General features: G+C 37.9%; 1 protein-coding gene and 1 long non-coding RNA gene across 7 annotated transcripts; one reads left to right on the top strand and one right to left on the bottom strand.

Moving 5' to 3' along the window:
• Positions 1-21,075: 21,075 nt before the first annotated feature.
• Positions 21,076-60,914, bottom strand: npffr2a (neuropeptide FF receptor 2a). 5 transcript variants are annotated; one of them, XR_014531080.1, is made up of 5 exons: positions 60,446-60,914; positions 59,418-59,746; positions 52,171-52,270; positions 22,645-26,686; positions 21,076-22,464 (listed from the first exon to the last, which is right to left on the bottom strand). XR_014531080.1 is itself a non-coding variant. In XM_083527014.1 (5 exons), exons 2-4 carry the CDS (start codon positions 59,737-59,739, stop codon positions 25,852-25,854), a joined length of 1,257 nt encoding a protein of 418 aa, XP_083383140.1. In that variant the 5' UTR covers positions 59,740-59,746; positions 60,446-60,730; the 3' UTR covers positions 21,076-24,852; positions 25,812-25,851. The 5 variants fall into 5 exon arrangements, 4 of the variants coding, with proteins under 4 accessions (XP_083383140.1, XP_083383141.1, XP_083383142.1 ...); XM_083527014.1 differs by having other exon boundaries at positions 21,076-24,852; positions 25,812-26,686; positions 60,446-60,730; XM_083527015.1 differs by having other exon boundaries at positions 21,076-26,686; positions 60,446-60,488; positions 60,630-60,730.
• On the top strand, positions 31,005-39,035 carry LOC310718313. 2 transcript variants are annotated; one of them, XR_014531088.1, is made up of 4 exons: positions 31,005-31,229; positions 31,306-31,415; positions 38,660-38,717; positions 38,903-39,035. It is a non-coding gene; the product is annotated as an uncharacterized lncRNA (long non-coding RNA). The 2 variants fall into 2 exon arrangements; XR_014531089.1 differs by having other exon boundaries at positions 31,005-31,415.
• Positions 60,915-72,089: the final 11,175 nt, after the last annotated feature.

The raw sequence follows: 72,089 nt of genomic DNA, 5'->3' as shown, positions 1-72,089 counted from the left end.
TCAGTCAGTAAGTCAGACAGTAAATTAGTATTATTAAATTATAAATGCCACAAGACTGTTGCTGTATATTTCAACTGTATACTGCCACTTGTCTGCATATTTGACACATATGTATTTCTATATTTATCCTGTTTAAGCAGATAAGCAATGTATTTAAACACTATAATATCTACTAAACTAGTGTAGCACCTTATATTTTTATGAAAAATGTTTGCATGTAAGAGATTAATTATTTCTAATAAGAAATAAGAAGGCACCGTATTTCAAGATAATAGTCCCTTTTTAAATGTTCATCCCGCCTTGTTTCCCTGTATGAGCGGTTAGTCAGTATTGTTTGTAAATTTATTTTATAATGAGTTATCGCTCGTGCATACATCTCGCATACTCTTTTTTTTGGTATGTAATCACTATTCCTTTGACAGTGATAATGCTATGTCACTCATTTGGAGCCTATAATGGATTGCAGTGGAGGGCCATGCATTTGGTACCTGGGCCTTCAGTGGGAACTTACCCGACTTAATCCACCTCTTAATACCACCACTATCAGGTCGCAATTATAGAAACCATACATTTTATACAAAGCGCAATATAACAATGCATAGCATTACAGAGAGAAAGGCATTTCACATATGGAGGGTGAATACCATTTTACTAAAGCAAGAAATCTAGTTAAGACAACTACAAACCTCTACACTTCAACTGCAACTGTGCACCTACATCATCTGGAGCAGTTCAGAATCAATATTTGCCTAATAACATGACAAAAACAAAAAACTGAAATAAAATCCAACCTACTCACAAGAGATGCAGACTCATAATTTCCACCGCTCCTCAGAGGCTGTAAGCCAGTGGTACCGCTCGTATTCACTGGTCTGGAAGTGGTGAACAAACCCTTTCCCGGGCTGAGACTAGCTAGCTAGCTTCGGGGTTGGCCGACCTCTCCTCACGATGTCTAGCTTTTCTGGAAAATGTTTTTTGAAGAATGTCCAAGACCAAATGTATTTTTCTTCCTCCATCAGCCATTATCTAACTCAAATGTATTAATGTGTGCAGAGCACTATAGACATGTTTTGCCAGTTGAACTTTGCTGTAACAGTTTTCCTCTGCCAAACCAATCAGAAGATGGAAAAATGCTAACGCTATTCTTGGCCAGCTAGCTGCCCTGTGAGGAGAATATGAAATCTGATTGGTTAAAGAAACAGATCCAATGCTAATATAAGGTAAAAAGGCCAGCAATACAGACCTTGAAGGCCATGGGCAGATTAGATTGACATGGCAGCACGCAGAGGCTGAAATCTGATTGGACAAAAAATCTAACATCCACATACACGTACTGGAAGCAGTACAGGCAAGAGTGACGCTACAAAATGAAGAGAATAAACTGTTGGGAATAAATTAATACAATTTTATGGTAAAAAATATTAGAATTTAGGTTGTAAATGTAGGTCAGTGCTTCTGATAGTGTTTATGCCAGCAGAGAAGGCTTTGCTGGCCCTGACGCCCCACCACTGATGGATTGTAGTTTGTCAGAGTCTGTCTTTGTTATATAGAGACGGTATACTCATCCTATTGTAATATATGTTAGCAAAGATGCAAAGACACAAGGTGAACTGGAAATAATGGAGGTGTACTTTTTTAAATGTTCATGTTCATACACAGAATGGTGATAGCTGATGTGGAAAAAGCAAACAAAATTTTTCTGTCTTATCCCTTTAATCCTGTTTTACAGGCAAAATTATCAAGTCTCACACTTTGGACCTGTACCTTACTAATGGCTTAGAGCATGCACTGCAAATAATGTGCAGAAAACTGAAAGTAAAATCGAGGTTTTATTATAATAGAAATGCCCAAAGAAAACAATAATTTTTGCAGTTTGCATTTCATTATAGCATTGTCTTGTGCATTTTGTGTTATTGTGTGCTGTCTTCCTTTAGGCTATTAGAAGAGTAACATGGTATTGGTTGCACTCTGAGAGGTTAATAAAAAAATTTCAGACACAGCCAGCTGTCTTTCACTTAATACTACTGCCACTGAACATGGCACATTCTGCCTTATACGACTGCTGAGCTCAACTGACAAGTAAAGAATGGTTTTTTACAACTTGTCAGATTTGTCTGTAAGTCCGGCTTTACCCGGTAAAACTGAACTCACATGTTCTCTGTGATTAGTGAGAATGTGAGAAGTATATGACTCATGCAAATGCTACTTTCCTTGTAGAAAATTAATTGCAACAGTGCTAAAAATATGGTACTTATGAAAGACATCTGTGAAATGTACATTTCCTTAAATACTTTGTATATGTAGGTGAGTCATTTCAAAATCTTCTTGCATCCTGCAATCCCCTTTGTTTCAATGAATCATAGTAAATAGGAATATTTTCTTGAAAGGATAATATGCTTCAAGTTATTAAAAAACCCTCAAGTCTGTGCCAGCTGTGCCATGGGTCTCATTATTAGCAATGGATGAACTTTTTAACTTCTATTTTTCTAAGATTTCTCTGTGCTAGTATATGCTGAGAATAAATTACGCCTCCTCATAGTTAGCCATCATAATCACTTCCAACTTTAAGTCACGACGAAAATTCCATCCACTGTTCTCTGGAGACACAAAGCAAAGGCTAAATAATTTTATCCTTTGTACACATCAGCATGAGCAGAACTAAAGAGAAGAGGCAGTGCACTGGCTGCCTGTTTCAGCTGGCTGGCATTCAAAATCCAGGGCTGTTATCAAAACCCTTGCTCTATTGGCAAAGATTAACTTCCCTGGTCACAAAAGTGTTATTTCTCCCAGATGGACTCAATGTCAAGAGTCTTACTATTGATCCAAAATGCAATAGAAATTCAGTGCACCATACAATGCAGCTTTTAAGAGCCCACATATCTTGCAGTTACCGAAAGTTTTCCAAAGGTGTGTGAAAATTAAACAATGGGGAACAAATCCTACTTTATTTTAAACAACTTACAAGTATTTAGCTTTTAATTTTTTGCATTAGTAGTGGACCTAACTTCTCTCTGCAACAAAAGTTAGATTTTCAGCTGTGTTCTAGCAATCTGCTAGCACCAGCCTGCGCCTGGATTACCTGACATGAAAAGCCAAAATAATTTCCATTTTCTAAGAACATTATAGAAAAAAACAAGGTGAGAACCAGTGTGGCTTTTATTTCATCTCTTTCTTTTTTTTACTCCTTCTCGTTAATTAAATGCCATAGTCAAATAAGCATTTGTGTTGAAGTTTAATTTTCCTTGCAAAGACCCTGTCACATTTTCAAGCAGGAAGCTTTGGCACGCTGTAATTGTGGTGGGCGAACTGCAACCATTTGTTACCTTCTTGGAATAAAAGCCATGTGATATAAAAAATATCCACTATTCAGTAAGCTTTTCTCTAATTCCCTCTTTAAGAACAAGGACTCAACCCTATTCCTTCAACACAGAAATGAGATTTGGAAATTTGTGCCTGAGATAATTTATTTTGTCTATGGGACTTTATTTCAGAGGTGCTGAATGAGAAGGTCTTGTCAGGTACATGTCTGTTGTTTATTATTGCTCTTATTTGTCAAATGTTTCCACTAAGCTTTTTTTTGTTTTTCTGTGTAATTGTACACATTAAATAAGTGTGCCTTGTTTAAAAAATAATTATGCCCTTGAATCTCTTAATTCCTTTCAACTCTGTGACAGTACAATGAGTCATGTAATTAGATATCATTCAAACAAAGAAGCTAAAAAAAAAAAGATAACCATGGCTGTCGGGTAGATTGTGTTAATTAGTTCATTATTAACTAACTAAAATGTTACCATATGACAAACAACTATCAACAAATGATTAAAAAAAACATTTAGGTTTATGAGAAAAAAAAATACAAAATTTAATCCAGAAAAAATATCCAGAAATCACAATATATGATTTTTAAACTATTTATTTGTATGATACAGCTGCAAATAAGTATTTGAACACCTGTCTATCAACTAGAATTCTGACCCTCAAAGACCTGTTAGTCTGCCTTTAAAATGTCCACCTCCACTACATTTATTATCCTAAATTAGATGCACCTGTTTGAGGTCCCCTGGTGGTCTAGTGGTTAAGACGCAGCGCTCCCACCGCTGCGACCCGGGTTCGATTCCCGGTCAGGGAACCATCCCCAGCCACTCTTAGTGCCGGTCCCAAGCCCGGATAAATTGGGGAGGGTTGCGTTAGGAAGGGCATCCAGCGTAAAACATGTGCCAAATCAAACGTGCGGAGGATCCGCTGTGGCGACCCCTAACGGGAGAAGCCGAAAAGAAAGTTTAGATGCACCTGTTTGAGGTCGTTAGCTGCATAAAGACACCTGTCCACCCCATACAATCAGTAAGAATCCAACTACTAACATGGCCAAGACCAAAGAGCTGTCCAAAGACACTAGAGACAAAATTGTACACCTCCACAAGGCTGGAAAGGGCTACGGGGAAATTGCCAAGCAGCTTGGTGAAAAAAGGTCAACTGTTGGAGCAATCATTAGAAAATGGAAGAAGCTAAACATGACTGTCAATCTCCCTCGGACTGGGGCTCCATGCAAGATCTCACCTCGTGGGGTCTCAATGATCCTAAGGAAGGTGAGAAATCAGTCCAGAACTACACGGGAGGAGCTGGTCAATGACCTGAAAAGAGCTGGGACCTCCGTTTCCAAGGTTACTGTTGGTAGTACACTAAGACGTCATGGTTTGAAATCATGCATGGCACGGAAGGTTCCCCTGCTTAAACGAGCACATGTCAAGGATCATGACAGGAAATCCTGCGACAATGTTTTATACTGTACAAAGTGTATCTTCTTAAACTTGTTTATCTTGTTGACTTTAAATTCAAAATATAAACTATTATTAGAATTAGAATGAATAAAATATATTTTTTAAAATTATTTTCAACTTTTTTACACCATTAATATAATGATAAACAAACAAAATTAACTTGTTGTTTTAAGATACACCACATAGTTAATACCAGTTAGGTGTAAATTTTATAAAGACATTGTCTAATAACCTTCCTCACTGACACAGAATATTTATGTCAATGTCAGAATTCTCTTGCTTTTTTCCTTCTTCCTGGCAAACTCAACTGCCATGCCCTATATAGGGATAAGTGAAGAAGAGAACGTGTGTGTGATTTTAAATGCCTACAAAGCTTCATGAAATTGCAGTTTGTTTGTTTTTTCATTTTTTTTAATAAAAAGACAAATAGCAACATAAATGTCAAACTTGTTGGATCTTTGATGTGATCTTCCAACAAACAAACAAACAAAAAAATCAATAATTGGGAACATTTTAAATAAAATGCCAGCAAAACTCTGAATACATACAGTACCTTAATAACAACTTGAAGGATTACCTTAATAAACAGCTTAGCTTTAATGCGATGTTCTTGGTAAAACTGATACCCGGACAACTTTAACTGTACTTTATTGCCCCCCCCAAAATAAAAAATTAAATAAATAAATAAATAAATAAATAAAATAAGCAACTGTGTTCCAGAGGTACTATGCTGCACCTCTTAGAAATCTAACTGCTTTTAACACATTCGTAGTGTTGCACTGACTAATACAAGAATAATAAGTAGTGTAGAGTGCATGGTATGTTATTTTAAAACACATCCACCAACTGCTTCTCTCATACAAACATGTGCTACGTGCTTATTAAAAGTTTTATGTTTGACATGTATAACATTTAGGATCTTATTTCAACCCTTTGTATAAGACCCCTTTAAGTGGACTTTAAAGTGCTACATTTGTACGTAAGAAGCATACATACGCACAAGCAAATTGGTATCCATCACATGTACGTAAACACAGCTGTAAGCAAAAGCCACTGACAAATCCCACACATTCTAAATTTAAATGCTGGTGCACAGCGACACTCATTTGCATTAGGATACGCCCTCACATTGCCGGATATGGTAAACAACTTCCTTTAAAAACAAAAACAAAAACAAAAAAATTTCTTAACTGCAAGTTTCAGACAACATGGAACATGACTTAAGAAGATAAATGTAAGATGTAGTATGCATGAAGTGGAAGCAGTGTTTTTACAAAGAGTTTGTCTAATAAATAAATAAAATTTATTTAAAATACAGTATATATGAGCATGTTTAGGCATTGCATTTTCAATTACTTTTAGAACCTGTATAGAGTAAAAAAATAAATGATGTTAAAATGTTTGGTTCTTTTTCACAGTTGGTGTAATGTAATGCATTGCAGTTTGAGCGATATGAGTGAAGGTAAGATGTATCATTATTTCACATTTTCAGTACATCCACATTTTCTCTTTCCAATGTACTTGTACCTAAAAGCACTAGAACACAGATCAACTAAAATGAAATGAAATCGACTGAGGATCCACTCCTGAATCTCAGCACAGTTTCCAGTGGTGATAAAAAAACGCATTACCTTCATTAAGCTGCATTAAACAAATCTTTGAAAAAAGGTACAAACCAAATCAATCTATAAATGTTCCTTTTATATGATTTTACTTTACATTTCGTCTGTGTCATCTTTCTGCATCCTTTGTGCACCAAAATCAATAATTACTCTCTTAATTCATCTTTGACGGCATGGCATATTTACATGTATGGTATAGTGTTTTTTCTATTATTTTATTGCAATATTTTCCTTCTATACTTCACTTTAGAAATTTGAACTGACTTATTGCACTGTCCTTTATTGTTTCTGTCATCCTGGGTTTTTTGGTAAATATTGTACTGTATTGTGCTATTTGCACAAAGGCACTTTAGATGGTACTGTGAAGGTCTGAGTTCTGTGTTGTTTCTTGTGTTATTTTAGTAGCACCTATGTCCTGGAGAAACAATGGTGGCTGAAATACATCTTATATTTTCAACACAGGCTTTAATTAAGCATATTTATTAGTCAAACCATGTGAAGGTGCAGATCTGGAAGTTACAAATGTATAGTGTTTAGGTGAACTGGAATGTTTGGATGTTGCACTCATGCTTTTACTCAGGTTTGTTGATTGTAGAGAAGCTGAATGATTTATGTCCCTAAGCTCCATTATGTCTTTGTTACATCGCAAGTCTTTCTTTTAGTTAAGCTTTCGTAAGTAGTTTTGCTGGAATCCATAAGTAGTTTTACTGAAGTTTGCCAGAGTTTTGCTGGAGTCCTTAAAATATTTCCCTCTCTCTCTCTCTCTCTCTCTCTCTATGGTAAGTTACACACTCCCCTCTTATACAACTTTACATGCTCCTCTTATACCTCTATCTGCTTTTGCTATTTGTACCTGCCTAATCCATCCTGATGCTTTACTTCTGGATGGAGTTCTCTTCAATTGAAGAATACTAGCTGATGCTAAGGATGGCTTCACATGAACAGCCTAAAGATATATGAAAATACTATCAATAGTTCCATTTAAGAACCATGAACAAGTCTTTAGAGTGAAATTTATACAAACAGTTTTGCTCAATACTACAGTTGCCACAAACAGTTTTGCATCTAAGTGTGCATCAGTAAACAGTTAATGTCCATTCATTATATTTTAATCGTTGTTGTGGTTATTTTATATCACCCAGATGAGGATGTGTTTCCGTTTGTTTCTAATATCTTCTCAGGGATATCTTCACCTTGCTTCCATCATCACTAGCATACTCGTAAACTTTATTGTAAATTCATAACTTTGCATCTATAATTTTGCTGCCTTTTTACAATATCTGTTGTTAAAAGAGCTGTAGAAGTAAAACTAAATTGAAATGACACCCCCATAGCTAAAATCTAGCTGAAAGCCTGGGCAATACTGTTAGCTTTTATTGCAGCAAAGGGAGGACCAGCAGTGTCTCGGCCTAAATCAGGAACATGATGTATGCGGTATACACCAATCAAGCATAACATTTTCACATTATAGCATAAGGAACATTGAGTGAATAACACTGATTATCTCTTCATCATGGCACCTGTTAGTGGGTGGGATATATTAGGCAACAAGTAAAAATGTTGTCCTTAAAGTTCATGTGTTAAAAAAAGCAAGAAAAATGGGCAAGTGTAAGGACTTTGATCGAGTTTGACAAGGTCTAAATTGTGATGTCTAGATGACGGGTCAGCATGTCTTCAAAACTGCAGCTCTTGTGGTGAGTTCCCGGTCTGCAGTGTCTACTGTACTTGAGAAAAAAGTTCAGTCCAGTTGCTGTCACTGTAACTGAACAAAGTCATTATAATGTTTATTTATTTTTGTCCACTATGAGCTTATTTCCAAAACTGCATCCTGCCCCTGTGGCTATGTGATAATATTAATAATGTCTGCAATCAAATTGGGAGGTAACAAAACTGTCATAATATTCAATAATTGAAGTTATTGAAGTAAGGAATAAAACAAGCAGAGGATTATTGGAAAAAATTAATAATAGGATGATGTAAGGTTGAAAGAAACAAGAAAACCCATGGGAATGCTCTCTTCTTGCAGCACCACCGTTTTTCCTGTTACACAACTTTTGTGTATGATCATCACATCATGTGCCCCAAGGGTCTTTATATATATATATATATATACATACTTGTTATATATACTTGTTATCTGTTGAACAAATTATATAAATCAGATTTCATTGCAATGGTGATGATGCTGTTAAGTCATATGCAAAAAATTATTTTTGACCCAACACTTCAATATAAATCTATATATTCTTTTTTATCAGTTATTTCTAGTGAAATCTCAAATGTATATTGTATGATTTATCTGTTGATTTTGATGTACCAACTAAAATTCCATATACTTTGAAAACTTTAACAGACTTACCCTTGACTTCAACCATTTTCTCTTTGAAATAACTTCTAGATTCTGTGAACCGAATTTTGTGGCTTTCTGAACAGTTTTACTGCTGCAATTAGACCACTGTGAACAATCAATATATGGGGTCTGTACAAAAATAATTTTACTAAAACTTTTCTATGTTTATCAGATTCAAAGACATACGAATGTGTTCTGAGCACCACCAGTGGCCTCATTTCATTTAGAAGACATGGGAAATACTTTGTGTATATTTCTTGTGTCCATCATTTTGCCATTCATTGCATTCAAAGCACCATGCCTTTCTATATCAGTTCATTGTCTTAGAAGCATTGCAGTTTGAATCCAGGAATACAATATGTTTATCTGTAGTTCTTCTGCTCTGACAAATTAAATGCTACTGTGGGAAGGCACAATTTGAACTGAGCTTTTCATCAGAGAGGAGTTGCTTATCAAAATTGCTCAGTGCCACATTTCTTGCAACATAAGATTGTGACCTAATTCTGTGCAGTGCTGCCAAAGATAACAACAGCTGTAATCTTGCAATATCAAGCTTATCATTTTTAATGTAGGGTCTTGTAAAGCCATACTGCTACAGTATATCACCTGGAACTAAACTCTGTAGGAGAATACAACATAATGACCAGGTTATATGGTGGCTCTAAGCATCTTATACTCTTGGCACAGTATTAATCTGAGCACAGTGGGGAGCAATGCTATCTCACAGCTCCAGGGTTCCTGGTTTGATCCTGTGCTTCAATTACTGTCTTTGTGGAGTTTCTGTGCATATTCTCCTTCTGTCTGCATGGGCTTCCTTTGATTCCCACCTCTATGCTAGTGAGTATGATGCATCGCCTCTAGCTGTAAATAAGTGTGTGTGTGTGTGTGTGTGTGTGTGTGTGTGTGTGTGTGTGTGTGTGTGTGTGTGTGTGTGTGTGTGTGTGTGTGTGTGCACATTAGGGGTATATAACACATTTAGCCCGCTTACTCTATCACATTAGTGAGATGACTATGTTTCAAAGCAACAGTATCTGAAATTGAGTTTTGGGATTTGTTATATTCCAGAAAGATCTACAATTTATTTTTGTACATACTGTCAGAATGTTCTATAATATTGAGAGCATTCAGTTACATGAAAAAGCCCATACAATTCATACTATTAATATTTTAAGAATAATTAAACAATTATTTTTGGGAAGCTGAGCAGAGAAATGCTGCAATGTGCACAGCATTCGGACTGTGTGAGTTACAGAAGTCTAAATAAAAGCATGTTTTAGGTTTTTCATTAAACCTTGAGAAACCTTTTTTCATCTGGCATCCCAAAGCCCGTGCCTATTCTTAAGCTATGTACAGTAATCAGCATTATTAAAAAAAAATCTGCTTTTTTCTTTTATCTGTATTTATATTTGTTTAGGATATATTATCTGTTTAGTCCAGTGGGTTATGTCCCAAGTTGTATTCCTTCCGCATTCCTTCCTGTTTGCTTTGTATAAAATAAATATCCCTTGTCACATTTTGTGCAATTTTGTTTGCATCAGCCTAATAATGTATAAATATATACACACAAACATACATATCCAGACAAATTAAAAGAAATCTGTTGACACAGTTACACTGGGTGGACATTTTGCTGGCATGGTTTTGTGTCAGGTTGCGCACTAAGCGGGAAGCAAATCAACATTGTAGCACTGGACCTGAAGCTATTTTATACAGTGTAAGCTAAGCTAAGCTGTAGATGCTTTATGTGTATCCAGCATGCCTGAGTGATGATGATTGCTTATTTATATGCACCCAAACAAATGAAAAACTTGAGAATTTAAAGATGCTTATGAGAAACAATGTACGTAGACCATTCTCCTTTAGGGATTTCAATGAGGAGCATGTTTAGGTTTTTTTTAAGAATGTAAACCAGGCAGTGACTGTAAACCTGTCCCGGGAATTCACTTTACATTTTTTTTCAAGAAAATAAATTTAGAAATACATTAAAAAAAAACATGGATCTATGAAAACAGTGGAAAAAGTGAAAAAAAACAACAAAAAAAAAAAAACATGGATCTCTGAAAACTGTGAAAAAGTCACACTTTTTCATAATTTTAGGAAGAACAATGAGGAAACTCTGAGGGTTTTTAGAGTATTTTAAACAACATAGGTTTGTGAAAATACTCTTAAAGAACCTTTTATGTAACAGCTAACTTTCAGACAAAGCACTGCCTGGACACTCCACCTACATTTATCATTCCTACACTATTTCTTCAAGGCTTCTTTAGAGACTAATTATGTAATTAATAATTCTTAACTTTCAAACAAGTGTTCTACCTAGACTGATTGTTCATTTATAAACTTCCTGGCTTCTACATTATTGCTTACAAGAAAAGGGCAACCAACAACCCCCCAAATATTTTATATTTTCTATGATTATACTATTCAAACACTTGTCCAATTTATCAGCAGGAAAAAGGTGAAAGTTATCCAAAACACAATAACTCTAACACAAGTTCAATCCCTCTGTTATAGGTCCTTAGTCACTCTACATAGATCCCATAGACCCAAATGCAAGGATCTGTGCCAAATACAAGAAGTACTAATGATACATGGCAGTAAAGAAACTCCAGCTATGTGCATGGTGGTGATTCACAAGCTGCTACCTCGCTAATATAATTTCTTTCATAGAATGTCCCTGTTATATAACACACACACATGTTGAAAAATGAACTTTATTGCATGTCCTGCATATGTATAATAGAGCAAAGTATAGTTCCTATTTTGTGTATGAATAATGGCCCATAGGGAGAAGGTGTAGATGACATGCTGCACCTTTGCTTTGCTGCACAATTAGTTTTATTAAATTCATACTCCCAAACACTCTGCATGAATGCTTGTGGCATGGTCCTTCTCTCTGATAGCAGAAAGTAAAAAAGGCTCATTTGAAATTTCTTATGCACCAAAATCGGTCCAATACATTGGTGCAAAATAAGGTAAGTGTCATTAGTTCGTTTAATTATGTGGAATATTACAGACCTGAATACATCAGCCACATAAAGGAACATGGCAGTTACAGGAGAGGTAGTTAAAAGCGAATATTGATTGCTGATAATAATCCTTTATGGAGCCTGAACAAGGCATAACTCTTTTTGTCAGAAGAGCCTTACCAAGATAGTAAGGAATAAAATAAATTCAACCAAAAAGCAGGGAACAATTTCATGAGAAGGAAAAGTGGAACAAAAAAGCCTTTGAGTGTAGCCTACAATTCTGAATTGATTTTTTTCTTGCTATCCGCATCTTCCAGTTCTTTTTGTCGAAATTGCAACAATCTACTCTATTATGTACACTTAAGACCTAAAAGTGGTATTTGTATAATTTTTATATTGCTTTTTGTATGCTTCAGTATCCTCACAGTCTCTGAGCTATGCTAATGTTCTTTTCATTGTCTTCATAGATTTCCGTTTGACTTTTACCGTAAACCCAGACGGGATTCAAAACAAGTTCTCTAAGCTGACTGACCCAGAGGCCATTTGTCCTTATACAATGTATTTACCGACAGACAAGAGACAGCAGGTGCAGTTAAAAAAGATGTTCTGACCCTCATTTTCAGTCGACCCACCATCAATTGTTTAGTCATAACATTTCTGATTTTTTATCTTTTACTATGGAAAGCTAGGAGACAATTGGTACGATTTTTTACCTATTTGCCTAAAGCAGCAGTCAGACTAAACAAGAAATTGGGATATAATACATCCATATAATACATAAGGTTTTTTTTACGTTATAAATATAATTGTTGACTTAGTTGTGTTGTGAGACAATAAAAAGAAATTGGTCTACTACTTTGCTTGTCTATAGGCATAAATTAAAAGTGCAGAGTAAAATCTGTATGCTATTGTTAAATTTTTGTGAAGTTTCTTTGGCATCCTTTTTTTTTTACTTTTTAAGTTTCATTTATGAAGGATTTTCTGTTTGTTTGGTCATACAACTTGGTTGTTTGAGATTTGCATTTTTTGTGTCAGTATTAAAAGTGTCTCCTGAGTAGCATTACAGAAATGCATCACAGGAGCTCTTTGACATAGTCTAAGGAGAAAAAGAGTTTTGTGTGTTGAGTGGGACATGAGAGATGGAATATGCTTTTTTCACTGCTGTGAGCTCATGTATGTGATAAATGATAGACCACATTTACCTTACAGTGCCTCATGATGCAAAGAGAGCAGCAGATGGAAAAGAAAGAAAGACTGGCTTCAAAAGTTTTTTTATGAAGCATGTGATAAATTTTACTCTTCCCTGTTAGGTTCTTTTATATGATAGATAAGAGCTAACTAGAGAATGGGAAATAGAAAGCCACCTAAATAGGCATTTTGTTTTGCTTTATGGTACTTTTTGGTTTGCATATTATTAAAATAAACCTCTATATTTGCATATACAGTGTGGCACCCTGACCAAAATGCTGTAGTTTGAAGTAAAAAAAAGAAATAAACAACCACTATATAAAATAACTAAAAAAAAAATGCTTAAAATACTATTTTCATACACATTATTTTTAATTTTTATTTGAGAATAAAAAATAAATCATGTGCAAAAGTTTGGACACCCCAATCAGTTTGAATGGTATATTGCTATTAATAACCCAAGGTAATTAATACTAGTTACACAGGCAAATAAATGCAATTAAGAATAACAAATAGAAAAATAAACCGGGTGATTACAACTATATGCCCTTCTTCTAAGCGAGTAAGTAAACTGCAAAGCAGAGAAAGGCTACAAGAAATAACAGATATGGCACTCTGAAGAACTCCTGCCTTTATTTTCTGGCAGAAAGGCAAAGATAAACCTCCACTGGTTAGTAAACTAGTAGTGTTAGTAAAGTTAGTAGTTAGTAAAGTTAGTAGTGTGTTGAGAACTAAAGTTAAATTTGAACTCTTTGGCCACAACAACCAAAGTTATACAATGGAGGACATGCATTTAATAAAAACATCATCTTGTAATCTATTAAACATAGGGGGGGTGGAGTCAATGTCCAGTGGAAGAATATAAGAAGATTGAATTTCTGTAAATATGAATCTGGAAGCAAATGTGATACAGCCAGTCAAGAAATTCGATTTAAAAGCAATATTGCCTTCTACAGAAGGACAATAATCCAAAACATAACTGAAAATCCATAATGAAGTACTTCAAAAAACACAAGCTAATATTTTTTGACACTGACTTAAACATCAGTGAAATGTGTGTAGAAAAAACTCATTAAAATAGAAAGGCTCATTTCTGAATACAAGAAAAAATGTGTCGGTTGTGATATTTGTCAAAATGGTATTTTTTTTGCATTGTGACTTGGCCAATGAGCTGTGCTTTTTTGCTTATTGTTGACTGAACTTCAACCCTTTCTGCCAGGTTACAGCTAGAATTCTGCAGATTGCAGTTAAAAATCAGTTTAACCAATATGTTTTATTACATATGCTTTTAGCCATTAGAACAATAAATTATCTGGGAAGTTTTTTTGGTAAAATATATTGTTAGCAGGGGAGTGGTGGCTCCAGCGGTTAAGGCGGTGGGTTGCCGATCGGAAGGGCTGGGGTTCGAGCCCCGGTATCGCCAGGCTGCCACTCTTGGGCCCTTGAGCAAGGCCCTTAACCCTCTATGCTCCGGGGGTCCCTTACGAGGGAAATATCAAGGTCCGTGACGTGGGGCCGCCTTCCCGTGGGCTCACCACCTGCAGGAGGGACCGTAAGGGACGGTGCTGTGAGGATTGGGCAGCAGTCGAAGGTGGGGGCCTGCTTAGACTGCTGCCCCCGTGACCCGAATTACGGATAAGCGGGAGAAAATGAATGAATGAATGGATATTGTTAGCAAGTTTTGGCAGTACATCAAATAACACAAATATGCTTTATTTTCCATTTGCTTTAGTCTTTATATCCACAAAAGTCCTACCCAGAGAAACCTGATCCTGAAATTCATGGCAAATGCAACAATAGTTTGCTTAATTTCCACCAGTGACGTCTTCTTACAAGAAGTATTTCAAGTTGCTGTGGTGCTAGTATAGTAATAAACACCAGATGCTCATCACTATAAAGACTGTACAGATGGTTGTGGGTTTTAGAGAGAGTCTTACTGCCTTTCAACATCAGTAGCTCTGTGATCTTTACTAAAGAAAAACATTGTTACAGGACTTATGGTGAAAGAGGAAAACAGCATCCAAAGGGCTAGCTCTCACTCTATAATTATTTGTTTATTCTAATTTAGCTTTAGATGATGTTTGATGTTAATAACAGTGACTCACAATGAGCCCAAACTAAAAAAGAAAAAAGGTAGTACACATTTACCCAGCATTATGTCCATTAGCTTCTTCCTTTCTCCTTTCTGAATGTGGCTTTTCCTTTTCATATTTTCACCAATATTACTGAAAGTGTACCTCATCCTGATAAACACTTGAAAGAACACAGCTAAAAAGAATATAATTGGTGACACGTGTGGGATTACATTAATAAAAATATGCGGGACATTAACACTGCTACACAGTCCACTGCCATCTATTTCTGTCATCTTGTACATGTAATCAAGACTGTAATTATATCTGTTGAGGTTGCTGATGGGCTTGTTGTTCTTATAGTCAAATGAAAAATATGAATCTGTTATAAATGTTAAGTAATGCACATGGTCATGGTATTATAGATCTCTGAAACTTAATATTTAGTATTATAATTAGTATTTTAATGTCACATAATCCTTTAATATAACTCATAAAATGACATTTGGTTAATTATTTAGAGCATATTTTTAGAGTTGAATGTAAATGTATGCCTTCATTGAATATGTGATACAAAAAGAAGAAGGCAAATGTATGAATCTACAAGCTGTTCAGATGTTATGTAAAGAATGCAAATAATGGATATACAGTAGAAGTAATAATGGGTTATTTTATCACATTCAGGTCCTAGGAAAATTAACAAAGGTTTTACCTGGTTGGGAATATAATATATAACATAGTATGGAAAAATTGTTTTTTAACTTTAATGACTATAATTAGAACAATAGCTGGTATGTGTAAACATTGCATGGTTGTGTGTTAGTTTGTGTAATCAAAATAATGCAATTATTTACTTATTTGATGTGTTTCTATATTAAGAATATGCCAACCAGACATTACATAAATGCAGTTTATTTTAGTACAGTTTATTTATTAATCCTTGTAGGGCAAAGAACATTTGCAGCATTTTCGCACAGACATTTAACAATTTCACAGTTGGCATGAGAATACATAGATAGTGGGGGATAGTATTTGAGTTTCCCATCTTACAAATAAATGAACAGTCTAGAATTTTTATGGTAGGTTTATTTTAACAGAGAGACAGAAAAAATATATATATATATATATATATATATATATATATATATATATATATATATATATATATATATATATATATATATAAAAACAAACATTAAAGAAGTGTCCGGGTTTTCTGGGCTCACGGCACTCACTTCCAGTTTCGTGGTGCGCACTTCTGGGTTCGTGGTGCATGCTTTTGGGTCGGGGGCCATCTAGCCATTTTTTCCTACGTCACCCAGTATTTAAGGACAACAAGACTTACTAGCTCAGGGCCAGATTATCTCACCGGATTGCTCGCCCCCGAGAGTTCTCTTGCCACCCTGCATGTTCTGCTTCCTGTACCTGATCCTGATCCCTGTTCTGCTCTGCCTCCCTTGTTCTGTTTTAAACTCTGGACTGTTCCTTTGTTTGCGTTTTTGCTTTGCGTTTTTGTTGCTCTGGTTGCCAGCTCTTGGATATTTGAACTGTATTTTGATTTGATTTAAAGAATTTTATTGGTTCACCTTAACCCGTTCTGCAATTTCATTGTTCTAATGTTATGGGGCTCAGTTTTTCTGGCTTGAAGCTTGTGAAACTGGGAAAAACCCAGAAAAAAAAAAAAACACGATTTTTAACCCTAACCCTAACCCTAACTCATAAATTAGCCATTTTATTGTTTAAGCTGCGGGGTTCAAAGCGTGGGGAAAAAGTAGCGACTTATAGTCCGGGAAATATAGTATCTTATGGGACTTATGACAATGTTTTGGCACGACAAGCAGTCAATAATGACATCTTAAGACAACCTCAGCCTTCCTGCCTATCTGGGGGCATCGCCAGGCTCTCCCGACCTGCTGAGATCACCACTCTGCCTGCCTACCTTGCCAAGCACACTTCCCAGCCCATCAATCCTGCCATGAAGGACCTGCTGCTTGAAAGAGAATGTCTGCCTGCCATGCTGAGGATGTCGCTCTGCCTCAGACCTTCTTGGTTTGTGTTTTTGCTTTGTGCCTTTGTTGCTCTGGTTGCCAGCTCTTGGATATTTGGACTGTTTTTTGGTGTCTTCCCTGCATCCCTCTGTTTTCCCAGTATTTGGATCAAAGACTGTTTTTTTTCTCTGTCGAAGGCTCTTACTTACATTATCAGTTCATTACATTATTATAACATTATGACTGGTGAATTGAATAACACTGATTATCTCTTCATCATAGCACCTGTGCATGTGATATATTAGGCAGCAAATGAACACTGCACACCTTAACATCGTTTAGCTGTAATAAATGGACATTCAGAATTTTCCTTGCCACAGTTATAATCAGGAACAAATTTACACATAAAGAACTTTCTTATTCATTCTTTATCACCACATTATCTGTGTAAAGCTGCTTTGAGACAATGTTCATTGTTAAAAGCGCTATACAAATCAAAATTAATTGAATTGAACATTTTGTCCTCAATGTTGATGTTTTAGAAGCAGGAAAAATGGGCAAGCTTTAGGATTTGGTCAAGTTCGACAAGGGCCATATCGTGATGACTATAGTGATGACTGCAATGGGCAGTATCTATTAAAAGTGGTGGTTTCTTCTTCAAGGAAGCAAAAGTGGTGACAGTGTCATGTGGAAAGCGAAGACTGGTCCAATCCAACAGATGAGCTACTGAAGTTTAAATTGCTTAAGAAGTTAATGCTGTTTATGCTTGATGGGTCAGGACTCTTTTAGCGGCATAAGGGGGACCCTTAACACAATATTAGGCAAGTGGTCATAATGTTATGCCTGATCAGTAACAAAGTTATGCCTGGTCTGTGTATATTTCATTATATAGTTACGACAAATGAACAAAAAAAGAAAAATGCAAATGTACAATACATTAACTAAAAAAATCATTTTATTGTGACTGATGATAAAGGTGATTTAACAATAATTTTATTTAATGTGATTTATGTTAAAATAATTTTTACATTATTACAGATCATTAAAGGTATTGGTGAGTAAGGAATCAGAAAATATTTCACTTGTTATACTGAACTAAATGGCTGTTTGAGTGAAAATGATATTAATGTACCACACTTTGTTAAGTCAAGTTTATTTTGATTGCACTTTTTACAAAGGACATTGTCTCAAAGCAGCTTAACAGAAATTTAGAGTTGAGGTGAGTGATGTGTATTTATCCCTAATGAGCAAGCCATGGCAAGGAAAAACTCTCTTAGATGTTATGGGAAAGAAACCTTGAGAGAAATCAGACTCAAAAGAGGAACCCATCCTCATTTGGGTGATATCAAGAGTGTGATTATAAATATTAAAGCAATACAAAACACTGGAGAGTGAGAACTAACATAAACACCGGAACTTTGTCCCCCATCACATACACATATACTGTGTATATGAGTACAGGAATGTTATCATTAACACTTAATAAAATGACCATTGTGACTGTAATTCTGACACAATTACTGCTTAATTTATAAGTCTAATTAAAGAATCACAAACAGAACAATATTTTATGTTTAGAAAACATTGGTCTGTATATTGTCCATTAGCATATTAGCACTTTCTCTTTGGATTTTTGGTGCTTGTGTACATGCATGTGTGTGTTTATGTTTGAGTCTTACATATTACAAGTACACACATTTATGGTTTGAAGAGAAAGAAACATTAGTATGCGATTTGTAATGTACTATATTTTCAAAATTATTGGGTCACTTGACTAGTGATGGAAAGTCTGATTCTTTTTTGTGAATCAGTTCTTTCGGACAGTTCGGTTAAAAAAACCGGTTCACCAGTTCTTTTACGTCCTTACGTCATGACGTCATGCATATCCAAACATCATCTCGGCGGATAAACATACACACTAAACACATTTAAATAAAGTCATGTCTATTGCTTGAGGGCATATAGCTTATCTGTTTAAATTAAATCATCATCATCATCCTATAAATGTTCCTTACATTTACGTTTTGCACTAAATCACCCAATACAGGCACTGATGTGCAAAACGTTGTTTTAAGTTGTTAGTAAATAAACTTACTTTTCATTTAAGTCCCCAGTTCACCTGTTCTCATATATCAGCAGCGCAGCACCAGCCTTTACAGTATGTCGAACGCATCTGATTCGGAGTCCAAAAAGTGTGTGTGTGTGTGTGTGTGTGTGTGTGTGTGTGTGTGTGTGTGTGTGTGTGTGTATTAATGTCAGACAGCACGCGTACTGCTCGGTAGGTCGCGCATGCTCAGTATCAACAATTTGTTGGTATCAGTAGTATGTCGGACGTGTCCGGAAGAAACGGTTCTTGATGCAGTACTGGTGACTCGAGAACAGCAGTATGTGTGATGTTCGGAATCGGCAGGTATGCGCATGCTCAGTGATGATCACTTGTTCAACAGCATGTTTCAGTTTAATGTGTGTACTGTTGGAGAAACTAGAGAAGAACCCCATTCTCAGGGATATTGATTTATTTTGAGTCGGATAGATGGTCATACACATTCAAAAGTGAGTAACTTGAGTAAATTTGTTTATTAGTGCTGATTTGAGACGCGAACTGTTTTGAACGATTCAGTCCGATTTGGTGAACCAGTTCAAATGAACGATTCGTTCACGAACCGGACATCACTACACTTGACCTTTCCTGCTATCAAAAACGCAATATAACAACGCGTGGCATTACAGAGAGACAAGCATTTTGAATATATGGAGGGTGAATAACATTTAACTAAAGCAAAAACTCCAAACCTCTACATTGCAACTGTGCCACCCACATCATCTGGAGCAGTTCAGAATCAATATTTGTCTAATAACATGACAAAAACATTAAAATGTAAATAAAATACAACCTACTCACCAGAGATACAGACTCATAATTTGCACCACTCCTTAGAGGCTGTAAGCCAGTGGTACTGCTTGTAGTCACTGACCTGAAAGTGGAGAACCAACCCCTTTCCCGGCTGAGACAAGCTAGCTAGCTTCGGGGTTAGCCGACCTCTCCTCACGATGTCTAGCTTTTCTTCAAAATGGATTTTTAAGTATGTCTGAGACCGAATAAATTTCTCTTCCTCCAGAAGGCATAAAAAAGTCTAACTCAGATGTATTAATGTGTGCAGAGCACTAAAGACGTGTTTTGCCAGTCAAACTTGGTTGTAACAGTTTCCCTTTGACCAACCAATTTGAGGACAGAAAAATGCTGACGCTATTCTGGTCCAGCCAGCAAATATGAAATCTGATTGGTTAAAGAAACAGAGCTATTTATTAAGGAGACTATAGTAAAAAAAAAAAAAAAAAAAAAAAGGCCAGCAGAACAGACTTTGCAGCCCCTGGGCAGATTAGATGGACATGGCTGCACATAGAGGCTAAAATATGATTGGACAAAAAGTCTAAAATCCACATCCACATACTGGAAGCAGTGCAGCCAAGAAAAATGCTACGAAATGAAGAGAATACATTTTTTTTAAATAAATTTAATACAGTTTAATGGAACAAATATTGAATTTATGGTGTAAATGTAGGTCAGTGCTTCTGATATTGTTTAGGCCAGCAAAAAAAGGCTTAGCTGGCCCTGACCGCCCACCACTGCCTGCTATATGTGGTTCTTTACCAAACTGTTACCACAAAGCTGGACACACCCAATTGTATAGGACATCTTTAGATGCGCTATAATAAAACTTTGCATTCACTTGAACTCAAACCTGTACCAGCATGGCAATGACCCTGTGCACAAAGTGAGCTCCTTGAAGATACTGTATGGTTTACATGCTTTGGTGAGGAAGATCTTGAGTGGCCTGTTATTGAGCTCTGATCTCATCATTACTGAACACCTTTGGAATGAATTGCAATGCTGACTGCACCCCAGGTCTCCTCACCTACATCAGTACCTGCGTTTCGCAATACCCTTATGGCTGATGAACACACATATCCATAGGAACATCTTCCCAGAAGAGTGGAGGGGAATTATCAGAGCAAATTGTACTAAATGTGGAATACAATCAGATTTCGTACTTATGACCAATTTTGGAAATATAGTGTATGTCTTAAGATATAAAAGGCAAGTGACTATGGATTTAATTTGGGTTTTATTTGTCATATCTTTTTCAAAGTATTTCTGTACACTGGTGACAAACAGTATTAATTTTACCAACATGTCTCTTATCTTATGAGCCCATGCGGTGAAGTCACATCAACTGAATACGAACTTGGAAATACAGTCAACAATGTCTGAGTGAAGTCCTTATGATGGTGGTTTGCTTGACATTTGATTTCAACAATACAATACAACTTATTTCTTAGGCAGAATACTGACTGGATGCCCGAAAAAAAAAAAAAAAAAAAAATTAGGGCATCCAGTCACTCCACGAACAATTCAGTATTGGGATAAAAACAATTTTTAAATGGCATGAAGCTTATAATTTAGACACTTCTATATCCATATCTCACAATCTAAATGGACTTTATCATTTTCTTTGATTGGCATGTCGCAGTGACACAGTAATTCTAGGATTCATACTTGGCCAAGTTAAAAGTAATATTACACTGTAGCACTAAACTAAAAGAAATGATAAACCATGGAGCTGTCAATCTTTTACAGAATTGGCCCTCTCTCCAGGTTGCTATTGAAAGCATTGCCTGAACATATGCATTCTGATCTGGTCACATTTTATGTACTCATTTTTCAAAGCCATAGTTCCCATAGTTACGTATGTGCTTCATTAAGTAGTTTAATTTTATTTGCACTGTGTTTTGAGCAGTTTGAACATTGAGGTAGTGGAGTCTATTGCACCTAGCCAATACAATATACAGTACATTGGTAGCTCTTAGATACATAAAACTAAGAATTCACAATCAGTCTGTAAGGACTGTATTCAAAGTTTGCAACTGAGGTTCCAGATTTCTTTTAAAGAGATGTGGTTTTAAGAGTTTTACAATAGTTTCCAGACCACTGCATTTAAGCACAAGTAATTGCTTGTGCACCAGCTCTTAAGCCTAAACAATCTAAATAAAATCTGAGAACCTAAAAAAATAAAATAACTTTTTGTACTTTGCTGTCAAATTAAAGCAGGAGACACCTTCTGAATGAACTGTATACTACAATAGAATAGAATATATATATTTTTATCAAATGTGATATCAAAAGACAATTAAAAGCATTTTTTTTAATATGATGAGGTGAATGAAAAAATAAGAAAGCATTAAAAACATAAAATATGACTATTGCTGCATAAATAGATTAAATTACAATTATTACATTAATCACTGGTTTCCACCTATTAGGCAGCTCAATGCTTTTAATGCTTATTTTGTGTATTTAATCAAACTAACTGAACTAACAAGAATGTTAAAGCACTTAACTGCTTGGTCAGTTTATCCCTTAATCCCTTGGCATGCTTTCTTTATCGCAATGTGCATTTAGGTGTTAAAAATTCAAACAAAATAATGTAAAATCAGTCTTGAATTACAGTCATATAATACTTCAGTGAAAAAACATTATTATTGTTTTTTTGTTACAGTATACTTATGTATACTGTAACAAAAAAATATTTAACAAAGTATATTTAACAAAGTATATTTATGTTAAGAAACTGAGATATGTTCCTGTATTACACAAACTTCACACCATATGTGTTACTCTCGCATAAATTCTGAAAAGTGCTTATGTTATGTCTGAGGTACTGTAAGTCCTAACTAAACTCTAAATACGATTCTAAATGACATACCATGTTTTATCCAGTCAATATACCAGATATAAACAAACAAATAAATAAGCAAGTATGTATTTAAATAAATAAATAAAACACATTAACTAATGCAATGTTTAAAAAGAATATGGATACGATGGTTAGGTGTCCCCATGCTTATATATAGTAAATGTATTATTCCTATAATAAAGCAGATACCCATAGTACAAACACTACTTTAAAATACACAGGGAAATTAATCTCTTTACTTGTGTAGGTCAAGGATTGTATAAGGCATGGATTAATTGCATTCATTCCCAAACAAACTGATTCCATGATCAGCCACAAATGTTATAATAGTGTTGTTACAAGAACATTCATGAGTCAATTTAACATTTTATCACAATGCATTTAAAAAAAATACTGTATATACACCTAAAAGTGATGGAAGAAAAAACATTTATAATAAATATCCACTGTTCTGTATGACAATGTCTTCACACTTTACAGGAATACAGCTGTAGCAGCAGTTATGTAAGTGTTTACAGTCATTCATGATTTAAGCTCAATTTCACAGACAATTAAAAATGCAGCTAGAAAATAAACAAACTTCTCTTAATATTTTCTTAATAAGCCACAAAAACTCTGACCAGTTTTATTTATAACATTTAAATGAATTATGTATTTATATCAAATAGAACATTTCCTTCAGAATTGTGAATCATCACAAACCAGTTTCACTTTAAGATCAGATCACTTACTTATTCACTGTATCCCAGAACATATTATTCATAATTTTTTATTAATATGGTTTCATATTCACATCCTTGCATTGTTGTATACACACAAGCAAATGATAATCTGATGGCACACATTATCCTGTAAACTTTACAGGCAACATAATCAATTCTTTCTTTCTCTCACAGCTGTATCTAACTAACATACATCAGTTTGCCAGCAGCTAACAAAAAGCAGCTCTACTCCTTAATTTCTTGATGTCTAGACTTTTGTCATTATCATTGATTGGGTGATTATCCATCTCATCCCTGTAGTGTGTAACCTTGGCTTAACATTGCACTCCTTCTCAACTTTTTAAGCTTCTGGCTTCAGATAAATCCATTCACCAAATGTTTGTTTCTATTTATTATGTATTGCTTATGTCTGCTATATTAGATGTTACCAATTTTGTTGCTTGTCTACAAAGCTACAATTTTTCAGCAACTCTGAAATCAACAACATCTATTTAAAATTCTCACCAATACAGCAAGATTTACTTACATTAATCTAAAACTTTAGTAGCTACAGTAGCTACATGTCTGCCCTTCATTCACTAAAATGTAGCTTATCTTTCTGTAAAGCTTAAAGAAATATGGTCCATACCTCCACCATCGTTTCTAAGCATAGGCAAACTAGGCAGTCCAACCAGTTGAGTGCCCCCTGCCTTGCTGCCACCCTTGCCCATTTTATTCACTGGTTTTTCTGCTGAAGTTTAATATACAGTATATGTTTACTTTCTTGAATTCTGGCCTAGGAATTTGCCTAGGGTGCTAAAAAAGATTGAAACGGCCCTGCATACATTCAATATATTCTTCTACCCTTTCTTGTGGACAATCATGAAATGCAAAATGTTAAATCTACAATATCATTCAAAAAGTTGGCACGCTAATTTACAGCTCAGTGTGCGATAGATTGATGGTTGAGAGCTTGAAGAAAAGATTAATCAGATTTTATACATTTTATTAAATACCTGACTGTAAATTATGAGTAAAAAAACATAGCCAAATATCATGTGGTAACAACAGATTGGTTTCCAAATTAGTATTTAATCAACACTTTAAAATAAATTTGAAACATATTTCTGTTTAGTCAGTTAGACAAGCATATCATTGTATACTTATGTTCCCTTCTAAAACTGGGCCGAACTGCAGTTTTCCAACAGAATAAGGACCCCAAACACACCAACCAAGATGACAACTGTCCTGCTGAGGAAGCTGAAGGTGATGGAGTGGCCGAGTATGTCTCCAGACCTGAACCCTATTAAGCACCTGTGGGGCATCCTCAAGTGGAAAGTGGAGAAGCTCCATGTGTCTAACATCCAGCAGCTCTGTGATTTCATTATGGAGGAGCGTTAGAGGATCCCAGCAACAACCTGTGCAGGTCTGGTGAATTCCATGCCCAGGAGAATTAAGGCAGTGTGAGATAACAATGATGCTCACACAAAATATTGACACTTTGGACACAGTTTTAATTTGTTCACTGAGGGTGTACTCACGTTTGTTGCCAGTTATTTAGACAATTATAACTATGATGAGTTATTTTCAGAGGACAGTAAATCTGTACTGTATACGAGCTGCACATTGACAACTCTGAAATATATCCAATTTTTATTTCTATAGTATTGTTCCTTGAAAAAAAAATAATGAAATGGTTGCTGAAATGTGAGGGGTGTACTCACTTTTTTTTTTAGATATTTTAATTATATAACCACTTATTATACATATTTTCTCTCAATCTATCTTTTCTGTGCTTATATGTAAGAAATGGTAAACAAGGAACAAGGCGAAGGAAATGTCAGCAAATGCCTGCTAATATCCTGCACATATTAAGTCTTTTAATTGTAGGGGGCACCCTTTGTTTACAGAAAGCACACAGTATAAATATTCTTATATTGGTTTGACATTTACTTTTTGTAAAATCTATTCTAATATGTCAACACTATTCCATCCCTCATTAGTTCTCAGAGCATGCTGCAGATTTGCTTATGTGAAACATGTGCCCTATGTAAGACAATTCTTAATTGGCAAGAACAGACAACATCTGCATTTATAAAACATCTAGGCATTTGTTTTCTCTTGGGGTACTACAATACTGTCTTAGCTGTTTGGGTTTGGTGGCTTTGTGAAGACTTTATGGAATTATTTTGTATAACCATGGAATAAAAATTTTAATGTTTTGGTGTTTTTGGTTTTAAAACCTCAGTATAAGTCAATATATTAATTGCAAACAGATTTTACCCCAAAACAGATATACTTGCTAAGTGGATATAAAACAATACCAAAACACTTGATTTTTTTACATTATATAACATATGTATATAATGAAAACTGAATGCAATCACCTCATCACTGGGCTGCATTAACTTCATTATTTCAATCCCTTTATAGAGAACCTCCATCTATACTGCTTTCAGACACCTTTTCCAGGTCCTCCATGACTAAGTCCTGCTCATTCACGTGGTTGACCCTGGGGTTTTCGACACTGTTCAGTGAGATAGGCTCAGTAGAGGGTTGAGGGTTAGCTGGCAACACAGAGTTACTTTGCATTCTATGTGAGTAGGTCTTCCGTCGATGACCCCCCTCGGAGCACAGGTTGAACTTGAAAATTGCTTGAAATCCACGTCGGAAATTCTCATTGAAGAAACCGTAAATTATAGGGTTGACACTGCTGTTGAAGAAGGCTAGCCAGTGGGCAAAAGGATATATGTAGATGTTAATGAGCCTGTACTGGTTCTCAGTAAGCCTGGCATAATCAGTAAGCATCATAAGTGTCCACAAAGGCAACCAGGACAAGATGAAGAGAAAGGCCACAACAAGAAGCATTTTAATGACTCTCTGTTTCTTCTTGGATACAGTATGGCGGTTGTTATGGCCAGGTTTTCCACCTGTTGGCACAGCAGTTTTAAACAAAGTGATCCCAATCCTTGCATACATGATCACTATTAGAGAAAGAGGGGCCAGGTATATGTTGGCAAATAAAACAGTAGTGTATATCTTTCTCATTTCTTGATTTGGCCAGTTTTCTCGACACCAGTAGAAAGGACTTGTCCTGTTGCCATCCCCAAGAAAGACACGAATGGTTTGCTCTTTGGTCACTTGAAGCATGACTCCAGAGGGACACATGATTGATATGGCCAAAACCCAGATGATTACAATGATGAGTGTGGCAGTCGATATTGTCAGTTTTTGCTTGAAGGGATAAACAATGCATCTGAATCTACAAAAAAAAACCAAAGAAAAAAATAAGGAAATTATGAATATAAAATGAACAATTGTTATGCATGTTTTTTTTGCACACTATGTTTCTGTATACAGACACAAAAAAAACATCAGATTAATGTAAAAACAACTTGATTCATCAATTGATTGGTTGATTCATAGAACCACTGTTGTGGAATCACCTAAATTATAGTCATTTTTGCTTTGGTGTTCTTTAAGTTTAAATATCAAATTCCAGGATGTAAAAAGTGTTTTAAATATTCAAAACAAGTTACATCTTTTCTTTGTCAAAATTGTATGAAAAAAAAAAAAAAAAAAACTCCATATGATTCAGCAATTCTTTAAGCAGAAAAGTCTCATTGATGAGAGAGAAAAAAATGGCCAGACAGGTTTTAGCTGGCAGGAAGGTTATGGTTATTCAAATAACCACTTGCTAATTCTGTGGTGAACAGAAAAGCACTTCAGATTTAGACTGTGCAGTTACAGCACATGCCACTACATTTATAAGCACATCCTCTTAGGCAAACCTGCCTTGAGCTGTTATAGAACAAACTGACTTCATGGTTAGCAAGTAATTATTGGTAAATATTGTTCCCTTTCAGAAACTCGAGCTGCGTCAAAAATGCTTTGGGGAAGCCTCGCGTTTTTCACTCTCTGAATCATGTGTAAAATCTAGCCAATAGGCAGTCATTGGCAGGCGATGACGCGCAAACCAGGAAGCTACAAAATGGGAGCACGATGGCAGCGACATCAACTTCTGTTGTCCAGGTAAGCGCTTTGTGTAAATCTGTGCAGCAATGGCTAAAGAGCAAACAATCTTTCGCATGTGTGTCCCTCCTTGCCCCCGCTTTATTACGGGGGACACACACATACATGAGCTTTGTGTTGTTGGCTTGGGAGTAGAGCATGCTCAATCGTCATGCTCAATCTCACTTCGGCGGGCCCTTCTTCCGGCTCGTGTGACGTGGAGCTCCGGATTTCTTCCTCCGAGAAGGGAGAATTTTCTGATGCTAGCGAGCCCATTGAGGTGGTTCCTCCCTTAGTCATAGAGTCAGTCTACTACAGCCAGTACTTTGTTGTTCTGAAGAAGGATGGCGAGATGCTACCGATCCTAGATCTGCGCTCCTTAAACCGCTCACTTAGTTTCAGGATGCTTTCGAGGTTGGTTTGTCACGATAGATCTATGGGACACCTATTTTCACATAGCCATCCTTCCTTCTCACAGAAGGTTCCTGAGGTTTGCTTTCGGGGGCGAAGCTTACCAATATCGCTGCTCCTGTTCAGCCTAGCACTTTTACCCCGCACCTTCACCAAGTGCATGAATGTGGCTTTAGAACCACTATGGCTTCAGGGCATCCGCATTCTAAATTATGTCGACGATTGGTTGGTATTAGCTCGATCAGAGCTTCAGGCGGTCCGGCATCGAGATGTCATTCTCGCCCACATGAAGGAAATGGGGTTTAGACTAAATGCAAAGAAGAGTGTTCTTTCTCCAGTACAGAGAACCACCTTCTTGGGCGTAGTGTGGGACTCGACCGTACTGCGGGCACAATCAGTCTCCGGCCCGGATCGATGTCATCCTCACTGCAGTCAAGAGAGTAAAAGCAGGTCAGTTACTTACTGTGAAGCAGTTCCAGAGGCTGCTCGGTTTCATAGCGGCAGCGTCCAATGCGATCCCACTTAACCCTCCAGTGGTGGCTCAGGGACAGAGGGTTTTTCCGAAAGGGCAATCCGTTCCATACTATCAAGGTCTCGCAGCGGGCCCTTCAGGCCTTAGAAGTATGGAAAGAACCTACTTTCCTGTCTCAAGGCCCTGTCCTGGGTGCTCCTTGTCATTGCATAACGCTAACAACGGATGCATCCCTCACGCCCAAGGTCAATGGGACAAGTCACATCTTACATGGCACATAAACTGCTTGGAGATGATAGCCGTGTTCTTGGCACTGGAACACTTCCACCGAGATCTGAGAGGTCGCCACATGTTGGTCCATACGGACAACGTGTCGGTGGTCTTGTACATCAACCACCAGGTGGGTCTCCAGTCTCGCCCCCTGTACAGGCTGGCGCCAGTTTAGATCCCGGGCTGGTTGAACTGGAGAGCAGACACCCACTGTCCCCTTTGGTTCTTTCTCTCTCACCCAGCCCCAATGGGCTGGACGCCATGGTGCAGACGTGGACCCTGAAGGTTTACATGTCCGCTATCGTGGCTTATTGTACCCCGCTAGCGGGGCAGTTGCTGGGTAAGCCCCTGTGACACGTTTCCTCTGCGGCACCCGGAGGCTGAGGCCTGGGACAGGATCCAGAGTGCCTGTGTGGGACTTGGCCATTGTGCTGTTGGCTCTATCTGAGCCCCCATTCGAGCCCTTGGCTGAGGTGGCCCTTAGGTATCTGTTGGTTAAGACCGCTTTTCTCCTGGCAATTTCCTCCCTTTGAAGGGGTCAGGACCTACAGGCTCTTTTCGTGGCCCCGTCTCTCCTGGAGTTTGGCCCTAGCATGGCCAGTGCTATCCTTTACCCTAAAACGGGGTATGCAAAGAAGGTGCCTGCGGCTCCCTCAAAACCTGTCATTTTGCAGGCATTCTGCCCTCCTTCTTTCCTAGCCCCTAAGCAGGTAAAGCAATTGACTGTGTGCGAGTACTAGACACATACCTCCATAGGACGAGTCCGTTTAGGAAGTCGGAGCAGCTGTTCGTCTGCTATGGCCCTCATAGGAAAGGTTTACCGGCTAATTAGCAGACGCTCAGTAAATGGATTGTGGATGCCATTTGTCTGTGTTATGAGTCCTCTGGTCTTCCCACTCCTTTCGTAGTTAAGGCTCATTCCACCCAGTATGGCGGCCTTTACGGCCTGGTTCGCTGGAGTTTTGCTCCAGGACATTTGTAATGCTGCAGGCTGGTCCACTCCGCTGACCTTTGTCAGGTTTTACAATCTCAACATAAGAGCCACTTCCGGCTCCTCTGTCCTGCATACAGGTTGTGCTCAGACACAATAGGCAGGGACTGGTCAGTATGGCGTGATTGGACACTCATTCCCAAAGCATTTTCGACGCAGCTCGAGTTTCTGAAAGGGAACATCACTAGGTTACGTATGTAACCCTAGTTCCCTAAGAGAAAGAGAGCTGCGTCAACAGGCCATACTCCCTGCATCCCTGCAGTGCTTAACTGGTTTGCGCGACGTCGCCTGGCAATAATGTCACGACTGCCTATTGGCCGGATTTTACACATAATTCACAGCGTGAACATTGTGAGGCATTCCCAAAGCATTTTCGACGCAGCTCTTGTTCTCTCAGGGAACTAGGGTTACATACATAACATAGTGATGGTCTATATTGAGCAGTTCCTGATTTGTCTAGGCTGAAATTTCTAGTTTGTTTTGTCCAATAGTGTTTGTGATACAAAATACCATAATACCATAATGATTCTAAGCAAACATGTCTAGTTTAGAAAAATACTTAAATATAGAGCCCAGCTAAAGTTTAACAAGTGCTTTTTTCAGTTGGAGTTTCAATGGAGGATTTCTCACCACCACTTCAGCCACGCCTGCCGACTTTAGCAAATTGCATTCCCAAACATACTGCCTGTCTTACTTGGACACATTCACAATGCGTTTGTTCCATCTATTGTAATTACTCCAATCTTCAGAATTTTCCCCAAAATCTTTCTAAACCACTTTTCTTTTGTGTTTAAGCAAGCAGTGCATCTGCCTGCACAAAGCCATGCCAGTGGGAGTTTCAGTGTGGTGCTCTATGAATTGTGTGTACCCAAGCAAAGCAGAAAAAACATCTAAAAATCACAGAATTAGAAACTAAACAAGTAAAATTATTTAAAAGAATCAGTAACATTCACCAAAACTTTAACCTCCCATTTGGATATACTCCTTATCTACTTATGTCTGTTATAAAGTTTGCCTGGGACACTGTTGGGTTTCTTTGTGTAGAGTGTCACTACTGTGTATTCTTACTAGTGAGCTGTGTGACTTTAAAAAAAAGGGTGGGGTTTTAGCCCCCTGCTTACCAGCTTTTTTAATTATAAAATTACATCCTTTAGCCTAGTAGGCAAAAAATTAAGCTATGAAAAAAATACTAGAATAAGTTTACCACTAAGAAATAAGTGATCATAAATAATTCATATTCTAATGAATACAGTTTGATTCATTTGATGTGTAACGATTTATGAGTGTAATATAAATGGAATCATTTGCTTTTTCACAAAAATCCTGCATTGCTATATTATTTGTTTTCTTTCTTTGGGTATTTTAAGTGTTTATTTTGCTGTTTTCTGTAAGCAAAATAAATGGTGCCCATGAGTGATTTCTCCTTATTGACATTAATCCACAGGTATTTCTTTCTTGATCTCTTTTATTATTTTTCGATCGTCTTTTGTATGAATGTTTAGTGTTTAAATGTTAATGTATTTTGTTCAATTGTTGCATATGACAGTTTGCATTGCATATGCTGGAGAGAGGAATACGTTGTCACATGGTGCCCATGAGTGATTTCTCCTTATTGACATTAATCCACAGAGAGACGAGGAGTGTTGATTGGTGGGTGAAACTGCTAATAAACCTTCTCTGGTGAACTGAATAAAAGTGTCCTGAGCCTTTCTTGAACACAACGCAGACAAGAGTAGCAGCAGTTAGCAGTAGACCGGCTACATTGGTGCCGTGACCCGGATGAAGATTTACTTCAGGATCTACGTCAGCTGGGTCACCGAGGGATGCTGAATTAAGGTTCACCTGTACTTTAGTGGAGATCTGTGACAAATATAAATGGATATTTGAGCTTCTCGATTTTGGATAGTATTGATTGACGTATTTTCTCAGATTAGTGATTCTTTTTTTTTTCCAGAGTTATAGAAATTTCCAACATAATTATTGCATTTAAAAATTCATCAAGTTATAATTTTTTTGTGTGACTCCGAGCATGGCATTTAGTTTAAAAGGAGATGAATTTGATGTAAATGACACCATGACTGGCTTGGGTTTTGGAAGAGGTAGGCTTTTCGGTAAAGTTCCAGTTACTCCAGTTGTCAGGGAGAGTAGAGTTAAAGGAGCATCTCCTGTATTATGCTCCACACGTGTAACCGAACATGGTTCAAATTCAGCAACTAATACTTTGCCTTTAGCTGTCCCAGATATAAATTATCCAAATTGGCAAGGTTTAATAGCACACATTGCTAAACAAGTAGGACAGACAATGTTAGGTTCTCAAAAAGAGGCTAGTAACGGGGTAGATGAGAGTAGGGGTGTGCAAACACAAGGGTTGAGTACCAGTAATACATCTTCAGATATACCTTCGCTTAACTTGACTGGAGTGAGGTTGGTCATGCAATCTGATGCCAAAGAGCCCCCAGTTTACCGCGGTGATTCATCAGACAAGCTGGGAGTTCGTGAGTGGAAGGAGCTGATGGATACATATTTGAGAAAGAGAGGCATACCATTGGAAGAACATCATTAAGAGATTTTGAGCAGATTGATGGGCAAAGCTAAAGATCTAGTCAAAGTTACCCTTTGTTGTAATTTAGCTTTAAACCCAGTTAAGAACCCAAAGGTTATCATGGATATCCTGAAACAACATTTTAGTGATGCCAACTATTCATGCATGCCTTTGGCCGACTTCTATGGCACTGTTCTGTTAGCAGGAGAAGATCCTGTCGAGTACTGGGTGCGGCTGAATAAATCAGTGGATTTGGCAGAGGAAGCTTTAAAGAGACTTAGACGACGGATGGAGGACCCATGTCAAGAAGTGGCTATAATGTTTGTGAAGTACTGCCCCGATTCCACTCTTGCTGCGGTATTCCGTTTTAAATCCCCAGAAAAATGGACCGCGCAGGAGATCCAGGAACAGCTTGACCGGTACCAGACAGATTTAAAAGAGCAGATGTGAACCAAACTGAAACGTCATAATGCTCCCCGACATGCAACTGCTCACATTCAGATGTCCTGCGAGAGTGACGAAGTGGATGTTGGCTCTCCTATAGAGCCAGAATGATGACAATTGCATGAGAACTTTGATTAGCCTTCTTGACCGTGCTTTGTCTCAAAATTTCCAAATGCCTACTCATCAGCCACAGAGCAAGTTCTGTAAAGTGTGCAGATCTCACGATCACTCTACTGTGACACATTGTCGACGAGAGCATCTGTGTTTTGCATGCTTTCAACCTGGGCATAGTAAGAGAGACTGTGCAAACGACAGGTCCAGGCCTGGTCCGGCAGCATTCCGTGGTTCACCAACTTTAAACTAGATGGCTCACGTTTGGGAGGGGGATGCGTGAGCGCAAGCGAAGAACCCCTAGAGAGTGTTAATCTTCCTCATTTTATGAAAATGCATGCACACAGGCTCCTGTTGGGACCAAGGTGATAGCACAAAATGTCCAGGCAGTTGAGGCATTCGACGAGTTGTTCTATGCACCAGTCAGTGTAAATAACGTGTTTTCATTGAAGGGAATGCTTAATACAGGTTCCATGGCCTGCACCTTTAGTGAGGAAGCAGAGAAAAGGCTGTTATATGAAAATGTGCTGTCTACACCCAGACCGCTTCAGGAGGAAGTCGTCTTAGTAGGATGTGGTGGTAAGGTTACGAGACCAAAATGTATGTACGAAGTTGAATTGAAAATTTATGGAGAAAGCTGCCTAGTAACAGTTCTTGTTGTACCCGGCCAGCGGGATGATCTGATCATTGGCACAAATGTGATCAAATTCCTTGCACATTGCATGAAAGGCAGCAGTGACTACTGGAGACTTGTTTCTAATCATACAGTGGAGCCAGTGGCAAAATGTGAGCATTTCCTGGATGTCATGGCCAACACATGTCGCTGGAAAGGTTCAGAGCCAACAAACAAAGTGGGAACCATTAAGCTACAGCAATGTGTCACCTTACTAGCAAGGCAGGAGCAGCTTGTCTGGGGAAGATTGCCCAAAAAATGTCCCAATGTCACCAGGGAGCACAGTTGTAGTTGAACCAACGACTTCAAGGTCTGTGTCTCGAGACATCATGGTTGGACGAGTTGTCACGCCATTATGGGGTGATCACTGGGTTCCTGTAAAAGTCACCAACATCTCTGACAAGCCAGTTACTCTAAGGAGAAATCGCAAATTAGCGGATGTTTTCCCATGTGTTGCAGTAGAGGATTTCGAACTTCTCCAAGGGCTGAGTCGTTCTGAAATGGTTATAGAGGAGAGTCAGAATGTACCTAATTCATCAGTTGACTTCAAACAGAGGATGAAAGCTGTTGGCCTCTCTGATCTTAACATCCAGTCTTGCTCCATCAGCCATGAGACAAAAGAGAAGCTAGTGCAGTTACTGGAGAGATACAATGATGTGTTTTCCAAGCACACATTGGACTGTGGAGAAGTAAAAGGGTTCGTTCACCGCATTCGGCTGATGGATGAGGGTCCTTTCAGACTTCCTTATCGACGAGTGCCACCTGCACATTACCAAAAGCTGCGTCAAGTTTTGTTCAAGATAGAAGAACAGGGGATAATTAGGAAGTCTGTAAGTGAGTATGCTTCCCCGTTAGTCCTAGTGTGGAAGAAGGATGGCAGTCTTGGAGTATGCACAGACTTCAGATGGTTAAATGCAAGAACGATAAAGGATGCACACCCACTTCCTAATTAGTCTGACTGTTTGGCTGCTCTAGGCGGGACACACTCTTCAGCACTATAGACCTGACGTCAGGATTTTATAACATCCCCATGGCTAAAGAGGACAAAAAATATACAGCGTTCACAACTCCAGTAGGCCTACACGAATATAATAGGATGCCACAAGGTCTATGTAATAGCCCCGCCTCCTTTATGAGAATGATGGTCAGCATCTTCGGAGACTTGAACTTCAGCAGTTTGTTGTGCTATCTTGACGACTTGTTGGTGTTTGCTCCAAGTGAGTCAGAAGCATTAGAGAGGCTGGAGGTCGTGTTTAGTCGTCTGAGGCAGTACAATCTAAATCTACAATTAACTTAAAAAGTTAAGCCCTAAGAAATGCCACCTTATGAGATCCTCTGTAAAGTTCCTCGGTCACATCATCGACAGGAATGGAGTTTCTGTAGATCCTGATAAAGTCGAAGTCATCTCGAAGTTGTCCAAGTTCGATCTGATGGAAGGCGACTGATGTACCCCATCAGTGCAGAGGATTAAATCAGTCCTTGGTATGATCTATTACCAGCATTTCATTCCTGGATGTTCTGCCTTGGCAAAGCCACGTTTTGCTCTCACAGCTGGGCAAAGAAGGAAGAGAGGAACCAAGGGAGATGTTAAAACAGGAACGTACAGGAAGCTTAAGCCCACAGATTGGACTGCGGAATGTGATTACCCATTAAGTAGCTTAAGGGAGAGCCTATTACAAAGTGTGGTTTTAGCCCACCCTGACTTTTCTTGACCTCTAATACTGGCAGTTGACGCTTCACTGGATGGTTTGGGAGCTGTATTATCCCAAGTACCTGCAGGCGAAGAACGAGCTCGCCCAATCGCGTTTGCAAGTAAGACCCTGAGCAAATCGCAGAGGAACTACCCAGTTCACAAGCTTGAGTTTCTGGCACTTAAATGGAGCGTGTGCGAGAAATTTAGCCATTGGTTGAAAGGTCAAACATTTACTTTCTGGACTGACAACAATCCGCTCACGTACATTATGTCCAAAGCAAAGCTCGATGCATTTGAGCAACGGTGGGTTTCTAAACTGGCGGCATACACCTTTGAACTGAAACACATAGCAGGGGCAAAAAACGTAGTGGCTGATGCTTTGAGTAGAGACCCTTTTGTCAGGACCGTTAGCAGCAGATTAATGAAGGAGCGTTATCATGATTTGCTAGCGGAGGCTGAAGAGGTTGATGGAGATGGAGTTAGGGATGCCTTTCGCCAAGGTGCTCAAAATTTACAGATCTGTCTCCAATCCTGTCTTGCCTTACCACCTAATAGTGCCAATGTCAAGGCCTGTTTAAGCTCCCATGATCAGTGGGAAGAAACATCTCGAGCCCGAGCAGTGCAGCTAATTCAGTCTTACCAAGATTTTGTACCAGCTGGATCTGACACCCTCCCTACCATTGCTGTAGATGAAATCCATGAAATGCAAGAGGCTGATTTGGTAATTTCCAGAGTCATGTTGTTTATGAATGCGAAGTGTCAACCTGCAAGGCGAGAAAGGGCCAATATGAATGCTAAGACTCTGTCTCTTTTCAGACAATGGGACAAATTGAAGATTATGGATGGAATATTGTACAGAGTTATACAAGATCCACACAGTAAACATAAGCAATATCAGCTGGTTTTACCAACTAGCCCTAAGGACCAAGTTCTGAACGGCGTGCATGACCTAGCGGGTCATCAAGGGCAAGCAAGAACCATCCATCTAGCCCGCCAGCACTTCTTTTGGCCAGGAATGGGGAATGATATTTGCAATTACATCAAGTGCTGTCAGAGGTGTATCTTGGCCAAGGCCCCCTAACCATTTGCACGGGCCCCGCTTGAAAGTATTAAGACCTCTATGCCTATGGAATTGGTATGTTTGGACTTTTGGACTGCGGAGGATGGGAAGAAGTGTTCTGTAGATGTGCTTGTTATGACAGACCATTTCACAAAATTGGCTCATGCATTCCCTTGTGCAAATCAATCGGCAAAACAAGTCGCTAGGAAGCTGTGGGACCGTGTGTTTTGTGTATATGGATTTACGAGTCGCATTCACACAGACCAGGGAGCCAACTTCGAAAGTGCCCTTCTAAAGGAGTTGTTAAAGTTATCAGGGGTCACAAAGTCTCATACCACCACGTACCACCCCATGGGAAACGGAGGAGTAGAGAGATTAAATCGGACCTTAGGAAGTATGCTCCGAACTCTGCCCCTGAAAGAAAAGCACAAATGGCCAGAGCAAATACAGACGTTGACCTTTGCCTACAATGCTACGGTCCACGAGACAACAGGTTACGCTCCCTTCCAGCTTATGTTTGGGCGTGTACCAAGACTGCCGGTAGATGTTATGTTCAGACAGGTGCTACGTGATCCCGTAGTTGTTGATCATGGTACTTACCTGAAATCATTGATGTCATACCTCCATGAGGCAGCTGAGATCGCACGACAACATTCCGAAGGAGAGCAGAGGAAACAAGCAAAAGGTTACAACAAGAAGGTCAGAGGGACATGCCTGAATATTGGAGACTGTGTGCTGGTGGCGAATAAAGGAGAAAGAGGGAAGAGGAAGTTAGCGGATAAGTGGGACCCTGTAGTGTACACTGTAGCAGACAGGAACTTGCAGACGCACACTTACAAGCTCAAAGATGAGAAAGGTCATGTGAAGATAGTGCACAGAAACCTGTTGTTGGATATTAGTTTTCTACCTGTTGAGTCATCTGACGAGGAGGGAAGCCCACCACCCTTTGTAAAAGAGTCAGAGAATGAGACAAGTAGCATCAGTGAGTGCTCTTTGGAAGATTTCAATCTAACAGACCCAGAGGAAAGAACTTTGAGATGGGTAAATGAAGGCTCTGAAAGCTCTGCAGTCCAAGACGCTGTTGAGGAAGCTTTGGAAACAGATCATTCCAGTTCAGATGGAAAAGAGTTTAATGCCCAGTTGCAAACTGAAGAGAATCTTTCCCATAGTGAAGTGGAATCTAGTTCAACATCTTTTGACGTTAACTTTGACTGTGACACAGGAACATATACACAAGCTCCAACTGACAATCAAATTGACATTGACACCCAAGTTTCAGTTTCTGACACACAGGTTGTAAGAACACGGGCAGGAAGAGTTGTTAAGCAAGTGAACAGATTAATTGAGACAATGGTTTAGAAAGTAGTAAGAAGTCACCTGTAAAAGAGAACTGTGGTATTTATTTCTCTGTTCTTAATAGTGATCTGTTATATATTGACTAGCTGAAAGTACCCGTGCTTCGCTACGGAAGGCAGAACGCTAAGCAATATGGCAATAAGCAGTAAGCACTGAGCAGGACTGTAGGATCAGAGATCAGAACGTAACGTCAACAAATAACGTACTACCCCTTTGTAGTACCGATACAGGGCAAACTACTTTTAAAATAATTTTTATCGTGCATCTAACATGTGATAAGAAACAATGTAGTAAGTTTCATGAGGATCCGTACTGTTATTTCGAAGAGTTTACAATGCGTGAGAAATCGCGTTTTTCGCGAGTTAGCCGCGATCCAGGGCGAAATTTTTCAAAACCCTTTCTTAGTGAGCACCTAAGACCCAAGAGGAAGGTATGTTCCAAATTTCATTGCAATCCGTTCAGTGGTTTTTGAGATTTCGTGATGAGTGAGTGAGTCAGTCAGTGGTATTTAAGCTTTATATATATATATATATATATATATATATATATATATATATATATATATATATATATATATAGATTTAGTAAGATGTGAAGGGACATTTTGATTACAAATATGGACTATTAGGGTCAGGTCGTATTATGGTGTACAAGGCATCGTAATGTTCCAAGATGATCTTAGGCTTGATCACCCTGAGGTTTTTCTTGACCTATTGGTAGGTAACTCACAAGTTGAACGAATGGACGTTTCATTGCAGACCTGTACCAGTTGTCTGATTTGGATCCAGTACGGATTTTAGTGAAATCTGGAAGGGGTGAATGTAATGAGTTTTAAGTGTAATATAAATGGAATCATTTGCTTTTTCACAAAAATCCTGCATTGCTATAATATTTGTTTTCTTTCTTTGGGTATTAAGTGTTTATTTTGCAGTTTTCTGTAAGAGACTTTTATTTTGATATTTACTCTTGCCGTTATGCAGACGGCATTTTCAAATGAGTGCACGTGTCTCGTCAGTTTGCATTGCATATGCTGGAGAGAGGTAGGCGTTTGTGTGACCTCTTCAATTAATGAGATAATTAAACTCATTAAGTGTAAATTTGATTTGATTTCACTTTGTGAACAGTTCTGAGACTGATATGTTCTATTGTATGTTTTATGTGCAAGTGTTGTTAGCCAGCTAACAAGTGTTGTACTATACAGGAATACGTTGTCACATGGTGCCCATGAGTGATTTCTCCTTATTGACATTAATCCACAGGTATTTTTTTTCTTGATCTCTTTTATTATTTTTTTATCGTCTTTTGTATGAATGTCTAGTGTTTAAATGTTAATGTATTTTGTTCAATTGTTGCATATGACAGTTTGCATTGCATATGCTGAAGAGAGGAATACGTTGTCACATGGTGCCCATGAGTGATTCTCCTTATTGACATTAATCCACAGAGAGACGAGGAGTGTTGATTGGTGGGTGAAACTGCTAATAAACCTTCTCTGGTGAACTGAATGAAAGTGTCCTGAGCCTTTCTTGAACACAACGCAGACGAGAGTAGCAGCAGTTAGCAGTAGACCGGCTACAGATGCATAATTGTGTTTGGTATAAAATGTATAATCATATCAAAATCTTTTTAGATCAGATCCTCTTCTCTGGTCGGGAAGTCTACAAAAAATATGTATACTTCCAAGCCCTTTACACACACACATTTTATATATATATATATATATATATATATATATATATATATATATATATATATATATATATATATATATATATATGAACACAGTTTACAGAAGACTTTATTATAACCATAAATGTAGCTATATTTTCCCTTAGTGAAATTGGGAATGTAATAGGCTGTAGATATTATTAATGTGGATTGAAAGCTGTTATCCAAATTATTGTCCAGTCAAAACTGGAACCAATCCTGCCTCCCCTTAATGGCTTGGATAAGAAGAGCCCATTCAGAAGAGATTTTCATTTACTAATGTGCAAGGCTATTAGCATTCATAGTAGTTCCTATTGCAGAAATTATTAGGAATCACATATTGGTAGATGGAGTTTCTTTAGTCAAAACAACACATTAAACCATGGTGTATACCAAAAACATCTTGCTGCTTCTTATAAAGCTATGGGTTTTTTAAAAGGTCACTGCTGTCCTGTCAATCATAAACTCATTCTTTACTTACTTATGGATAAAAGTATCACCAAATGTGCAGGATTTAAAGGAAGCTCAATTTTGTTCCTATTATCAAGAAAGTTTAAGGTGATATGAATCAGTGGAACAAATTCACTCTTTATTGAATGGGGAGAATTAGTCAGCCCTGTGCTGAGAATACCTATCTAGCTATATAGGAAAGTGGTAACAGATTCAGATTTCCAAAGTTTATGTGGCAGTATAAAAAAGCCTTGGTTGTATAACTGATCATGTCACATATATTCATTGAAAATGGGTAAAGTGACCTTTTTATTCAGAGCCTTCTAGAGATTAGCTTTTGGTGTCACCTATTTATTTTTTTAAATCTATTTATTTAAATGAAATAAACCCTGTTTCGTGAATGTCTGGAGAGAAATTAAAAAACACATTAGGGAAGGAGATTCCCTGCCATATTGACACAAAAAGATCAGAAACAGGAGTCAGTTTTAGCAAAGATTTGGAGTTGTTCTTCCACATTTAGTCTTGACTTTATCATTTGCTACTTGTTACATCTAAAGTGAAACATGGTGCCCCTGTATGTTAAATATATCATGATTTATTATATATATATATTATATATATATATATATATACAGTGGGTACGGAAAGTATTCAGACCCCCTTAAATTTTTCACTCTTTTTTATTTTGCAGCCATTTGCTAAAATCATTTAAGTTCATTTATTTTCCTCATGAATGTACACATAGCACCCTATATTGACAGAAAAACACAGAATTGTTGACACTGTTGCAGATTTATTAAAAAAGAAAAACTAAAATATCACATGGTCCTAAGTATTCAGACCCTTTGCTCAGTATTTAGTAGAAGCCCCCTTTTGATCTAATACAGCCAGGAGTCTTTTTGGGAAAGATGCAACAAGTCTTTCACACCTGGATTCAGGGATCCTCTGCCATTCCTCCTTGCAGGTCCTCTCCAGTTCTGTCAGGTTGGACGGTAAACGTTGGTGGACAGCCATTTTTCAGGTCTCTCCAGAGATGCTCAATTGGGTTTAAGTCAGGGCTCTGGCTGGGCCATTCAAGAACAGTCACAGAGTTGTTGTGAAGCCACTCCTTCGTTATTTTAGCTGTGTGCTTAGGGTCATTGTCTTGTTGGAAGGTAAACCTTCAGCCCAGTCTGAGGTCCAAAGCACTCTGGAGAAGGTTTTCGTCCAGGATATCCCTGTGCTTGGCCGCATTCATCTTTCCCTCGATTGCAACCAGTCGTCCTGTCCCTGCAGCTGAAAAACACCCCTACAGCATGATGCTGCCACCACCATGCTTCATTGTTGAGACTGTACTGGACAGGTGATGAGAAGTGCCTGGTTTTCTCCACACATACCGCTTAGAATTAAGGCCAAAAAGTTCTATCTTGGTCTCATCAGACCAGAGAATCTTATTTCTCACCATCTTGGAGAACTCCATTCGGGCTTTCATGTGTCTTACACTGAGGAGAGGCTTCCGTCGGGCCACTCTGCCATAAAGCCCCGACTGGTGGAGGGCTGCAGTGATGGTTGACTTTCTACAACTTTCTCCCATCTCCCGACTGCATCTCTGGAGCTCAGCCACAGTGATCTTTGGGTTCTTCTTTACCTCTCTCACCAAGGCTCTTCTCCCCCGATAGCTCAGTTTGGCCGGTCGGCCAGCTCTAGGAATGGTTCTGGTCGTCCCAAACGTCTTCCATTTGAGGATTATGGAGGCCACTGTGCTCTTAGGAACCTTAAGTGCAGCAAAAATTTTTTTGGAACCTTGGCCAGATCTGTGCCTTGCCACAATTCTGTCTCTGAGCTCTTCAGGCAGTTCCTTTGACCTTAATGATTCTCATTTGCTCTGACATGCATTGTGATCTGTAAGGTCTTATATAAACAGGTGTGTGGCTTTTCTAATCAAGTCCAATCAGTATAATAAAAAATTTCTGGACTCAAATGAAGGTGTAGAACCATCTCAAGGATGATCAGAAGAAATGGAGAGCACCTGAGTTAAATATATGAGTGTCACAGCAAAGGGTCTGAATACTTAGGACCATGTGATATTTCAGGTTTTCTTTTTTAATAAATCTGCAAAAAGGTCAACAATTCTGTGTTTTTCTGTCAGTATGGGGTGCTATGTGTACATTCATGAGGAAGAAGAATAAACTTAAATGATTTTAGCAAATGGCTGCAATATAACAAAAAGTGAAAAATTTAAGGGGGTCTGAATACTTTCCGTACCCACTGTATATATATAATCATAATTCTACATGCATGACATTTAATAAATGAAGGCAAACACGTTTTGCAATATTGACATTTAGTAATATAGGGGTCTGTCAGAAAGGTTTCTTACTCATTACAACTGGTTTGCTCACTATGGACCTAAATATAAATCAATACTCAGAATTCTGTAAAGATACTTGATGTCAATGTGTTTTTAACACCATTATGGACTGAGAACAGCCTGAGTTTTGGTAAGGACCCAGTGATAATTATGAGCATGTCTGATATATAATGAGCTGCTATGTCTTATGCAATGCAATTTTTCTAAAAAAAATAAAATAAATAAATAAATATCATTGCATGTATGAACAGTAATGATCATCTTAGTAAACACTTCTGCACATTGCCATTACGTTACAATTTTAGATGTCATGCATAACTTTATGGGACACAGAGGCAAAATTCATGTATTTATTGATCAATATTAAAAACACTGTTGAATGAGTTATTGTAAGTTAAAGAATCTTTCGCCAATTTGTTAAAGTAAAAGTGAATTTACACTTTAATTTATAATGGTTATGAATATAACACTGCATTACTAGGAGTATAGAGAGTGAATCTTTCTTCAAAGACTGGTTTTGAAAATTTTATTCTTTTTTTTGCCTATAAATTAATCACTGAGCTCAGGGATTGGGACTCATGATTCTAATTACTTCTACGCTAATGACTCACAGCTTTAATTCTCTTTAATCCATCCACCTCCCAAGAATATTCCTTATTTTAAACTGAAAAAAATAAGCTTGTCATTTACCATTAACACCCTCATGCACTCTTACACACTCCTTGGTCTGGTTTCAGATGATGCTCTGAATATATTTAGTTTTAATAAAACAAAACTCACCATTTTAAGCAGATATCAATAATATCCGAAGAATACAAATTTTAATTTAGTATATTTGTAAAACCAATGGTAGACAAAAGTGTGTATATAAAATACTTTATTCATGCACTTGAGTACATTTATCACCTATCAGTACTTTTTGGATTTTGGAAAACTTACTACATTTAAATCATAATATAGTACTGCTCACATCACTTCATTTTAGAAAAGCATGCTGTTTCTCGCATCATTGAGATGAAAACATAAAAGGTTAATGATAACCTGTCACAAGGCCACAGAAGTAAACATTTCTGCTTATATAGGTATGATGTCCAAGGTATTGGAACATTGAATGACACAAACAATTAAAATATAGATTTCATAGATTGATACTTTTTACAACTAATGCTTAACTAAATTAAGAAGCAAATACATTTGCACATTTACACAAGTAATGTAAAATCTGTACTGGGCTAATAATATGAGAGTATTTTTACTTTTATTAAAGTACAGAATTGTTTAATTCAAGCGCAACTGTCGTAAAAACTCCAAGCATTTTTACACTTTACAACTACACCTCTCTGCCAGCTTGTATTTATACCTTATATATCTTGTGTTGAGGCTTCAGAATTCTAGCTAAGATCTCTCATGTCATCCAACTTTACTGCTGTAATGAGATTGCTTTCTGTGTGGGAAGTAATGTCTCCTACAGTAATGATGTCTGTGACTAGATAATTTAGCCACAATAATTATATGGTTAAAAAATAGCCTTCAAAGATGATCAGTCAAAGCCTTCTTTCGGATATTAAATGATTAACACATGAAGGTTAAACACAGTGACACTGTAGTTTTTTGTAAAATAAATCTTAGTCTCAGTAGCAGAAGATTCACTGGCAATGAATTATAATTCATTGCCAAGCCTTTTTAACCCACTTAAAACAGAAATTACACTTGGACCACTCTGATGGATTGACACGTCCAAGTTTCTCAACCTAATTTCTGAAGAAATGTGTGCAAACATTTGTAGAAATATTCAATGACGTATAAAGGATCTATCCATACATATAGTTACCTCATGGGGATGGACTAAAATGAATTGAATATCCAATGGAAGTAATGTTAAATATAAGCACTTATGATTAAGTTTATGAATGCAGCTTTATAAGGGCAATGATGAGGACAAATGCAATACTTGTGAATGTCCAAATAATTTCAAGAATATAATCAACTACAGGTTCATTTCACTATGTTAGATAATAAACTAATGTGAATTTTCTGCCCGTCTTTCAGGGTATTGAGTGTACCCACGTTGTAAGTAAAATCACTATTAAATAGATCATGTTTATAAAAAAAAGCCATTTAACTTTGCTTATATGCAGTTGATTTGTGACCTAAAATGGTTCATACATTTATTTATTTATTGGTAAACCCTCTCCTCTCTCACATAGGAAAAAATAAATCTAGCAGCTTTGTTGAGCAGCTGTCTACAATCCTACAGCTTTGTTTTCAGTATAACATATTCACATACACATGCTTACTGTCACACAAAGTGAGAGAGGAATAAAACACATACATACATGCATTGAAGGTGGAAAGGTTTAGGTGTGAATTTATCAGTCATCTGCTTTATTCTCAAACCCAATGCAGCCCTGTCAAACCACTCATCCACCTGCTACAATGAAAATTAAGGGTGTGCACATGGATACCAAAATACTATGCCTTGTCTATATAAATATATAATACACACAGTATATATACATATACATACAGTACATACACATACATACTGTATGTACTGTGAGTGAGAATGCAGTGGGTAAAATAAGTATTGAACATGTCACCATTTCTTTCCAGTAAATATATATTTCTTGAGGTGCTATTGGCATGTTTTAACCAGATATTGGTAACAACCCATGCAATCCACAAATGCAAATAAATCAGACCATAGATGTCCATAAAAGTTGTAAAATAATGTGAAATGACACAGGGAAAAAGTATTAACCACTTACTGAAATGTATTTAATACTTTGTACAAAAGCCTTTGTTGGTACTGACAGGTGACAGGTGAATGGCTGGACCATTCTAGCAGCTTTATTTTCTTTCTCTTTTTTTTGTTATGAGTTTCCATGGCTGTGTGTTTTGGATCATTGTCTTGCTGAAATGTCCACCCTCATTTCATCTTCATCATCCTGGTAGATGGCAGCAGATTTTTATCAAGAATGACTTTTAAGGAAGAATGTACATTTTTCCATTCATCCTTACTTTTATATGAAGTACCGTATGCTGAAAAACCATGCCCCACATCATGATGTTCCCACCTCCAAACTTAACTGTTGGTATGGTGTTTTTTGGGTAATGGGACATTGGTAATGGGACACCTTTATATAGGCCATTAGTTGGGTCTAAACCAGCTCATATTTATTTGCACTGACATGTGGCAGGATTGCTTTCTAATTACTGATTGATTTCAGCTAGTGTCTTGGCTTTCCATGGCTTTTTGCACCTCCCTTTCTTCCCGACAGAAGCGGTTAATTTTTTTCCTGGTCTGGGGCCTGGAACTGAGGAGGATAGAATGCCTATAATCCTACAGGTCATGGGATGACTGAGGGTACCTTGGGGATGTAACCTGTATGGGGGTACAGGAAGGCACTAGCCATACCTGGGGTAAACTACAGGAAAGGGGGGCTCAGACAGAGCCCCCAAAACGATGGCCAGCTCCCACCCAGGCACTCTAGGATGTACCAGGGGCCTCAGCCTCCAGGCGATATGAAGAAAAAGCGTTACCATAGGGTCTCTTCCCAGAGATTGCCCGGCCAATAGGTTGTGATAAGCCAAAATGGCGGACATGTAGACTTTTAGGGTGGATGGAGCCAACCCCTTGGTGAACTGTCTCTGGAGGAAATCCAGCAGTGAACCAAGCAGGCACTCTTCACTCTGCGGTCCAGCTCACCACCAAACCATCTCAATTAGGTTCAGGTCCGGTGACTGTGGAGGCCAGGTCATCTGGCGCAGCACTCCATCACTCTCCTTCTTGGTCAAATAGCCCTTGATGCCTTCAGTGTGACTCTACAATTTTCATAGTCATAAAAATAAAGAAAACTCTTTGAATGAGAAGGTGTGTCCAAACTTTTGGACTTCTGTACTGTAGGTATCGCCACGTGTCCTTGATAGTGTGGAGGAAGTTGCCCCTCTGTGAGAACCCACGGGTCCTGACCCACCACTGAAGGGGTCTCATGTACGGCAGGCCAAGTGGAATCACACTGGACGCAGCTGCTATAAGCCCTAGCAGTTTCTGGAATTGCTTGACAGTGAGAGGCTGCCCTTCTCTGACCTTCCTGATGGCCGTAAGGATTTCCACAATGCGGGCAGGAAAAAAAACTGCATGCGCAAAGTAGTCGAATCCCATATGACACAGAGATAAGTGGTTCTCTGTAATGGAGAAAGCACACTCTTCCCGGCATTCAGCCGAATACCCAACGCCTTCATGTGGGCGAGAACGATATTTTGATGCCGGACCACCAACTGCTCTGATTGAACTCAGATTAACCAATCATTGATGTGGTTGAGGATGCGGTGCCCTAAAACCTCAGGGGAGCCAGAGCCGCATCCACACATTTTGTGAAGGTACAGGGCGAAAGGGCACGGCTAAATGAAAGAACCTGGTATTGGTAAGCTTTGGCCCCGAAAGCAAACCTCAGGAACTTCCTGTGAGAAGGTAGGATGGATACATGAAAGTCTACCATGACAAACCAGTCCTCGGATCTGTTTTGAAGCATGACCTGCTTGAGTGTCAGCATCTTGAAACATCTTGAGTCTCATTAAAGAAACCGGTTCAGCTAACGTAGCTCTAATATAGGACAGAACCCTCCATCCTTTTTGGGAACTATAAAGTAATGGCTGTAAAACCTGACCTCTTGTTCTGATAGAGGGACCACCTCAATGGCTTTATTTCTCAGAAGAGTGTTTACTTCCTGTTCCATGACCAGAGCCTGCTGGCTTTTCACCAGTGTGGGAAGAATCCCATGAAAGCGTGGCGATGGAGACCCGAACTGAATCAAGTAGCCTCGCTCCACAGTGTGCAGGACCCACTGAGACACATCTGGAAGAGCTTTCCAATAATGTGGATACTGCGGTGCAATGCTGCCCTTTACAGCCCTTTAGATCCCCAGAACGTCCTATGTGAGGAATTCTTCGCCATAGACTTCATATTGAAAGTACTCAGATCTGTCTCTTCACTGGGCTTTGGCGCAGAGCGCCACGCAGGATCCCTGACAGGGGGAGTGCGAGACGCGATGCTCCATTTCTGTACTTGGATGGAAGGTGGTGGGTTGGGGTTGCGCCCACCGAGCAGCCTCATGAGAGAGGCGTGGGAGGTACTGCTGGAACACCGCCGCCTGTTTCTTACTCCTGAAGGAGTAAGTCGGGTGTCCAGCAGCACGGTCCTATCCCTGTCGGAAGTTTCCGAGAGAGTGACCCCGAGGTGCCTCTTTGTCGAGACGAGGCTGGCCATGGACCACCCTAGCGGCCTCTTTAGTGGCTCAGAGCCACTAAAGCAGGGGTCTCCAATCTTTTCCAGAAAGGGCCAGTGTGGGTGCAGGTTTTCATTCCAACCAATCAATGGTCACATCTGATAGTCATTGAAAATGAAGATAATTAGATTTTAACAGGTAGAATTTGGTGTGGACTTGCTTGGTTGGAATAAAAACCTGCACCCACACTGGCCCTTTCTGGAAAAGATTGGAGACCCCTGCACTAAAGAGGCCGCTAGGACCCTAGCACCTCCCACATCCAGTTAATGCAGCAGTTCAGCCTTACAGGACTGCCATGCTGTGCAGGGAAGCAGAGGCTTGACCTGCCAAGGCGTAAGCCTTACCCACGAGCATCGACGTATTACGCAGGGTTTTAGTGGGTAATGTCAGGGTCTTGAGAGAGGAGGCGATCCCGGGAGTGAGATAGCTCGCAAGCGTCTCTTTAACCCGCAGCATTGCTCCATACCTGTGTATTTTCGCCCCATGACGTGTGAATACAACGTTGAAAGGGGCTTTGCCCATGACCATGACACCGCAGTGTGCAGGTCTGGAAAGAACAGGAGATCCCGACATGGAGGTTGCGACACGGTGTCAGAGAGCGCTCGTCCAGCTTACTCGACAGAGGGACTTTCTCATATGAGCCAGCCAAGTTATGTAGCTTGGCTACGGCGCAGGTTACAACCCCGAAAATGCTTCACTGCTTATTATCTTTATTATTATTATTATTATTATTATTTTATTTATATATTTATTTATTTTTACCTTAAAGAGTGAGAGCACCCCCGTCAAGAAGTGCTCTCTGGGAGTGGAGGGATCGCATAGAAATGCGAGCAGAATGTGCGCGGCACAGTGGGCGCAGAAAGTTATGCACTTATAATGCACATAATGTGTAGAGAATCTGCACCGAAAGTGCGCAGATTGCGCAAAGTCAGATCCCTCGGAAACCCGTCATAGCTCCGCACCAACTCCATAGCTCCTCGAGCCTAGCTAGCAAATAATTTTTTTCTAAGTGACATATTTAAACATGCTAATACTTAATTAAACTCTCACTATCTCACCTTGTGAAATATATAGATTTAAGAAGATATAAATGCAAATAATTCAGAGGGTGATTGGTATACTTAATCCAGCTTCATTTCATAAAAGACTATATAAAAGATATATAAAAGAATGTTAGAGATATCTAATCTAAGAGAGGTATCCTGATCTACTGTCTTGTGAAGGAGAGCACCCACTCGCGTGCACACACAGACACACACGCGCGCACACACACACACACACACACACACACACACACACACACACACACACACACACACCGCTTTTCTCAAAAGGTTTACAGCTGTCTCTTCTAAATGGAGTGAAAATAATGGAATGTCAAAAAAAAGTTGGTTGGACAGGCTGGTTAGGAGGATAAGCATGGGGTTATAGAGGTATGTATTCTTAGTACTGTATATGTTTTCTACAATTTGTCTTTCCTGTTAAAAACTGAATAAACCCAAAGGGTTGATAGGCAGTATCTGTGTGTTGGCCATACAATTAAGAAGTATTTTAACTGTGAATGTTAATATAGTAGGTACCATGATGTAAAATGCAATTTTGTTAAACCAAGTTTCACACATACACAACAAATAGCAAACAAATACTATAAACAAAAAATCATATACTAATAAATCATATACTAATAAGACTCACATCGCATTTGTGTACAATCTACTGTACTTTGAGGTTTTTACTCATTCATAAAATATGAACGCTCATGAAAGGCTAGAGTATGACAAACAAATAATTCACAATATTGTGGGACATTGTGGTTTTGCAAGCTTAAAGCAATAAAATCATTGCTCACATATAGAGAACACAAAGTTTTATGCACATATTTTCTGTCAGTCTGTATGAAATGTAGAGGTCTACGCAGAATTTTTTCCCAACCCCAAAGCTATTTTTGCAAAAATAAAAAATAAATAATAATCTAATATTTGTTTTTTATTTTATAAAAAAAATTATGAATACATTTCATTAAGCTAAAAAGAAAGTCAAAGAAATTCTTGCAATGTGGCAAGTGAATTCATCTTAATCAGAGCTGTGCAAAAAAGTGCAATCAGTGCTGTGAGTTGCACGTCATTTCAATTCCAATCATCGTGTTTAGAAAAGTACATGGATTATCCAAGCTCATTATCGAATGCTATTTAGGCTCATTATCAACCTGGAAAAATCTCATCAAACCTACATTCAACCTAGATTTTTACAGTTCAAGAAAGGTAACTGAGCAGGATGAGAATAGTCACAGAAGATTTCTGTTGATGGACATCAACTTTTGTATTCTCAGTCCAGAACCAACTTTAATTTCAGATAAATTGGTTCTTGTTGTGTGTACAGTGTAATACTTTATTGATTTTTTTATTTAAACAGTGTAGTCTTTCAAAAACGTTTTAACCTGTAGGTTTGGTTTACAGCATTAAATTTTAACTTACCTGAAAACTTAGCCTACAGTACTTTTGAATATCTGTTTTAATAACTAATGTAAGAAGGATGTAAGAATTACATACACAAAATGTATGAAGTAAAAAGACATTTGGAATGTTTGGACAGATTAGAGTCAAATTTAAACCACAGCTTATGTAGTGTCCATGACAAAAGCAAAATACAGCATGCAGTAAAAAATTGTGTTCCAATATATTTAAATAAGTTAACTTGTTCTCTGTTGTTTTTCAGGTTCGCTTATGTATGAATGTGTGAGATATATATATATATATATATATATATATATATATATATATATATATATATATATATATATATATATATATATATATCATCACACATGCATATACATACATAAGTATTCCGACCCTTTACTCAGCATCCATTGGTGGCAATTACAGCCTCAAATCATTTTGGGTATGACACAACAAGCTTTGCACACCTGGATTGGGGGATTTTCTGCTATTTTTTTTTAGCAAATCCTCTCAAGCTCAGTCAGGTTGGATCGGCCTCATCGGTGGACATTCACTTCAGGTCTCTCCAAAGATTTTCAATAGGGTTCAAGTCAGGCTGGCTCTGGCTGAGCCACTCTAGGACATTCACAGAGTTGTTGTCATGTAGGAAGGTGAACCTTCAGCCCAGACTGAGGTCCTAAACCAGGGGTGTCAAACTCAGGATCGCCAGATTTGGCCCGCGAGATCATATCAAATGTGTATTACAGCTGGCCCGCCAGTATATAGCGCATACACCGCTAATACTACAAATCCCAGAATGCTTTGTTAGTGGGTTGGCGCCTCAGTCGAGACCGCTAAAAAACTCCACGCTGAATAACTCTGCGTATTCAGTGCTGAATTTACCCAAAGATTTGGCAACTTTGAAGCCCAGAAATGCAGATTTGAACTGCTCGGTAATCCGTTTGTGGTTGATGTGGAAAGCACACCAACCAACCTCCAAATAGAGCTCATTGAACTCCAGTGTAGAGACATGCTCGAGTCAAAGTACGACTCTGTGTGTGCTGCACAGTTTCCATGTTTCCTCCCCGACACACTGCTCCAACTTCGTGTCCAAGCTGCTTAAACGCTCTCTATATTCAGCAGCACATATCTGTGTGAGTAACAGTTCTCTTTAATGAAGATGAACAAAACAACACTCAGGAGTCTCACTGATGAACACCTTTACTCAATCCTCAGCTCAGAGCCTAAACCCAGACATGATGCACGCGCATATAAGAAGAGATGCAGGTATCTGGCTTGAACCAATGTGCATCAGAGTGTAGCAAACTGAGCTTGAATGAATGTTGTCTTTATGCACTTTTTCTACTCCAAGGCATGGACTGGTAATAGTTGAAAGATTGCTTTTTTTTTTATTAAAGGAAATGATTATTATTTTTTGATTGTTTTGTTGTTGGCATGTGAAAAAGGATGTACATTAAAAAGTAATTTGAAAGGCTACAGATATATATAGAGAGAGAGACAAGCAGAAACGAATACCACTGATGTGTGTTTTATTTCAAATTAAATTTGTTATGTGTTTATAATATTAAACTTTGGTTGTTCCAGATTCAATGTTTATGCTAAACTAAAGTTTGAAATATGAAATGGTTAAAAATTACACATCTGGAGAGATGGAAAACATGCACAATTGCAGTCAATTTTTCAATAAATATTAAGTTTGGCCCGCGACTTCGTCCCAGTTTTTAATTTTGGCCCACTGTGAATTTGAGTTTGACACCCCTGTCCTAAACGATGTTTAATAGGTTTTTATTGATATCTTTGTTCTTTGCTCCATTCAGCTTACCCTAAACCCTGACTAGTTAGCAAATGCCTGTTGCAGAAAAATACCTCCACAAATGTTGCCACCATCATGTTTTGCTTTTGAGATGCATTGGGCACATGAAGAGCGGTGCCTGGTTTCCTACAGACATAACATTTAGAATTAAGACCAAACAGTTCAATCTTGGTTTATTCAGACCAGAGAATCTTAGCAAACTCCAAGTGGGCTTCCATGGGTTTTGCACTGAGGGCTGCAGTGATAGTTGACCTTCTGGAACCTTGACCCATCTCCACACATGATCTCTGAAGCTCTTAGTTCTTGCTCTGATATGCATTGTCAGATGTGAGGCCTTGTATAGGGAGGTGTGTAAACTTTTCCACAGGTGAACTCTAATCAAGGTATAGAAACAACTGAGATTTGAAGAGAAATAGGAGGCACCAAAGCTTTTTTTTGTGTTTTGTGCAAAGGGTCTGAATACTTATGTTCATGTGATACATAAGTTTTTTAATTGTACAAAATGTAAAGACGTCTAGAATTATTATTTTTTTTTTACATTCGTCATTATGAGGCATTATGGATATTGAGCATAGATTAATGAGAAAATAAATGTACTGTGCTATGTGTGTGTGTGTGTGTATACAAAAATGAAAGAGATCTTACCTGTCAACTGCAATAGCAACCAGAGTAAAGACAGAAGCTGAGACAGATATGCCCTGGACCATACCACTCATTTTGCACACCATGCTTCCAAATGGCCAGCCTGTGATAACAACAAAATAGGTAGTCAGAAAACACAAGACTGCTTTCACAATTTATTTCAAAAATATACATTTTATTTGATTATTTTTTATCAATTTACAAAATGCAAAGTGAACAACCAGAAGGAAATTCTAAATCAAATCAAAATCATTTTGGCTTACAATTCTTGCACACTTTGTACACATGAAGTCAGGGATTTTGTAGGATCAGAGTCAGGAGTTTGATTAACCGATCATCCCAACCAGGTGCTAATAATCTTCAGTTTCATATGTACATTGAAACACAGTTATGCATAAGAGGCTTAAAACTGGGTAAGAACAGTCAAATAGCACACAACCATGGCCAGCCTGAGCACAGCAACAAGAAAAGTACAATGGTGGAGGTTCCTAACAAATTTGGAGCTGAATTTCTGCATAAGAATTAGAAATTTGGTCAGGATTAATTTTCCTCAATGCTGAGAAATAAATATATGGAAAAATTGCTTTGGAAATTAAAAATTTCACCCAAGTCACAGCTTCTGCAATTTTATTGCACTGCCTAGTGTTTTAATGTTGTTTAAGTTCCAGGTTTGCTTTGCTTGTCTAAGTTCCTAAGCCAAACCATTTTCATACTACTGAAATTGCTTTTTAAATAATTATTTATGTATGAAAGTTAGAAGAGGTACAGTTTCTGTGGTATCGCCTTATTAATCGTCTGTGTGGAAACATAGCATAGGTTGTCCTGATGATTTACGTAATTTAAAACACCATAAAACAAAAATAATATTTTGTCTTCATGCTCTATGTTAAGTATGGTTTTATTAATAATAAACATACATTTGCATAAAGCATCAATGTTGTGCCCGTGTTGATTAAAGTATTAAAAACCTGAAACGTATTAATTTAAGGTACATTTAGAACATGTAAAAATGTGCGAAGTTGCAATTAATATTGAGTTAACTCATAACAATCATGTGATTATTCATGAATAAATATTTTTAATCGATTGACAGCCCTAATATTAATACAGGTTATTTTTATTATTATTAATTAAAAAGCGTGGCCACTGGTGAGTCTTCTTGACCTCCATTCATTTTGATTTTTCTCTTTTTCTTTTTACATTAATAGCAAATTATAATCTATGACAAATTGCTACAGCATCTAAAATGTAAAAAAACACACAAAAACAAAGGGACATGTGATTGGGTGTCTGTATCACTACACTGATATCGATTATATCAGCATGCACTCATTATTTATTCCTTATTTATATCAAGGTGGTAGGCTGCACAGTTATAATGTACTTTCACATATGTGTTAGGACATCTAAATTCAACTCAAATGCAGCAAGCAAATGTGAATGCAAATAAAGGCAAGCAAAACACACACTGTGGTACGTTTATGCCACAGTATTGTAATGTGAAAATTATTTGGAATTTTGGAAATGAATATAGAGTATTCACCCTTGATACTATACATATTTCCCACCCATAACACATCATGCATTAAAAACCCAGAATCACTCTGCCACTTGCAGTGCAATATCTACTGGGACACCATATATAAAAGATATGTTATTTTAGTATGCAACAACATACTTGATTATTCAGTCTACAGCTTAGCTTTAGTTATTTTTCTTTAAACGTATACATGTGTTAAGAACTATGGACATATAGTGGGTAAAGATTCACAAAATAAATAAAGATCGTTTTCCATGTTGTGGCTTAATGTATGCACAATGATTTTTTACTTTTAAAGTTTTAAAAGTATGAAACAGTTAATGGTATGCTTGAAATATTTCAGTTATTTTTTTTTTTGGTTTGGTTTTATGAAGTAAGATATTTTAATCTCCCCATCAAGGATTAATTTAAGTGGTACAGCAGAATGGGGTTAGATGATTGTGGTCAAATAAGACCAACATTGTACTTTTTAGCCATGTTCTACCTCTAGGAGAGTAGGGAGAGAGAAATAATTAAAGAGAAAGAAAGAGAGAGAGAGAGAGAGAGAGAGAGAGAGAGAGAGAGAGAGAGAGAGAGAGAGCATAGAAGTTAAATCAACTTAGATACACCAAAAAAATGTGGTAGCAGATCATTCATTCTTTAAAGCTTACAACCTAGCAACCCCCCTAAAATTAATCTTCTGCACCTTAAACACAAACGTGCATAATTTATCCTCCAAATCTTTGAACACTTCCATCCAATCAGCCACTCCTTCACATTAAACATGCCTTAACAGTGTTAGTTAAATGGTGAACATATGTCCACAATCAAAGGAAGATTACAAAAAGTGATTTTAAAAAGTTTGGAAGCAAAGGAGAATGTTCTAATGTTAGAACTGACCCCGATACACTGACCAGGCATAACATTAGGACATTAAAACCTTATAATCAGTGAAGTGAATAACACTGATTATCTCTTCATCATGACACCTGTTAGTGGGTGGAATATATTACACAGCAAGTGGAAATTTTGTCCTCACAATTGATCTGTTAAAAGCAGGAAAAATAGGCAAGCATAAAGATTTAGTTTGAAAGGGCCAAATTTTGATGGCTAGGTGACTGGATCAGAGCATCTAGAAAACTGCAGCTCTTGTGGGCTGTTCCTGCTCTGCAGTGGTCAGTATCTATCAAAAGTAGTCCAAGGTAGGAACAATGTTGAACCAGCAACAGGCCTTGTCTCAGCGACAAGCTCATTGATGCATGTGGGGAGCAAAGGCTGGCCCGTGTGGTCCGATCCACAGATGAGCTCCTGTAGCTCAAATTGCTGAAGAAGTAAATGCTGTTAATGCTGTTAATGCTGACAGGTCAGGACTGTTTTGGCAGCAAAAGGTGGACCAACACAATAGGCAGGTGATCATAATTGTTATGCCTCATTGCTGCAATCCCCTTTAACTAATTTGTCTCTGTGGTTTAGTACCAATTTCATTCATTCCCCTCACTGTGTTACTGAGGCCAAAGTGGTTGCTCAGGGTTGTAGCTTTCATTCTTTAATCTCTTGATCTAAACACTGTCTGCCTGTAACCTAAAATAAAATGTAAAAATCTCGACTAAAGAAAATGCTAAACATTTTCCAACTCAATGTTGCAGAAAACCTTATTTAATTAAAAAAAATATATTGTACATTTCGAGCACAATGTCCTTTTACAGTATATGTATAAATAATGATTTAGTTTGTTGTTACACTGTCCTAAACAGTTATCTTTAGGCTTAAAATAAGATCACTACCTTCAGGCTGACTCTAACAGTTAATAAAATATCCATAACTAACATTATTGTAGTCAGTTATTATTAAGAGCAATATGTGACATACAAGTTAAAATCTACTAACAATATGGTAAAACAAATACTGTACATGTAAAATGAATAGAACTGTATTGTACATACAGTGGAACTGTCAGTTTAAAGTAATAGGAAACCTTTGGTTCTTTCCCAAACTGTTACCACACAATTGGAGGCACGCATTTGTACAGGATGTCTATGGATGTAGGAACATTACATTTTCATTTTAATTGAACTAGAAGATTCCAACCTGCTTCAGCATGAAAATGTCTCTGTGTAAAAAGCCAGCTCCATGAAGATATGGTTTATTTGGGTTGGAGTGGAATATCTTAAGTGGCCTGCTATAGAGCTCTGATCTTAACCCTACCTTTGGGATGAATTGGAATGCTGACTGCAATTCAGGTATCCTCACCCAACATCAGTACTATTCCCCTATTGGCTAAATGAGCACATATCTACACAAGCACACACCAAAATGTAATTCAACTCCATTTCCAAAAAAGTTGGGATACTGTGTAAAATGTAAATAAAAACAGAATGCAATGGTTTGCAAATTTTATACATCCATATTTCATTCAAAATAAAAAAAAAGACATAAAATTTTTAAACTGAGAATATATACTATTTAAGGAAAATCTAAGGTAATTTTTATTTTGATGGCTGCATATGGCCATATCGTATACATCCAAGAACTGAGGAGACCAGTTGCTGAAGTTTTGGGAGATAAATGTTGTCCAATATGTGGAAGGATTCTAGCTGCGCAACAGTTCTGGGTGTCCTTTGTTGTATTTTACGTTTCATGATGCCCCAAACGTTTTTGAATGGTGAAAAGTCTAGACTGCAGCCAGGCCAGTTCAGCACCCAGACTCTTCTACTACAAAATCATGCTGTTGTAATAAATACAGTATGCAGTTAGCATTGCCTTGGTCAAATATGCATGCCTTCCCCGAAAAAGACATGTTTTGAATGAAAGCATTGGTTGCACTAAAACCTGTATATACTGTTCAGTGTTAATGGAGCCTTTCCAAATGTGAAAGCTGCCCATTCAACAGGCACTAATGCATTCCCATACCATAAAAGATGCAGCTTTTTAAACTGATATCTGATAACAAGCCAGATGGTTCCTCTTTAGTCAGGAGGACATGATGTTAATGGATTTCAAAAAGAAATGTACATTTTGATACATCTAACCACTGAACAATTTTCCGCATTGCCTTAGTACATTTTTAATGAGCTTTGGTCCAGAGAGGATGGTAGCATTTCTGGATCATGTTCACACATGCCTACTTCTTTGCAGTGATAGACATTCAACCTGCATTTAAGGGTTGACATGGCAGACTGTGTTCATAGACATTGAATTGTAGAGGTGGTAATAAGCAGTGATATCGATTACAGAATCAGGCCTGTTTGAAATGTAGTGACACCTGAGGGCTCAAAGATCACAGGTATCCAATATTTATTTTTGCCCTTGTCCCTTGTGCACAGAGATTTCTCCATATTCTTTAAAACTTTTAATGATATGTACTGTAAATAATAATTTTTTTTTTTTTTTACTGTTTTGCAATTTTCTATTAAAGAACATTATTTCAAAATTGTTTCACAATTTGTAGACACAAAATTTCACAGATTGGTGTAACTCCAGCTGTTTAAATTTAATAACACTGACTTTTTCCATACATTTATTGCCCCTCCCAACTTTTTTGAGACAGTCTTCAAATTCCTTAAAATGGTACATTGCCTCAGTTAAAACATTTTATAAGTTTTCTACTTTCTATTTGGAATAAAATGTGGGTTTATGAGATCTGCAAATCATTGTAATTTATTTTTTATTTAATTTTCCAACTTCTTTGTGATATCATTTGCTTTTAATTGTGTATTTTCTGTCTTTTATTTATTTGTATTATTTTATTCTTTCTATTCATACAAAATTCCCAGTACTATAGATAAGCTTGTTTTCTATTTAGCTATGCCAAATAAGTGTTTTATTGCTCTTTATATGTGTATTGTGTTTTCTTTGTTTAGCTAATAGATAGTTTGTCAGTGAAGTGCATTTGTCTGTCTTAGTTTTTCTGTACTTCATATTTGTATATTGTTCGCAAACCTAGCGATTTACACATTTGACAGCTGTCAGGTCAAAGGCTTTGTGATTTATTTCACTATTTAGAATATAATTAAAGATTTGAATCAGTGCTGTAAGACAGCGCCATCTGTTGGTGATGTTTTATTAAATCTTCACATTCTCACCAGAAGCAGGTGTTTATCCAATAGCATAGTAACCATAGGCAGAAATTTTAACAAATTCCTTGTTGTCTACGGGATACAATATTCCAAACACACATACATTCGTTAAAAGTCAAAACATGTGCTAACACTGCCCAGGTAGCAAAAGATCTGGTGCACGCCCTTTCGATGCTGGCTACATTTCATCAATCCAAGGTCCTTTCCTGACTAGACATAAAATAACTTGTTTTGCTAAAGATGAAAACATAGATAATCATCACCGAATGCATACATTTATTTAATGAATACTTTCTCAAAACTTTGATGGACAGTGTTGCATTTATAAAGCTGCCAGGTCTGTTGCAACAACGTTGATAAGTAACACTCCATACCTTAATAAGACATGAAGCTGGACCACCATGACATGATGTTCAAGAATAGCTTTGCAATAATCCCCATTCTTTCGAAAGATTCCAGCAGTTAGTGTTTTTTTTTTTTTTTATATCGGTAAGGATTGATGCTGAACATTAAAAGATTTACACAATTTTCAAACTCAGTATTTTATTCCGTTAGCTTTCATGTCCTGTAAGTGGAAACAGATTCTTCCTAAAAAGAGCCAACTCCCATTATGATAAAAGTTTCATTACAGGATAAAGGATGAACTCTAATGTGTGATTTGTAGTCATTCTTTTCCAGATGCTCTGTTTTTTTCCTTTTATGGCACTTGTGACCTGTAGTTGCAAGACTGATTTATCAATAATCTTACTGCTACAGGAGATTATAGAGATAGAGCATATGAAGCCATGCTAAACTGCCAATGCTTTAAGAAATCCCTAGAGGAGATTTTTTTGATTGCTGTGATGTAAAGTCTACATCAAATTGTAGCTTTGGTTAATTTAACATTTATTTCTGCATAAATTATTATGAAAAATGTATTTACATATCAGTGCTGTAAAGCTTGATACAAAAAATTATCACAAACATCACACTTTCTTACTATAGCAGTTGGATTAATAAGAAAACATAAGTCACTATCATACAGTGGTTTTGCAGGTATCAATGGTGGTTATTGTAAATTATAAATAATAATACAAAAATCCTTTAGTAATTGATTTCTAAATTGTCTCACAGTAACATTACAAATTGGATATAACAGAGGGACTCATGTGTTGTGCATCACTGATGAAACACAGTACCATTAGGCTACTTGTTGAGTGAAAAAAGGAAAAGCCTGTTTAGTCATCACTGTTTCTTACATTGATACAGCCACCATAATGCTTTTTTCCAAATCCTGTGTAATCTTTCAAGGTTGAGTTTAGCAGTTAGGGTCAGTAAATACACCTAATAATTTATTTGTCTTACAAACTATAATATTAAATATATCAAATATAAACTTTAGATGTAATTTGCTCTATAGTTGAGAGGTTAAACCTGACTAACTTATTGGCTTTCATAATGTTTCGTGTTGTTCCAATTATAGTTCCCTTTATATAGAAAATTACATTCAACTAAACATATTGAAAGTGTAACGAAAGCCACAGTGATTACATTTGCAAAACATTTTAAACAGTTAACAAAGCCGTTCATTAAAGCTGCATTAAACAAATTAAAAATTTTCAACAAAATGCAGGTGCAAAATTGGTCTAAGTCTAAATACTCAAAATTGCACTCACCTGTAATAATGTTGTCAAGAAGAGTTGTTGGCATACAGAAAATCCCAACGAGAAGGTCACTGACAGCCAGGTTGAGAATAAAAAGGTTAGTGACAGTACGCATATTCTTGCTCCTTAAGACAATGAAGCACACAACTCCATTGCCAACCATGCAGACCAAGAATATGAGCAAGTACGAAACTATAAAGATAGTTGCTACTGATGGCTCGTGCAGGTAAAATCCAACATAGGTGATGTTGCTCCGGCGCATGGTATGTTCTGTGGACACATTGGGCAAAGTCCAGTTCTCATCCACAAATGTGATGTTCAACTCTTCATCCATTTTTGATCTGAAAAGAGGTGAGGTTCCAGTGTTGATGGGTAAATTGTTCCCCAGATTCACACATACACAAACATATTAATCTAAGGAATCGTTTCAGCTTCTGATCAGTAGCTCATCAGCAAGAATTCTGTTGTATGAAGATTACAATCTAGAAACTAAAACACCAAATGAACAGATTGTAAACACGCTGTTGCACTTTACCCTGCTCTTATCTATTAAATAAGTTCTTTTTAATGACTCAGATTTATTCAGAACAATAAAATGCTCTCAATTCCCAGCACCAGAGGAGAAAGATTTATATACTTTAACCTCAACAGTCCCTGAAGCACAAAATTGTAACCGTGGTCTCGGATTTTGCCATTCCTTTATAATTTAGTGTTTCCTTGCTCACACACCTTGTCATAATTAATTGGATAACAGCCAGAAATGAAATGGCAATCTGTGATCAGGAGTAGTCTATCCTGCCAGTGCAAAAGGCGTTACGTGAATATCCATTATAGGAAATAAATTGAAATAATGCAAAGTGTAAATAAGTACAATTTAGATATAAACAGATATAAAAAATATATATATTTTACGTAGTACAGCTGACCCAATGCCTACATTAAGTATTAATCACAGCTTTTAGTTTGGTCTGCGAATAGAAAATGATTCTCAATATAGATAAATTGCACGCTGTTAAACTCCTGATCCTGGCAGTTCTTACCTGTTTTTATTGTAATCAGAATAAGCCAGTGTAGAAGCTGCTCCTCAATAATGAAAAAAGAAAAGAAAAAAGAAATTAGAAACAGAATGGAGTAAACGCGCGAACAGGTGATCAACGGATGAAAAATAAGCAGTAATCATTAGCGTGATATAATGACAGACTGCGCGGCTTCAGTCCTACATACTCTCCAAAATACAGCTGGAAAATGATGTCCATCATCACTCTGTCCTGCTGCTAGAAACTTTCTGGAACCGACAGCGGTGTAAGCAACGGGAGATGCTCTTTTCAACTGAGACACAGGCATGAAAGAGAGAGAGAGAGAGAGAGAGAGAGAGAGAGAGAGAGAGAGAGAAAGAGAGAGAGAGACACGTCACTGAGCGCGCGCCACTTATGTCCATGCATGTGCGTGTCCAAGTGCACGCGCGTCCTAGTGCATCCGTTACAGACATTCGTATCAGTTACTATTACTGTACACTGTGTGAAGTGCATCTGTCTGTCTGTCTGTCTGTCTGTCTGTCTGTCTGTCTGTCTGTCTGTCTGTCTGTCTGTCACTCTATCTATCTATCTATCTATCTATCTATCTATCTATCTATCTATCTATCTATCTATCTATCTATCTATCTATCTATCTATCTATCTGTCTGTCTGTCAGGCTGTCACTCTATCTATCTATCTATCTATCTGTCTGTCTGTCTGTCTGTCTGTCTGTCTGTCTGTCTGTCTGTCTGTCTGTCTGTCTGTCTGTCTGTCGGGCTATCACTCTGTCTATCTGTCTGTCTGTCGGTCTGTCTGTCGGTCTGTCTGTCGGTCTGTCTGTACCAGTACAATATTCAGGAAATCTTAATGAATTGCACATTAGGTTGGCATACTGTACACTTTCAGATATCGAGGTATCGATCTGTACCAATCATTGTCGCTGCTTAAGTCCAACGATCCTTAAAAGGGTTAGTATATATCTTTTACCTGGAAATGACAATATACACCTTTGAAACAGACACCAATAAAGTCTGCAATTGAATCAATTAGTCTGCCACCTAAGCACAAAAGATTGCAATCACACTGGCCACAGTCTTGGAAATAAATAAATACACCCTGAATTGATTTGCTAATCACACACATTAGTCTGTATGAAAGCGAGATGCACTGGATTTAGCTACACTATAAGGTCAAATGTACTTGGACGCCTGGGATACTTTTCCAGCCATATGTAATTCTTCATTGAAATGTTACCTTAAAGTTGGAAGTACATTCTTTTTAGGATGTCTTTGGATGTGTTACTGTAATGTCGTTGTGGCTGAAAGAGCACAAATGTGCATAAGCACACACCAAAATCCCAAAAGAGGTTATTACAGTTTTTCAGTTGCTTTGGATTTGCATTTCTCAAATAATTTTTTATATTTTCACACCAGTAAGTGTACTTTCTTTGAACCCCTCATTGTATACATAATAAACAATAAATATTGTCCTACAATCTGCAATGTCAGGGTAATACGAAGTTCTACAAAGCCAGTATTATTTATTTATAATCAGTTAAAAGCCACTATTAGCAGTTTTATTTTTATTTTTTGTGGAGAGAAGTATTATCTCAGTTTAAATTGCATTAATATGTGCTGCATTATAAAATAATTTTAAAAGATTTTTCTATTTTAACATTGTTCTAAAACCTAATTATATGTTGAGGTTGTTCATCAGCTGCTTTTTCTGCTTATTTTCCATTCCACAAACCTGCTACAGATTTGTTCCCACTATTTCCCATTACCTGTTATGTTCTGATGTGGATTTGTCTTTTATTTTTTAGGTCTTGATGTGGTTTCATCATATAAATAAACAAATAGTCTTAACTTTATTCACTGTATTTCAAAAATGGGTTAATTAGACAAAAATTCAGCCTGTCTTGTTCTGAAAAACAACTTGTTGAAATGTTGTCAGATCCTAATATCCAATCAGAGCCTGTACTCATTTGTTTAATTCACTGGGGCACAAAACAGACACTTTAAGGGCCAGCATCAAATAAGTGCCTTCTAAAAAAGAGCAGCAGTACATTAGCTTAATTGTGCATTAGCACAACCTTCATAAACAGACCTTGTTGACTTCTATGGTATATGAAGTCTATGCCATTGTAGTAGTAGTAGTAGTAATAGTAATATGTGCTTGAAGTTGTTCCATCTTAAATGTAATCTCTACTAGTAAGGTAGGATTTTTATTTAAACATAAATTAGTGGCCTCCATCTCCAACTAAATCAGTAGTGGTGGATAGGCTCTGGCACTGCCACTCTGATGTGTAAAAAAAACAAAAAACAAAAAAACCCCGCTGGTTTTATTTTATTTTTCATGACCAACCTTCCTGTACAGTTTAACTGTCTCAGAGACGGTGCTTTATACTTCTCCTTGTCTCATCTCAACATTGCATCCCTCTATGTAGATATAGTCACTATTCAAATCATACCGTCTCATATGTGTAATCTACCACACTCATGGTTTTCTAGGAGACTCTATAAAGATATGGGTACACTTCTCAGTCTTTTCCTTACTCACAGCACTCCTCTCACTGTCCTCAGAGACTTTAATCTCTTGCTTCATTCAGACTTTACACTGGTGTCCCACAAGGTTCGATCCTTGTTCTTCTCTTAATCGTTATCTTTACTCAATCTTTTGGTGAGATTATATCTGATTATATATTGGTTTTCATTTCCCCACATGGGTTTTTATAGTTCTGCTTTTCCCTCACCCCACAGAGATTTTAGATTTTGCTCAGATCTCTGCATGTTTGGCAGAGATCTCATCATAGATGGTATTTTTTTAGATGAAACCTAATCCCAGCAAAAATAAACCATGCATCCCAGGGGATCATCCTGGGTCATTTCCATGAGAAGAACTTGTACATTTTTATTACTATCTGATCTCACTACTTTTCCTTTCAACATTATGAGAATTCATGTATTTCCATTGACAAAGGCCACTCGAATAGCTGTACAGTCTGATGTCCTTTACAGACTGGACTACAGCAGCTATATTCTGGCAGCTCTGCTTATGAGGGGCATTTGATCCCTGCAACTGATACAGAATGCAGCTGCATGACTTGTTTTTAACCTACCTAAATTCTCCTACACCAAATTCTCCGTACACTGGTTTGCTCTAGCTGCCCACATCAGTTTTCATACACTGATGCTAGCCTACAAACCCCAAAATGGACTAGCACCCACCTACTGTGAATTACAATATACCACACTCCTTTGATCCTCTAGCATTGTGTGACTGGTCCCACCATCTTACAGGGAACAAGAAAAAACTTGCTTCAAGGCTGTTTTCTGTTTTGGCACCTAGGTAGTAGTATGATCTTACCCCTGATGTGCAAACACCAGGGTCACTAGCAAAAGACGTCTAAAGACCTACCTTTTTTCAGAAGTACTCAAATAAGCACATCTCTTAAAATATAGTTTATTAGTTATAGGGTCAAATATGTAAGAGCCTACATAATCAGCTGATCCACCATGTTAAAGCCATTAATGGTCCTTGGACCAATAATTATTTTGTATGAAAACAAAAATCACACAAATATAGCAGATCAGGAGCTAAATATATACTCATATCATTAAAGGGTGTCCAAACTAATTAATTAGATCAGTGATTTAAAATTCTAGTCCACAACACAATAAGCTCATTGCATAATTAATGTATCTGATGTGAAATGACATACTATAATGTTCGGCTAATTGACATTTGACTGAACACTGTCGGTCATTCTCTAGATGATGTGCTAAAATTGCACTCATGAGCCTGCTGCCAACTCTTCCAGAAATAATGCCATTGTGCTATAGTTTTGGGAGATCTGCACAGCGTGATCTGCGCTCGGAACTCAATACAAAATCCTGAATAATTTCTGCAACAGTTGGCCCAGTACAAAAGGAGGATTTTTAATGAACTTGTGCATGTTCATGAACAACCAGCAGTGATAGTCTACAGCGTCATGATATGCTAATTTATACAGATATGGGGATAATTTTTTTGACATTCCATCAAAAGTTGAAACTCCCACCATGTTTGAGAGCATCTTATTTTAAGTAAGAATTACTATGAGCTTGTTGTGTTTGTAACTATTAGAGTGTAGTTCTCCAGTTCTGTGTTATAATTTCCTCATGAGCCATAGCTCTCCAGGCCAATTTAACAAAAAATCTAATTTATCTATGAAGTGAAAACAAAATTTTAATATGACCAATAACATAGAGAAAAATGACACCGTAATGGTGACAAGTAAACTTCACAGTCGACACAAGGAGAAAAGAATGATAGCTATCCTACACAACTGCGCTAAGTTTGCATACTATGGATTTAGTTTACATGGGTATGTTTATACAAACAGACAAACAAGGTAGAGAACTGCAAATATAAAATAGCCAAGGGAGGACAAATTTCACAAGCAAACAATCGGCAAGCAAAGCTAAAGTCACGGAGTGCCTTCAGCAGCATATATACAATAAAATTAGATTGATACATAGTAGATGTATCATCAAATAAGACTAGGAAGAAAAACTCAGACAATCAAAAGCCTTGTGTGAGAAGAAATCTCAGGGCAATATGCTGGACTTGAAAGAGTAGTTACCTCTGCACCCACACAGACAAAATAAATAGCATTTTGAACAGACAGAAATAAAATGGCAATGACAAATCTACTCGCAATTTTCCTACTTTTTCAGAAGACATTTTTATACACAATACTTTTTATTGTATTGAATGCTTGCTGAAAAGTAAGAGCTTCTAAGAATAAGACCTTTTTTTTGACCCAGAATGTGAAATTGTTTGACTTTTCTTGATTTGTGAACCAGGGTTAAACCTGAAAACTAAGTGGACTCTTATCACTCTCATCTGTATCTCCTGTTTCATCAAAGCCCAGGCAATTAGATTTTTCTAAGGTAATTTAACTGATCCTAGCTTAAGGGTGCATTGTTCCCTGATGCCATTCAGGAACTCATTGGTAGCTGCAATGGCAAAGTAGTCTTCTACACTGACTTACACTACAGCACAAATCCTGCGGGTGATTAACAATAAATTAATCCAAACTACATTCAATAATGCATGCCCATAATAGTAATATTCCATGTTCATTCAGCCTTGGCCAGATCTACACCAGTGTAGAACAGTAAGTGGCTTAAAAACAGCATAAAACAGCTTCTTACTCTGGAATTTAGATACTAATTAAAAATCTTTTTTTTTAAGGTTAGTAATTTAGAAATGCAAAAGCAAATGTTACAAAATATAAAAAAATATAATTTTGAAACAAATTAACAAATGTATGTGTTTATTATAATTGTAATGCAGTAGGGTGTAGCACAGTGCCACCGTTTTTATCTGTGTTTAATTATTTATATGTTTTGAACCCCACAGCCATGTAAAACACTAGAAAAAAAACAGGTAGAAAACTGTCAATGGTGTGTGAATTCTACATCACTTAACTTCATACATGGCCTTATCTACACATACAAGTTTTTATATTCCACTCAGTTATTAATTTAGTTTTATACTATGGTCTTTCTGAATACTCAATTCTGATTGGCTGAAAGATAAAAGCACAGGAAGCTCTGTCGTCTTAATCACCTAAATTAATGTACAGCCTTCAAACAATTGTAGCCATAGAAACAAACAGATGCAGTTGCGTATAGAGTGAGACAGCTGACGTGGCACAGATGCATGTAATTCAACAGCAGACTCTCTCTCTCTTTTTTTCTCTCTCTAAAACAATAAAAGAAACCTGTTAGTTTTATCCAATCAGTCAGTTTTGCACTGAACTTTATAAAAGGCAAAACTAATACAGCTGAAACAATGAAAACCAATAAAAAGAGTGCAACAGCATTCATAAAGCCAAACAATGTGCAACAGCATTCATGCAAACACAATGTTTTGCAGGCAGTGCTCTTTAAATTGAAAAGTATGCTGATGCTGAGAAAGAAATGCACAAATCAATTTAAATACTATTGTCACCATTGTGAGTATCAGGAGACTGATGTTCTGAGTGGAATTGTAAGATTAAAAATAACAGCCAAAAAAAAAAAAGCATTACAGGTGCAATTGTGGTTTAGAATAATTCTTAATATGCCTCTTCATTTTCAGTTCACACATGTGACTTTCATATAAAGCTCCCACATTAATTTTTCATACTGGGTTTTGTCTTTGTCCATTTTTTTATTTGTATGCTTTGCTATAGGAAGCAGTAAGCATAAAACCAGCTGCAATTTTAAATGTCATTTGTTTATGTTTTGTAATGACAAAAGTGCCAAATGTACAGCATGTTCAGCATTATAGTGACCTTTCTTTAGCGGTGCTATTCTAACAATGATCCTGCTTTAAATCCCTGACACCATTTTCACAGGTCTACAACAAACACACTACTTGTAATCTTTTCCATCTGCTACATAACATAGCGACTCACCTCCTTCTCTCTCTTTATTTTTATCACTATGCACAAAATATGTTTCCTAAGGGTTTTTAGAGTGCAAACATGAGCAACTCTAGCACTGGTTTTTCCATTATTACATGCACATCTCCTATTTACTTTCACATAGCTTTACACTCATAGCTTCAGCATCACTGAAAATGATCTGAATATGATTTAAATAAAAATTAATTTAAGATCTGACGCAGGGGGACTCTAAAGACCTCATATTCTCAGCATATGGTTAAATCAATAAGTAATAATATCTTTATATGGTAACCCCTATAAATTGGTTATCTACAATGAAACTAACTCCTATTAAAGAAGAAGACTCCATTTGGACTTAATAGATCTAAAAGATACCAAGTATGCTATCAAACATGTTACAAAGAAAAGTATTAAAAACTACCTAAGTACCACTGCCTACTATTTTTACATTTACATTTGCGGCATTTAGCAGACGCCCTTATCCAGAGCGACGTACAAAAGTGCTTTGAGTCTCTAGTAATGAATAAATCTACACTGGTACGCAAGATTACAAACCTAATATAAATAGAACCCTTGAATTCTACAAGCTTGGAAGTGCTAATTTAAGTATTTCAGGAAGAGGTAGGTCTTCAGTCGTTGCTTGAAGATAGTCAGTGACTCTGCTGCAGAGGTGGCAAAAGTACACACATCCTTTACTTAAGTAGAAGTACAGATACTCATGTTATAAAATACTCAGGTAAAAGTTGAAGTACTGATTATACCTTTTTACTTAAGTGAAAGTAAAGAAGTTTTGGCTCAGACATGTACTTAAGTAAAAAGTAGTTATTACTTCTACTTGTTTTAGCTGTTAACTGGACCTCACATCATAGATAGATAGATAGATAGATAGATAGATAGATAGATAGATAGATAGATAGATAGATAGATAGATAGATAGATAGATAGATAGATAGATAGATAGATAGATAGATAGATAGATAGATGCATTTGTGTGTATACGTGTATATGACAGGGAATGACAACGGAGGATGGAAACATCGTGGATCGGTTGTTTGTCATTTCTCTCACGTTTCCACTCTCTTCGGTGAGAGGGATTATATCTTTTTATCACATCACTGAGTTGGTTGACACCTGCTTCGGACAGCATATCTGCAATACGGGAGTTGTCTATATCCCATAGTGAGATACCGAACGAATGTTTGAAAGAGAACTTTAGGTTACTTACGTAACCCCGGTTCTCTGATAACAGGAGTGTGGTATCTTACCAGACTTCCCTCCTTGCAGTGCACGGAGAAGAGATATGTGAGAATGAGGCAGGGACCGCCAGCAGCGGTGTATATAGGGAGGCTGGACTCCTGCATCACTGTCGTGATTGGTCTGTCAGCCGACAGACGTGGTGTGATTGATGCTTCCAGGATTGGTTACGCCCGAGGCGATTCCCATAGTGAGATACCTCACTCCTGTTATCAGAGAACCGGGGTTACGTAAGTAACCTTAAGTTATGTGTTATATGTACATGTACCTGTCTATGGAGCTAACACAGCATTCCAGCAGACCATCATATTTTCTATTAATCTTTTTAATTCTGCTATAAAAAAAAAAAACATATTTCTGTCCTTTTAATACGTTGTTGTGTTTCGGTTCCACAATCTCTTGAAAAATAACTGGGAACAAATTGAATTAAAAAAAAATATATATATTTTTTTTTAAATATGGACATGGTTTTGTTCCAGCAAAGAAACATGTCTGAATGATACGGCACAGTGTATTAGAGAGCTTTATTAAATTCACTGATGTTACAGTATCATTCCTACTGCCCTTAGTCTTATACAAAAAAAAAAAGAAATCCACCACAGACTGCTTCCCTTTTTAGTGTTTTCTGTCACTCAGGCTGTGAATATACTGTACTGTGTTGAATTGTATTAGGTTTTCATTGTTTGTGGTTTGATCCTGATGCTAACTTATTGCAAAAACACCTTTCTCGTTTCTTTGCCAAGTCTTCTTCTTCTTCTTTCGGCTGCTCCCATTAGGGGTCGCCACAGCGGATCATCCGTCTCCATACCACCCTGTCCTCTACATCTGCCTCTTTCACACCAACTACCTGCATGTCTTCCCTCACCACATCCATGAACCTCCTCCTTGGCCTTCCTCTTTTCCTCCTACCTGGTGGCTCCATCTTCAGCATTTTTCTACCAATATAATTCATGTCCCTTCTCTGCACATGTCCAAACCATCTCAATCTCGCCTCCCTCACCTTGTCACCAAAACATCCTACATGTGCTGTCCCTCTAATAAACTCATTTCTAATCTTGTCCATCCTCGTCACTCCCAACGAGAACCTTAACATTTTCAGCTCTGCTACCTCCAGCTCCACCTCCTGTCTTTTACTCAATGCCACTGTCTCTAATCCATACAACATCGCAGGTCTCACCACAGTCCTATAAACTTTCCCTTTCATTCTTGCAGATACCCTACTATCACAAATCACTCCTGTCACTCTTCTCCACCCACTCCACCCTGCCTGCACTCTTTTCTTTACTTCTCTAACACACTCTCCATTACTTTGCACTGTTGACCCCAGGTACCTGAACTCCTCCACCTTCTCCACCTCTTCTCCCTGCAACCGCATCACTCCACTGCCCTCGCTCTCATTCACACACATGTACTCTGTCTTACTCCTACTGACTTTCATTCCCCTTCTCTCAAGCGCATATCTCCACCTCTCCAGGCTCTTCTCAACCTGCTCTCTACTCTCACCACAAATCACAATATCATCTGCAAACATCATAGTCCAGGGAGACTCCTGTCTGACCTCATCCGTCAACCTGTCCATCACCACTGCAAACAGGATAGGGCTCAGGACCGATCCTTGATGCAGTCCAACCTTCACCCTGAACCAGTCTGTCGTACCTACTGCACACTTCACTGCCGTCACACTGTCCTCATACATGTCCTGCACCACCCTCACATACTTCTCTGACACACCTGACTTCCTCATACAATACCACAACTCCTCTCTCGGCACCCTGTCGTACGCTTTCTCTAAATCCACAAATACACAATGCAGCTCCTTCTGTCCTTCTCTATACTTCTCCATCAACATCCTCAAAGCAAATAAGGCATCTGTGGTGCTCTTCCTCGGCACGAAACCATACTGTTGCTCACAGATAGTCACCTCTTTTCTCAGCCTGGCTTCCACTACTCTTTCCCATAACTTCATGGTGTGACTGATCAACTTAATTCCCCTGTAGTTACTGCAGGTCTGCACATCTCCCTTATGCTTAAAGATCGGTTCCAGCACACTCCTTCTCCATTCCTCAGGCATTCTCTCCCCTTCCAGAATCCTGTTAAACAATCTGGTTAAAAACTCCACTGCCATCTCTTCTAAACATCTCCACGCTTCTACCGGTATGTCATCTGGTCCAACCGACTTTCCATTCTTCATCCTCTTAATCGCTGCTCTCACTTCCTCCTTACTAATCCTATCTACATCCTGCTTCACCAACTCCACATCCTCCAACCTTCTCTCTCTCTGATTTTCCTCATTCATCAGCTGCTCAAAATACTCCCTCCATCTTCTCAACACACTCTCCTCATTAGTCAACACATTTCCCTCTCCATCCTTTATTGCTCTAACTTGCAGTGCATCCTTCCCAGCTCGGTCCCTCTGCCTGGCCAATTGGTATAAATCCTTTTCTCCTTCCTTAGTGTCCAACCTCTTATACAGCTCCTCATATGCCTTTTCCTTGGCTTTCGCCACATCCCTTTTTACCTGCTGCCGCATCTCCTTGTACTCCTGCCTACTTTTCTCATCACTCTGTCGATCCCACTTCTGTTTTGCCAACCTCTTTCCCCTAATGCTCTCCTGCACTTCCTCATTCCACCACCATGTCTCCTTGTCTTGCTTTCTATTTCCAGATGTCACACCAAGTACTTTTCTAGCTGCCTCCCTCATCACTCCTGCAGTAGTTGCCCAATCATCCGGCACCTCTTCACCACCACCAAGCCCCTGTCTGACCTCTTCCCTGAACCTCACACTACACTCTTCCTCCTTCAGTTTCCACCATCTTATTCTTCTTTCAATCCTTACTTTCCTCCTCTTCTTCTTCGCCTCCAAAACCATCCTACAGACCACCATCCGATGCTGTCTAGCTACACTGTCCCCCGCCAACACCTTACAGTCTCCAATCTCCTTCAGGTTGCATCTCCTACACAGAAGATAATTCACCTGTGTGCACCTTTCTCCACTCCTATACGTCACCCTATGATCCTCCTTCTTCTTAAAATACGTGTTCACCACTGCCATTTCCATCCTTTTAGCAAAATCTACCACCATCTGCCCTTCCACATTCCTCTCCTTAAAACCATACCTACCCATCACCTCCTCATCACCTCTGTTCCCTTCACCTACATGCCCATTAAAGTCTGCCCCAATCACCAATCGTTCTTTCCTCGGTACACCATCTACCACTTCATCTAATTCACTCCAGAATCTTTCCTTCTCCTCCATCTCACAGCCAACTTGTGGAGCATAGGCACTGATGACATTTATCATCATCCCTTCAACCTCCACCTTCACGATCATCACCCTATCAGAAACTCTCTTCACCTTCACTACACTCTTACTGTACTCTTCCTTCAGAATCACCCCTACACCATTTTTCTTTCCATCCACACCATGATAAAACAGTTTAAACCCACCTCCAATGTTCCTGGCCTTACTCCCTTTCCACTTGGTCTCCTGAACACACAGCATATCTACCTTTCTCCTCTCCATCATATCAGCTATCTCTCTCCCTTTACCCGTCATAGTACCAACATTTAAAGTACCAACCCGAACCTCTACTCTCCTACACTGGTCCTTTTCCTGCCGTCTCTGTAGACGTCTATCTCCTCTCCTTCTCCTCCTTCGGCCAACAGTAGCCCAATTTCCACCGGTACCCTGTCGGCTAACGATACCTGTGGCGGTCGTTGTTAACCCGGGCCTCGACCGATCCGGTATGAAATTCTCATTTGTGATCCGCATATTTGATTTGGCACATGTTTTACGCTGGATGCCCTTCCTAACGCAACCCTCCCCATTTACCCGGGCTTGGGACCGGCACTAAGAGTGCACTGGCTTGTGCCCCCCTAATGGCTGGGTTCGTTTCTTTGCCAAGTACCAGTAGCAAAATCATCACCTTCTGACTGTGACCACACAGAGGATGCCTATAAAATATATCTATTATG

The sequence above is a fragment of the Silurus aristotelis genome, assembly GCF_946808225.1.
Source record: "Silurus aristotelis genome assembly, chromosome: 23".
Taxonomy (NCBI): domain Eukaryota; kingdom Metazoa; phylum Chordata; class Actinopteri; order Siluriformes; family Siluridae; genus Silurus; species Silurus aristotelis.
The sequence above is the reverse complement of the archived record's forward strand: the minus strand, read 5'-3'. Positions and strand labels throughout refer to the sequence as shown.

Coding starts and splice junctions, on each gene's coding strand:
- npffr2a (XM_083527013.1), bottom strand. CDS start 59,739: ATGGATGAAGAGTTGAACATCACATTTGTGGATGAGAACTGGACTTTG. Junction 52,271..59,417: donor TCTTGACAACATTATTACAG/GTGAGTGCAATT, acceptor TTGTTATCACAG/GCTGGCCATTTGGAAGCATG. Junction 26,687..52,170: donor GTTGCTATTGCAGTTGACAG/GTAAGATCTCTT, acceptor TTTTTTTTGTAG/ATTCAGATGCATTGTTTATC.